Source organism: Excalfactoria chinensis, assembly GCF_039878825.1.
Source record: "Excalfactoria chinensis isolate bCotChi1 chromosome Z unlocalized genomic scaffold, bCotChi1.hap2 SUPER_Z_unloc_10, whole genome shotgun sequence".
In the NCBI taxonomy this organism is placed as follows: domain Eukaryota; kingdom Metazoa; phylum Chordata; class Aves; order Galliformes; family Phasianidae; genus Excalfactoria; species Excalfactoria chinensis.
In genome coordinates, this window is record NW_027315571.1 from 226452 (window position 1) to 298540 (window position 72089).

At 39.4% G+C, this 72089-nt stretch overlaps 1 protein-coding gene across 1 annotated transcript; it reads right to left on the reverse strand.

Moving 5' to 3' along the window:
- Positions 1–6784: 6784 nt before the first annotated feature.
- Positions 6785–53579, reverse strand: LOC140264734 (peroxisomal multifunctional enzyme type 2-like). Its single transcript, XM_072360651.1, has 8 exons — positions 53289–53579; positions 25425–25494; positions 22854–22960; positions 22614–22700; positions 20066–20149; positions 18020–18158; positions 9846–9973; positions 6785–8635 (listed from the first exon to the last, which is right to left on the reverse strand). Exons 1-8 carry the CDS (start codon positions 53448–53450, stop codon positions 8546–8548), a joined length of 867 nt encoding a protein of 288 aa, XP_072216752.1. The 5' UTR covers positions 53451–53579; the 3' UTR covers positions 6785–8545.
- Between the last annotated feature and the right edge of the window lie 18510 nt (positions 53580–72089).

Here is a 72089-nt window from a genome sequence, read left to right on the forward strand (position 1 = left end):
CTCTCTGAAATGACTGATTAGCATCATTCCACTTGTTTTAACATTGCTGACAATCAATAAAAATAATTATGTTTATAATACAGTACACAGAGAAACAAAAGATTTGATGAAAGTTTAAAACTTCAGGTATTCCTCCAGCTAAACAAGTCCAAGACTAAGTCACTGTCTATACCAATTATTTACCCCACTGAACAGTCCTACTGTCCCTAACCAGTTTCCATGCTAATTAGAGAGGCTACCTGGGGTTTCTGGCTTTTTGTTCTCCATTGCAAAACACTGAGCACACACAGTACCCGTAGGCAAGAACATAGTTATATGCCTGTTATCATGACTTTGTTTTCATTACCTGGCCATAAATAATACCACAAAAGCAATATTGATCTTAAAATTGCACAAGAAATAACATTTCTGGACAAGTTAACATGTTTCTGTCCTCATCTAAATGCAAACAAATGGTTCCAGACAATGTAGAATGAAGATACATGCTCATCTAAAAGATCTGCATTTTAATTTGCTTTTTATGGTTTCTACTACACAATCTCAAAAGTTGAAGTGTTCATCTCATTCCATACAACACAGACCTGCAGAAGGACCATAGGAGTGGCCCTGAATTTCCCACAGTCATTAGACTGACATACACAACATCTAACCCTCTCTCCTCTACTTATGGAAGAGCATACCCTCTCCTCCCCACCTCAGCTGCCCAGAAGAGCTTCCAGACTACTGAACATTGGAACTAAAATGGGTTTTAACTGGACTGCCCTCTCAGTTTGACAGGACTTATATCCACACATAAATGTTGTAAGTCAAGTGGGAATTAATGTTTGCACAAGCTTTTGTGTAGGTACCCTTAAGTATTGCAGATACATACTTTTGTCTAGGACAGGTTGAGCATCCTTGAAACTGCTAAAAGTGTTTCAGTAAAAGAGCTCCTAGTCATGATTAGGCTACTAATCTTGTCCTTAAAGATGGAAACCGCCTACAAACAAATAAGCTAGACGTATATCTAATCAGTATAACTAGATTAGTCAGAAGAAAGGGAGATTAGCCACATCTTTAACAGAACTATCCTCATTATGATACTAAAAATCACTGGCTTGAAGACTCAGGTCCATCTGGAGATGAGTTTCAAGAAGTAGGGTGTGTACAGAATTAATATAGCGTGTAATTACTTACATTCTACATAACGATACTTGATAATCAACTTAGAATTTCAAGCTGTGTGTACATCTGAGTATTTCTTAATGACCACAGAGTAGTAATAGTTTCAAAAGTGGATTGTTTCTTAGACTTGGACAGTGATGCTACAGATTTTGCAAGCAAAGCTGATCAATGTTTATAGCACCAAGTTTATTAAATACTGGTAGCATCCACAGGCAACTTTCTGCAGTCAGGATTTTGCTAAGTGCTACTTACCTTGCACAGCTGTTTGTCAACCGAGAAGTTTTAAATTGGTAAGCGCAGTTTGCATGACGGTGACTTCAGCTATGTGACACAGTATTTATCTTGCTTTGAGAAAAACTTGAAAGTAAGTGAAAACACACTGACAAGTTGTGAATGTTAGATATATTGGTTAAGGAGCTTTTGAAGCTAACAATGAAACCCCACAAACCACATGTCTGTCCCAAACAGACCAGCAGGAGGTGAAGGAAGAAGACAAAGCTCCAGCACAGAGAATGTGGCTGAGGAGAGCCCTATAGTTCTGTAGAGCAGAGAAACACATCTTAGAGGCAGCCATGAGGACATCAAATTATATTCCCGAGCTACAGGAAGGCAAAATTCCATTTGTCACCAAATAGCTGGAAAAATATACATATATATTAATGAAAGTGGCAAAGACTTTAAGTAATGTGCGTACTTGCTAGAAATACAAACAACAAGCATTAGGAACTTCAGCCAAGTTTTTCAGATTTTTAAAGACCCTCATCAGGAAGGCCAATGGCGTCCTGGCCTGCAGTCAAAATGGCCAGGAGGACCAGGGATGTGGCTATCTATCTCTCTGCTAGTACTCAGCAACGGTGAGACTGCATCCTGAGTACTGTGTTGAGTTTTGAGTCCCACTTAACAAGATGGGCATTGAGTTGATCAAGTGCGGGCAGGCAAGAGCAACAGAGCTGATGATTTGATGAGAAAACATGAGTTACCTGGAGTGTCTGAAGGGCTATTTAGTTTGGAGAAAGGGAAGAAAGACCTCATTACTCTGTACAGCTGAATGGAGGTCGCAGTAAGTAGGAGGTCAGTCTATTTTGTCAGGTGGCAAGTGGTAGGGTGCAAAGAAAGGGCATCAGGTTGTGCCTTGGGAGGATTAAATTAGACATTGGGAATAACTTCTTTGCAGAGAGTGTTCAGGTTTTGAAACAGGCTTCCAGGGAGGTGGGGGAGTCTCAGTCCCTAGAGGCATTTAGGATATACATGGATGTGGTGATTAGGGAGATGATTTAGCAGTGGTATTGGCAGCGTTAGGTGGATGGTTGGATCTGATGACCACTTTTCCAACCTAAAAGTTATCTGATTCTGGGATTCTAGGAAGAATCTCATGAATAGAACTGAAATTTCAGTATGACATTATCGTGAAGAAATCCAACATCACAACTTGTATGCCTGCCAGAATCTCTGACTACAGTGGGAGAAAAAGAAAGTTTAACAGTGGCCAAGGCGAAACAAAGCTAGTTTCAAGAAAGCAAAGTTCCCAGCACTTACACTAGGCATGCTGGAAGGCAGATACAGTACATCTGGGGGCTGCAAACACCAGCTCATTACTGAGACCAGAAGGGAACTGTTCAAACAACTGGCATGGTATATAGATACCATTATTTTTTCTCCATGAAAGCTTTCAGTTTTTATTTTAAAAAGAAAATCAAAAACATAAGTGCTAAGGTAGTTTGCAGCACACCATTAGTTCTTAAAACCAAAGATAGCTTCTCTTTAACAACAGAATTTCCTCAGCTGTTCCATGTAAGACAACTACCCCCTGTGAAAAAGGCATCCTAAAGCAGTATAGGATGCTATAATCCCATAAGTACATCTCTGCTGAAACTAATAAACACTAAGAGGGGGGGAAAAAAAGGGGAAAAAAAGGAAATTAACCAGCATGTAACAAGTGAATTTACTAGGAACATTGTATTAGCCAACATGCAAAAATAAATGCCAGAAATGGATCCATTTTCCTATTAACTTCAAGCAAAACGCAGAACAAGAATACGCTGAGCTAATCTAGCCAGTATAATTACAGCACTTGAATCAGAAATGTGATTGGCCTTACCAGAGCATAATAGGGTGGCGGTAGGTCACATGGTAAGTCTGTACCTCGGGTGGGAGTGGAGACACAAATATTCACTACCTACAGATCCCTGAGGATTTCACTGAGACTGACAGTGGGGAAAACACAACTTATTGCAAATCCAGCATCTTCATTAAATCTGTGCGTCAGTGTTCAGAGTCACATTGAGGCAGACTCCTGGTTCCCATTTCAGCACAGGATTAACTCAAAGAGCAGAAGTGAGAGGCAAGAATCAGCACAGCTGCTTTTCGGAGAGATGCTTTATTAGTCCATTATCAACAGTGTGCAAAGTCATCAATGCCAACGTAATCTTTTGTGGTCTGGTTTCACTTGTTCTTCATAGAACAGCTGTAAGGGCTTTGCTGGATTGAAGCAGTGGCGATGTTGTTAAGGTATGGCCTGGTTAGAATTGAAAAGATGGTAATGCAAAGTGCCTTTTGGCCGTTGTCTCTGACAATCACCTTGCAACCCTGACGTGAAATACACGTTAGAACACTTGAAGATCAGAGAATAGAAAAGGTGTTTACAGCCACATCCCCCAACATTACAAAGTCTGGCAGGAAAAAGTCTTAGGTTCTGTAGACCTTTGTTAAAAGGTTTCTCCAAAGATGAAGCGTTCTGTGCTGCAGAAGCTCACAGAGCCCAATTTAGTACAACTGGCAATTAGGTTTACACAGACTGTCATAAATTACAACAGGACACCGTCCTTTGATCTTACACTGTCAAACAGGTACTTCTTTAAAAGGACTCTTGATCTCTGAGAAGTGGTTTCACCAGTTAAGAAAAAGAAATAAAAGCATGCCATTCTGACTTTAAGTCGGTATTTCTTTACAAAGCAGCCTATTATAACAATTAAAAACACTGGCCTCAAATTGTAGGCTGACTATGAAAAGTACTGAAACTACAGGAGCATTAAGTGGGCTAGAATTACTCAGAATCAACAAGAATTACATAGAATCACCAAGGTTGGAAAAGACCTCCAAGATCATGCAGTCCAACCCTCCACCTGTCAGCAATATTTCCCACTGAGCCATGTCCCTCAGTACAACACCTGGACATTTCATCAGCACCTCCAGGTTCGTTGACTCCACCACCTCCCTGGGCAGCGTGCATCAAGCTGGAAGTTGCAGAAGTCTTGTAAACAAACACCTAAAAAAACCTCAAACCCGCCAACTTTGGGCAAATGACCTAAAGTGATGGGATGTGATTTTACTTCAGATGTGAGCAAAATCAACTATCATCAGAATTCTAAGCCAAACTGGAGTTTAGTCAGTGTTGAGCGCTATTGGCCTTACAAGTGCCTTCTAGGTATTCGCTTAACTCATTTTCTGGTGTGAGTCACAGAGCACAGCAAGAAAATATTCCTTGCTATCCTTATTATTTAGATTGGGTTTTTTTGTTTGTTTGTTTGTTTGTTTTTCCTCAGAAAATGAAAAACAGCAAGAAAAGTTTGCTTGTTTGTTTTGGTTTCTGTTCTTTTTTTTTATTATTAATTTTCTAAATGTATATCTTTCCATACCATGCTTAGTGACAAATGTGAAAAGCAACCCTGAAAACCACTAGAAATACATTCTAAATATGCTCTGGGAGAGGAAGGCTATATTTTCTCTGATATAATACGCAAGCAGCCTTATTTTATCTTTATTTAAAAAAAAAAGAAGCATCTAAAAACCCACATGTATTACATTCAATCAAAGCCTGCCACCCTTTTATCATCTTTTTCTAACAGGATTACGATGCTCTCAGCATCACAGCTATTACAGCCCCTGATAAGGTTACAGCAGATATACAGAACTGCATCGTCTGTTGTTCATAAAAATTAGGCTGAGTTTCACACGACGGGAGTCAGAACAGTGCAGAACTCAGGCTGGTTTTGACCAGAAAAGAAAGAGACATATGGGAGCTAAAGCCAAGGGAGTCAGGCAGCTTCTTGAAAAGGTCAGGCAGCTCCGTGAGTCACATGCGCTTCATCTTAAAGGACAGACCAGCACAACTGAAGAGCAACAACTACAAAAAAAATCCCAGTAAGAGGAATGTGCTTGGATGTGCTTTGAGACTTAATCCAGTCATGCTGATTGACGCCAATAGCCAATTCAGGTTCCAGTTTTCTATAGGGAATGTGCTGCGCTAATAACAGTGGTACTAGACTGCAGACTGCAACATCATTCTAATGCATTCTCATGGTTACTTTGGAACAGTGGACATCTGTTTTTACAAGCAGTTCAGTCCGACTGATGAACACAAATTGCTCTTAAGAGCATAATGCTCAGGTGTAAGGAGAGAATAAGCATCAAAAAGGGCTACAGGACATGGAATTCAAGTTTCTCTATATGAAATTGCTCAAGCTCACCCTTCTCATGCCTCCCACCCTCCCTCATTTTTCTTATCTTAATGTTCTCTGATTATGAATGTACTCATCAACATTTAAAGAGCTGTTGCCTGTAATTATAGATGACACCTGCAGGAGGTATTGAACTCCACTGCAGTAAACAGGTATAAGAACAATTGTGGGGACTGGAAGGCATAAAATTCAGCACAAACTTATTTGAAGCAGATAGCAGTCGGAAAGATTATAACTTTCCTCATCTGTGCTCGCTGCTCTCTTGCTTCAGTCAGTGACCTCGTAAACAAGTGAAGAGGACACACATCTGTGGAACTGCAATTTAAGGTTTGAATGATGAACATAATTGCAAGCCAGCTGGAAGGTTCTAATGAACATGTGGAGAGGAAAAAGAGGGATAATAAAAAATGGGCCATAATTAAAAAGCACAGCAATTCACGTAGCCAGATTTTGCTTTAACACAAGTATTCTTGAAAGACAAACAACTGAATTCTTACCTGGAATGCCTACAATCCTGATTTCACATGGATGCCCAGACAGACCGTTGTTTACATGCATATAGAATTTACCACAACATGGTAAAACGCATGTTATGATGAACAACAGAGGGCCTTGCTCTTTATATGGCCCAGAGCCACATCCAGCCTGGCCTTGAATACCTCCAGGGATGTGGCATCCACAGCCTCCTTGGGCAACCTGTTCCAGTGCGTCACCACCCACTTAGAGCACTGGGACATTTGGGAAACAAGAGGGGCTTTGCAATCCAAGGTAACAGCACTTCTTAGCAGTGAAAAAAAGCATTTAAAACAACAGCTACTCTGAGCACACGCACAAGGAAAGTGACAAAGTGACCAGCTCTCTCACATCTCTGTGACTTGTGTGGAAACGGATGCAACAGCATATGGTACTGCAGCCTCCAAATGATGAGGAAGGCCCTAAGAACTGCTCCAGATGAAAGATCTGGAAAGGTTTGAAACACAGGCTCAAAAATCAGAACGATGCCATCTCAAATGAAAGCAACCGAAAACCTTTGAAATACCAGCCTATTGAACTGTCTGTCATTTCCTTGAATATATCCTTTTAAATGTATATTTCTTTATTTGTTTCTGACTGTTTCTGTCACCTGCAGAGAACGTCTCATTAAGAAATATAACTGCTTTCCTGGACACGTAGCTATTTCCTCATTTATTCTTTAAACACATTTTTAAGACACATATTTACACAGGAAAGGTATACATAGAAAATTGCTTCTCATGTACGTGGTGTGCACAGATAGCAGAGCTGCAACAAATTGGTTTTTCTAATACATATATATATATATTTTAGAAAAATAAAAATGTTTGTCATAAGAGGCACCTTCCTGTGCGTGTCACAAAGCCGCTTCATAAGGGGGAGCTCGGAGTACAGACGATGATTAGGATCAACATAAATGTACTCATCGGCTTTGGATGGGCCCTTTGAGGCAGCAAACGTCACCTCACTTGTTGTGTTTCTCATCTACTGATGGTGCAGTTTATGAGAGAGACTCCAGCTGACGTGTGTCAGTTTAATACTTCTCTATCTGAAATAAACCATGGGTCTTAACTTAAGCAAGAAGAAATAATTTTGTGGAGAACTGAATCCAATGTTAAGAGTTGTAACATCTGTCCTCAAAATGTCCATTCGTTTACAGTCTCAACAGGCTCTTTGACAGCTACAGCCCACTCAGACAGCGGGGCTGGTGTCACATCTCAGGCTCAAAAATATTTATCTTCCATTTCCAGGTGTTCACATAACAAGTATACACGAGCACAATTTCTTCAGGAAAACATGTGGACGCAGATATCCCAGCTCTGCCCATATCAGTGAACGTATTTGCTATCATCATGATACCAGCCTTTATGAGCATGCATTTACATGAAGAATAATCTGGCTGCAGCCGTAACCTTTGGTGCTGTGTAATACCTCTCAGATGAAAATGTCCTTCAGCATCTCCACGGTCCATCTTTGTTGGACTCTCTTGAGCATGTCTACGTCTCTTCTGCACTGTGGAATTAAGCATGGATTATACTGGTGGTAAATACAGACATGAAAGTGAATAATACGTGTCATGAGCAGTTCAGAGACTTTAACAATAGCTGTGCCAGCTGCCTCTTGCCACTTCTTATGCCTAAGTGCTATACTCACGTTACCAACCAGTTATATACCTTTGCATCCTAGTGTTCCATATTAAGAGAAGCTGTTAGCCATTATGGCCTTCAGTGTGAAAAGCCCTAATTGAAATACTGAGGGAGCTACGTGAAAAAGCTTCACTGAATTTCCATGTAATTTACAAAAGTTAGGAGTGATCTCACATACAGGAGTACATAGGAGTAAAGCATCACATATAGGAGTGATGGGCACTGATCAAGTTCAAGGGCTTTCTCCTGTACAGAAAAAAAACCCACACCACCACAGTGCAAACACATACAACAGACTTCCATGGTTTAGTGGGACCATGAGAGATTAAGATAAAAAACTTTTTAATAACAAACCAGCTAGATTCACTGGAATCAGGATGTCTAAAGTAATGCAAATGAAGACAAACAGACACACAGAAGTTATCAAAGAGGTATATAGTCATTTAATTTTCTTTAGAATTAATACAGAAATATATGCATCTTTGTAAGAATTTTTTATTCAGATAAAGATGTACAGTGAGAGAATAGATAGAAAGATAGCCACATTTCTTTACTGCTGTGGAGAAACAAAGGAGGAATATTAGTGGTTATGATCATTTCATGATTTCGCGCCTACTGCAAGTAAAACAGCTTGTATATGAGCAATATAATGAACTGCATTAATGTTAAGTAATCCCCAAAATGTTTCAGTTGCTGCTGCTAAAGTAATTTATTTTTTTGCCTGCTGAAGTTATTCACTACTGTGGCAGATCGTGATCAAGGAGATCAGAGTTTGGCGTAATCTTTCAGGATCTTTTCCAGTTTCTGGCTCAGCATGATGTTCCCCTTCACTTTCAGTTTACCGGAAAAGAATGCCTAGAAAGAGGTAAGAAAAGTAAAAAAAAAATGCATTCGCCCTCCCATTCAACATCCAAAGAATTGCTGTTACCAAACAAAAGCGCAATGAAAACTGGGGTTGTTCTGTGCTGCTGTCCCTAGCTCACAGAGCTATACTTACTGTTTCAATCTATTCCAGTATTATATATTTTTTTTCCAAGTTTTGTTAAACTGTGGCTTCACAATTTGAAAAGCTCTTCAACTGTTCTCAAAGGAAATGCTTTTGCATAGCCCCATTAACTTGAAATAGATGCAAATCAGGAAGAGAGAGACGGCAGAACAGAATTTGAATAGATGCTTATAGCTCCTTTAGATGAGAAAACTCGGCATCAACTCAAAGGAAATAATAAAGTCCTAAGAATAGATAATATGTCTGAATTGCAGTCACAGCTCTCTTGCTTTCTGGAGATTACCTGTCAACATCTAGGGCTTGGTTTATGCCCTTTGCTTGCTATATACCGAGGGGCACAAAGGACTTTATTTCTGTGCTATCTGGACTTATAACAGACATTTGCCATCGCTGTCAGTCTCCAATTTTAAAACCAATTCTCTATCAACTTCTGTTTGGGATCAAAGAAATCAAAGTGTTCAATATATGATGATCTAACTGAAGTTCTTGTTTGCTCAAGTGTTAATCTGTAAGCTGAAATTCTACTTTTGTGACAGTTTAATTTACTCTTACATGTGACACCTTTATTGGTAAAATCAGAAGTTTTAAGCAGTTCATTACTCTACAAAACTGAAAGTACAAACTCCATTTATAAAACTTGCTAAAATCTTAAAACAACCCAATTTTGGTGAATTTATGCATCGCTCATCATTTTTCCTCACCGCAGTTGTAGCAGTAAATCAGGGTAATGTAACAAATACCAGTTTCATGTTCTATGACGTATTGAAACCCCAGTGGTAAGACCTTAAAAATCCTATTGTGAAATGTCAGAGAGGGAAAAAAAGAAAGAAAAAAAACAACAAAAAAAACTTTGTTATGTTAGGCTTCATATCATTTGAGGTACCGCTGTCCTGCTTAGAGGTAAAGATGGCATAAATTCCTTTCTATGCCTTCTGACTAATTCTGTACAAGGTGTGCCTACACCCAGCGTTGCAGCTTTTGGAATGCAAACAGTCATGAAGCCAGAACTTGATTTCAGGCAAACTTCCCAGGCAAGTAAGTCTGTCAAAACCATTTTACCTTCCGGGGATCAGTCTTTTGTTGCACCATATCCATAAAATCCTGGTCTGAGAGTGTGAAGGTGGTATCAGCAGAACTTCTCGCAGGTCCCTGGTACACGGATCCAGAACCATTTTTCAAGTCAATTGCTTAGAAAAAAAAAACAAAACAGCAAAACATAGTTTTAGTTCAAAATAAAGATGAAATTTTCGGTTTAAAGAACACTCCACACCCATTATTGCAAAGCATCCAGCCTAAAACATAAGTGTCAAGCTAATAATTATTTAGAAAATGAAGGTTTTTCTAATTCTTCTTTTTTAATGAAAGAAAATAACTGAGGTCGGGAAAAAAACCCACCCATTCCTGTGCTGCCTGAGCAGATCAGATATGTTCAGATACTGCAAATGTATGCATCCTGCATGCTTGCAGTTAAAAGTAATTGAATTGTGTTAAGTCCAAACTCTGAACATGGAGATTAAGAAACGTGGAGATTAAGGAAGTTTTATCCTTTGGGTTTTGTTTTGTTTTTAGAGTGCAGACCAGAAGAGACACACAAAAAAAATGTAACTGTTGATCAATTCACACCTCAGTCACAAGCACCTAGTTTTAAAGTAATCAAAGAGAAAATACACACATTACCTTAAAAAGCACTGCCCTTTTATTTTTATGGAGACAGAATTTATGCATCAGCATTGCATGACTCTACCTTGTCATTTAGACTTTTCAAACATCTGTTTAAATAACTATGCTAGATTGAACTTTTGATATTCAGATTAGACTGGTCCCTGTCCTTAAAACATGCTCCTTTTAGCATAGCAAATGATTAAGGAGCACGTGCACTTAAATCTCATTATTTTATCATGGTTCCACGCACATATTTCAATAATTTCACTGCCATCAGCATGGTTTAACACAAGTAGCACAGCAACTTGGATGGGAACTTCAGGGGATAAAAGGAAAGCAAATCTACTGATAACAAAGGGCAGGAAAATGTTTGTTTAAACCAAAACAGACAATCATTTGGTATTGAAGCAGTTCTTGAAGGAAAAAAAAACATAATAGGAAAGTTCTCAATTGATTCTCAGCCCTTTGGTTAACTCCAGAAGGCATGCACAGACTGTCCACCTGAGGAGGAGGGGAACTCACAGGAAGGACTGCCAGTTTAAAACTGCTGCACAGACATAAGAAAACATTTTTAAACATTTAAGAGTCCCAAGTTATTAATGACTGCAAATATTCCAAAACTGTAATGTTATCAGCAAAGCTGTGAGGTTTTTAAGTTGGTACCCTTTAGTCAGAGAAACCAAACGTGATGGTTGTTCAACACATGTTTGCACTTTCCTTATTTTGCCTGACAGGCAAACACAGCCTGTTCTGTTTGGTGGAGAGAGCATTTCAAGCCTTGCCAAACATCTGTCCTTCTTTTCTGGAAAGCCAAAAAATTTCTTAAGGTGCCTGGAGATTTGGAGTGTTTTCCCAAATGAAAAGCCCTGCCAAAATAATCTGTTACAGGTCTAACACTATCAGGTATAGTGTCACTTGTTTAAAATATTGTGACAGGTTATGCTCTGCCAATTCTTTCTCAGATTTTGCAGATTCTCAGCCTTTCTCTTTACGTATTTTCCTTCTGACCCACCCTCTTTCTTAGGTACAAAACATAATCATTACTGAAGGATATAACACCGCTAATCAGGGACAGGGATTGTCAGACAGCTTCTCTTAGTTGCCAAATCTTAAGGCAATTGCCTAACAGCAGAGACTAAAAACCAGCTCACCTTTTGTTTTTCTTTTTCTGAATAGTATTTCTGAAAGGCTAACTACACCACCTCTGTTTGTCTGAGGCAGTTAAATCTTTCATTTCCTGAAATTTGTTCTAAATATTATTTTTTTTCCAGTTAAAATGAAACTAGAAAGAGAATTAAGTGTGCGGTGATGTTCTGTGAGAGAAATTACATACTACACAATTATTATTCACTTTATTATTTACTATTAAGGCATGTTGTAGTTTCAGAAACAGGTTTAACGTACATCACTACCTTGACACAGTAATAATAGAAGGAAAATTACTCAAAAGCAGATAAACAAGCTTGTAAAAGAACAAAAGCATACCAGTAGTTAAGATATAGCTATTCGAGATACAAGTAAAACTAAGAAATACTGTAGACTTCCTTGTTCTCTTCAAAATCATTCACAGCTAGTGAAACAAAACATCAAGTTCTGCTTCTTGCCAGGTCAAAGACCATTTGCTTGGCATTAGGGCCACGTCAGGTTTTCCATACCCCCTTTGTTTGTGTGCTGGAGCTGTATAACGTCCTTTTAAGCCATAAACCATACCTCCGTAAACTAACTGAGCTCAGTTTGAGCCATATAAACTGCACTGACCAGCAAGTCCTGTTGTCTTGGCTCAACCTCAGATGGCTGCCAGGAGCCACAAAGCCACTCTTCACTCCTGCTCCTCACCAGGATGGGAGAGAAAATACTCTGGAAAATCTTGTGGGTTAAGACAGGGACAGAGCTCTCAGTAGATATTATGTTTGGGAACACAGACTTGACTTTGGGAAGATGTACTTTATTTATTTTCAAGTTAGTGAGAAATGGAAACTCAACTAAAAATATCCTCCCATCGTCTTCCCAGGCACAGCTTAATTGCCAACTCCTCTACACCCTCCCCAGCTCTAAGCAGTACAGGGGATACAGAAATGGGGGTTGCGTTCAGCCCACTGTCATTCCTCTCTGTTATTCCTCTCACCTCACTCTTCTCTCCTCTGTAAGTCCCTCAGGACAATCTGCCCCTGTATGGGCACTGTTCCATGGGCCATTACCTCCTTCAGGCCACATCCACTGCTGCAGCTCCAGGGCTATGTGTTGAGATCTGCCATTCTGCTACATGTGGAGCCCAAGGGCTGTAGGGGACAGCCTGCTTCAGCATGGACCTCTCCTGCGCTGAAGGGAACTTCTGTTCCCTGCCTGGAGCACCTCCTGGCCTCTTTTTACATTGACCTTGGTGCCTGCAAGGGATGCTTCTCAGAGTTTTGTCACTGCTCTCTCTTAGCTGCTGTGTGGTGTTTTTCACACTTTCTCAAATGCGCTGTGACAGAGAAACCACCAGCATTGCTGATTGACTGAACTCTGTCCTGAGGTGGATCGGTTTCGGAGTTGTGATGGCTGTATCCAGCATGTGGGTAGCCCTGGGTCTCCTCTCACAGGGGCCAACCCCTGAGGGCCACCTACTTAAGAAAACCTTGCCACATGCAACCCAAAGGAATAAATTCACAAAACGCACACGTGCTCTTACTAGATGTTAAGAGTTTCTAATCAACTATTTTTAATTACTTTTTCACCTTATAAATAAATAAATAAGCACAAGTCCCTTTCTTATGCTCCATTTTACACTCATTACTTTTCTTCTTGGTTGCTCCTAATCCCAGCCTGTTCCAAAAGTGAACCTAGATGGTGAAAATGTGATATAACACCTCCTAAGACACAAAAGACACTCTTTTCTCTATTGAGCACCAGCTAGAAAGGCAGCTTTGATATATCCCAATTATATTTGTTGATTCTTAGTATTGTAAAGTTTAGAAGACACAGTTTGAATTTAATGTTTTAAACACTGTGACAAATTCTAAGATATCTGAACAATAAAATATGTAATACATTGTGGTGCCAGGGCTGTTCTCTCTTCTAATTCACATCTGAAACACATCTGCATTCCTTATCAAGTCACTCCTGTAAATAACTGCAAGCTCCAAAGGAACAAGAGCATCTTAAAATACTGCATGACCATGGAACTTGTTCATATGAAATCTTTAAATCATCTTTAATTAAAAGTTATTAGAAAACTTTAAAATAGATAACCTACTGCTACGTTCTATTCCAACTATACGAAAACTGTAATTTCCACTTCCACTTCATTCTCTTCAATAGTACTACTATACTCAGTAAAGAAGAAAAAATAAACACAAAAATAAGTAAATACCAGAAGTCACAAATGAAAAGCACTGTAACAACAAATCCTGCCAGTTTCATGAAAACATGAAGGATCTTCTCCTGAGACTACAGTGTCAGCACACAGAAAAGTGGATATAAATAAGCAACGAAAGAAATGAGCTGAATACCAGAACAGATTCCAACCTTCAGAGCAGAAAAATTCTTTCCAAGGTGATTTAAGACCAAAGATGGTGCCTTCCTGTAAAGTATGCCTTTATGAGACTAAGGCAAATAACACAGCTGTCTGCTGTAGAGGTAAATGGTCTTGAAACAAGCCTCCTATATAGGTCTCCTACACAAATCTCCAGGATACATGTCTCTGAGATTAAAGTTTCTATGTTGCACAGCCATTACAGTGGACACCTTAATAATGATGTGATAGTGGTGTGTCTGTGTCCCTGCTTGGACTCCAAGTAGTTCCTCAGCTGTGTGGTGGCCTGCCAGCACACCTTCCAGAAACAGCTAAGTAGCTTCAGGATGTCCCAGCTTTTCCCCTACCCACTCACACAGCTGACTTGCTCCATATAAAAACAGAAGTTTGAAACAGAGGCATGCTACTTCTTCAATACTCTGTGTAGGAACTTAATTTAAATGAAACTTGAAGCTGAAATCCCTTTTCAAAATCAACTAGCTTCTCAAATACGTGGAATTCCAGTATTGCTCACCCAGTAAACAACAAAGTCAAGCAGTTACAGCACATGAAGCAGTAGCCAACCTTCAATTTTTTTTGTTTCTAATTACATACAGAAATGGTACATGACAGTAAATACATAGAATTATTATTCTCCTTAAGATATGCTTGTCAGAGAAATAATTCAAAGGTCAAAAATGACATTTATCCAGATTAAAACCCTATACAATGGCTTTCAACAGCAAGTAGCCCAAGAATTGAAAAATATAGCATTTATTACATGGCTTTTGCCTTTGTTTTTTTTTTCCCCTCACCCCAATTCTCCCTTGCAGAAGATAAGTAGCTGCAATATAAACCTCAGCCTGAGAGCAAACAGAACAAAGCGTCATTCACTCTTCATTGCCCAGAGTTACTTTGCATCGTAAATTATTAAGCAGCTTCCTGGTAATTTTAGTGACAATGAAATGCACATAAACTTTCCTATAAAAGTTTTATTTTTTCAAGAACTGGAAAAGAAGAGAAATATTTTATGCCCTCAGCATGATGCAAAGCAACAGAAGAGGAAACTTCTAAACTTCTGAGCAATGTTCTATTAGCTATCAGCTAATAAATCTCAATGGCAATGTCTGAAAACTACTGAAGCAATTGTACAGCATTAAAAATGCAGAAGAGTACAGAGTATGCTTTAGGTACTGAACGTAATGGGAGAAGCTGCAGTTAAAGCTGGTGGGTGTCTAACAAGAATTCTGTTTTAAAAAATGACCCTTCACTTCTTAGCTTATCCCTTACAGTTTCGATACTGACAGAATGGATATTGATTTCTTTTCCATTTTCAGCATCCATGTAAATTAGAACCATTTGTTTCCATAAGAAAAAAACCTCTACTTAAGATCAGTTGTCAACAGCTACATTTTAACACTTTTCTGACAGTGAATGTACTGTCAAAACTTTCGTATCTTGAGTGCAAAACCAGAATTTCTATAATCACGGCGTCATATCATATATAAAAAGCTAGATAAAAATAAAGATCACTGCAAATTAAAAATGCCATTACTATTATGATCATTACTAGTATCATCAGGAGTTGCCTCTGTAACAAGAGTTCACATATTCTATTTAAGATAACAAAAAATTTGGCTTACTGTGCAAAAACAGAGATCAAAAGGTTAGAATAACAATTAAGGCACTAAAGGTAAATAATTTTTAAAAGAAAATGAAAAGCACTGAAGCCTTGAAAGTTTGGAAAACACTGGAATGACTGCCTGTACAAGAAAAAAAGTCACAGCAGTCCATGACAGTTTGCTTTCTCTTATCTGCTTTCCCTCTCACCTTCCTCCAAGATCTCAAGAAGCTCAAGGACATTAGCAGGAGATGCTACAATCAAGTGAGATGGCAATGAGCTACAGGGCCCTGATCGTTTCTAGCACTGTCAGTTGCTGCAGTTTTCACAACAGCACAAAGCTGTGAAAAGGGATAAGTCCAAAGATCAGAAGACAAGCCAGCACAACTAAGTAATGAATTTAATGAAGGAAAGAAGCCCAGCAGGTAGCACAGGAGAGCCGTAAGCACTATGTGCACAGTCCTGGGAGGCTCTTATAAGTAGAGTCTTAGAAAGATGATGTATAATAAAACAGTTAGTACAGACTCGGAGCTCAGAGAAAAATAAAAACCTCTCCCAAATTAATCTCCTGACATTCCAGTTGTTTCAGTGATAAGAATTCATAACATGTGTTGAAGGAACATGCAATATTTACTCGCAGCAAACAAATTCTAAATTAATTTTAATTCTCAATTAATTTGATGTGTTTCTCTCCAATACCATGCCTATTTATTTTCCAGGATCTCACTCAAGCAAAGGAAAATGTGATACAGAAAAGTTACGTCCATTTAATTATTTTTAGGCAGTGAAACGTTCATTGGAAGAAGGCACTGCTTCCCTCCTACTGCTTCAGTAGTAAACAGAAGAGAGAACAAGGATGGATCCTTCCTCTCTACGTACAGAGGCAAAAATATCCAACCATTTCCACCATAATAAAACATGGTCTCGTGAACCAGATAAGGCCACTGCTCATGCTTCTGTCTTTCAAGCATGTCTATTCTGCATTCAGTAATCTGTAGCTTACAGTCTTCCTTAACCAGAGATTTTGCATGTTATTCTTTGCCAGATTCTTCTTCCATTAATTTATCCATTCTCTGTACATAATATTAAGCCACTTAACAAAGCCACTGCAAATTTAGAAACAACAGTAAACTATGTTAATGACAATGTCATTTCCTATTTGTTACTGTAAACACAATTGCCATGTATTACCTTTACTTACAGATGAAACAACAGATGAGAACGATGTAGTTAGCAAACACAAGTAACCACTTCTAGGGTTTTGGAGTCTAATCTGTATATTTGTAATGTATTTTCTAAAAATTCAGGCAGAAACACAGAAAAGACTTCATAAACCAGTTCTAAGTATCATTTGAATTAACAAAAGTGTTAAGAGTAGAAGACCTGAGGAACAGTAGAAATGATTAAGAGTAGTAATAAGTTTCAAGACATCTTAGTTAAATTATGCAGCATCCTTTCTCTCATTTTGATTTATAGGTACGCAGCATTAATAATCTACACAAGTATATTCAACACATTGATTAGCTGCTATCCAAGCGTGCATCTCTCCCCCTTCCTTAAGAACTACAGAGAATGTAATACAGAACCATGTTGATCATTCTACAGGTGATGTTTTCCAGAATTTCCAGATCCTTAGAATTAAAAGAAAGTGAAATTATAAGGTCCTAAACTGCTCTGTAAACACAGTAAACATTTCATGAGGACATGACATTAAACAGACTCAACGCTTCTTAAAAAGCAAAACCAAAATTAAAAAATAAAATAAAATAAAATAAAATAAAATAAAATAAAATAAAATAAAATAAAATAAAATAAAATAAAATAAAATAAAATAAAATAAAATAAAATAAAATAAAATAAAATAAAATATTAACAACAAAGAAAATCCAGAAACAATTTATAGGACAAAGTGCAAAAAAGACCAGATCTGACTTTAAGAATCATTATCTCCCAACAGCTTGCCAAGGGGAAGCCCACCTCATGAGTACCTCTTAAAACTGTTCTGATTGGATCCAACCTTTGAAGCCAACAGAAATCAAGCTGTGCAAAGGACAGGCTTGACCCCAAAATTTGCATTTCTCCACAAAGAAGACAGGCCTGCAAATTACAACCTGAGTGCAAATTACACCCCTCCCTCCCACCCACTGCCATTACAAGCTTTAGGTTGTTCATCAATCCTGTCCTTCCCTGAGGGATGGGCAAACAATGTTTATATTCATTACACTTTCACATCACAAATTTCAAGTGGAAATAAATTGGATTTTTACTGAAGGCACAAGAACAATGCAGAAGAAATAAATGCTTGCTCAATACAGATTAGTCAGTTTGTACATTATCAACAGACTAGTTATTTCAGCATAACATGCCTAGAAGAAGGTTAAATTAGCCTAAGTGCAGTGAAGACCTATTCTGGAAAACGTAAGCACACTGGGACATTAGGTAAGAGCTACTACTTACTCCATTGCACTGCTGTTTTTCCATCTTTAGTGATGTCCCACTGCAACACAGCATTTACTTTCCTTACCAATTCATGTCCAAACTCTTTGATGCGACGGCCAATTTCTTCAAACACCAGGTCACTCTGCAGCCCTGTAGTCTTAAAAAGAAAAAGAGAGCAGGAAGAATTTAAAAAGGAAAGCTCTTAAAAAAAAAAAAAAGAGCACATATGACTATTAGTTTAAGCACTGCATCCAGGAGTCTCTACTGCAGAATTATCCGATGCAATCAAAATGTTTTCCACCACAAATAATTACTTCTAGCAATCGTCTGCATTAAATAGTATACTCTAGCAGAACACGCTCATGGACTCTTACTGGAGAATTAGTTCATATCTTGCTTTTACGGATTTTGCCATTTATCACTACAATTTAAGATATGTTTTACACTTAGGAATTTTTTGACAGCTTTTAAATTGCCCTTTCCTCCATTCAGAGGATAACCATTGCCACTTCTTCCATGGTGAATGGAATATTCATTTTCAAAACACAACGAATGTTTTCACCAGTATGTTACCTTAGTACGGCATGATAGATTATCAGAGACTGCAATATGAACACAGTCAGAACCCAGTGCAGTCACAAAACATTGACCACTTCAGAGTGGGATCAACTACATTCACATTTTTTAACTTTTCCAAACATGTGATGTTGTGCAAGCCTTTCACTGTTTTACCTCAACTAATATTTATACTTGATAAAAAGCTCTACCCTAAGAAGCTCCCCTGAGAAATATCTTTATCCAAAGAGAACCGAAGAAAGAAGTTATCCTAGCTTTATTTTTTTTTGCTGTACCTACCCAGATACTGCATATAAGGATGCAGTACTCCTTACACTGCTATCTCTTCATCATCACAGTTATGACTAAGAAACATTTTACATCATCCGATATGATTTCTGTTGACATTTCAATTTGACAGTCACTCAGGTGAGTTTCCCCTGCATGACTCAATCAGGAAACTCCCGCCCAAGAACCTTAATTTCTCATAGTTAGCTTGAAGAAAAAACAAACAAACCTGTGCTGTCCACGTTAGACAAACCTCTGTAATTATTTCACATACACACTCTAATGCTTAGATGTTTGAACCTCAAATGTACATTTGCCAACAGTTCAGAACATGAAAGGACTGCACACAACCAGTGTAAAAACACTGTTACAGGAATGTATCACAAGCTTTAGACAAATGTCGCTATCTCGGTATTTCATAAACTTCAATGCAATGAAGTTTTGCACACAAAAATCAATGGAACGAAAATCAAGGTTTATTAAGGCAAGGTACTGTGTACCCAGTTCTCCAAAGACTTCACTAACAACCCAGAAAGACATCAGCACATTTCAGTATCCTGGGTATATACCAATATCCCATCAAGTCAGAGCTCACTATCTCTCTATCCCTCTCTCTCCTTTTCAGAGAGAAAACATACTGTGAATTACATAATGTGCGTTAGGTCATATGCACAAACAGCATCCAGAGCCTTCTTTCAAAAAGATAATTCAATGATAAAATTGTTCTTTCTGTGAGGACGCTATTTCATTTTCACTTGCTCTCTTCTTCTAGTGCTTTCCTGTTGCTTTCCCCACAACTCTACAAACATAGGGAAAGAAAAGTCACTAATTTTTAAAGCTTATAATGAGCTCAATCTCAATCATCTGCAAAAGAAAATCGACATGCTCGTTTTACAGGTACTGCCCTAATGTGTGGCCCTGCATGCTGCATCTCTCTCTTTTTTAGTAACACGCAGAGGAATGCTTTTACATAACAGCTCAAATGGTATAAAGAACTTCAAACTCCACCAGGTATTCTGTGGATTCTCTCAGCATGTTTCCTTCAAAATAGATCCACAAGCCCTACACAATAACCACAGCGTGTGCTCACATCTCTGAAGTCTTATTCACATGAAATCTTTGTGGATAGGACTGGCAAGTGATTCTATTATTCTTCTCCTGTTTCTCCCAACAATACGGCCCCATTATGCTCCTTTACAAGTCAATGCTTCTGTTGCTTACAGGCTTCAGGGAAGAAGGCTTATCCAAGGCAGATACTAGATCCACATAGCCCCCTGCAATAGCAATGTCTCCGGTCTCTTTGACCTGTGAAGGGGAAAAAATGACATTGAAGACATAGTGCATTGGAAAATAAAATAAAATAAATAATAATAATAATAAAAAAAAACAAAACAGCATAAGCTTTCATTTACATTTTAAGCCCAGAGGTTAAACAAACAGAATAAATAAATAAATAAATAAAGGTTTCAGTGAGAAGAAAAACAAAAAGTCTAGATTTAAAGCCAATTAGTTTTAGACCATTTGCAAACAGTTCTGCAAATGAAACAATTAATTGATTCCTGACAAATTAAATCAAAAGCTAATGATGGTTTTCTATTTACGAAGTGATCTAAAAACATTACGTAACTGAAAAATTATCATCTCTGACACGATTAACTGTTAATATTACTTCCTAAATAGCTCTGAGAAAAACACATTGCTCCAGGACGATTTTAGTGAGGTAGGTAAGCAGCTGACAGTATCTTTAGGCATCTTACACTAGAAACAATTATTTAAACACCTGTAGATCAGAAAGATTGCAAGGAGAAAGAGGGGGGGAAAAAATACCTGAATTCCTTTCTGTTTTATTTTTTGAAATAATTATGCATCAGATATGAAACTGAGTTTCATTTTGGCATTGTTTCTTTAATGAGGACTGACACACAAACCATTTTGACTTCCTGACAGTGAGAAAAAGGCAGCAGCAAAGTGATTCACTGACAGTGCATACAGAGAGTTATACCATAAATTGAAAAGACGAGGCAAAACCATAGTCTAGATGATTGCACAGGTGAATTTAAGATAGAAAGAATGTACACTAAAGATTATTCAAGTCATTCCTAACATCTTGTCACCACCATCACGGCAACTGCAGGCAGTGCTGAAAATGAATTTAAACTACTGCATTACAATTAAATGTGTATTTTCAGTTTGATTTATCTTGAGTGTACTTACATGTACGCAGATGATATGACTTGATTTTAGACTACTCTGAATTACAAAAAGTAATAATTGCTTTGAGCAAGCAACTGTTGAAACAACATTGTTTTCCATAATCGTGGTAAACACTAATACTCTGCCTTCAAACTATGTTATGTTATTCCACACTGCAGCTTACTAAAAAATAATTGGTATCAATATCCCCCAGAACTCTGTATATAATGCTAACGCTAAACCAAGCACAACAGTAAACCCAGCCTTTGAACACAATGAAGGATCACATTCTATACACAAGCTTCCAAAGGGCTGGGAAGCATACCATGAACAGTGTTAGTTTAGACTGTACACACAACCTTCAAAAAGATCTAGAAGTTCTGTCAGGGCTGAGCAATACGAACTTTTAAATATCGGTACACATCTCTATGTCTCTAGTACTGTAGCTGTGCAGTAGCTCCAGAACTCCTGTGAGGAATTAAACTGTCTTGTTGACTGACTACTAGTAGCCTGAGATAGAGTTTGTATCTAGTAGACTTAATGCTGTCCATATGAGATTCCACAGCTACCAGCACTTATCATGTCTGCAAACGAAATTTACCTTCACTAGTCAACATGTATTCTGCAAATCTGTGTTCTGCTGGAAGCATTATCTATCCTGCGTCCTTATAACGATCCTCTTCCTTTGATTTTTCCTGCCCAATCCTCTCTTTACCTGCTTCTATCATTGCAGCTGTACACGCTGATTAACAGTTTGGCTGCAGATTTACAGAGATATGGGTAGCAAAACTTTGGCCAGCCAAAACAATGTACACTACATCTGTACAAGCTAATGCATGCTGACAAATAACAGCAGCAATTCATGGTTTAACAGAAATACCAGTGGCACAGGACTCTACAACAGAAACAATGACAATTTACTTTTCACCTCCACATGGAGTATTTTTGCTGATGCTGAAGTTTTCCACCACTACAGGATACTCACATAAAATGCTAACACCAAATGCAAAGAAATCTGACTAACACAAAAAGTGAATTTATAGAAGAGAAAGATCTGTTTCACTGTAGTTATTACGTCTGACTACTACGAAATTTCAATTGCTAAGTAAGCTCTTCTGTGTAGATATAGATGAAGTTTAACTCAATTTAATTACATTTTTTTTGAAGTTCACCTTCATCTGCTAACTGCCAGGAGTTCATTTCAGCATGCTAAGCAAATGTTAAAGAAAAAGACACACAAACATGGCTAAGATTGTCTGCAAAAAGCAACAGATACTGACCTAAGAATGAGTGTTTTTTGCTTTTTCCATAGCAGACAAAGAGAAAACAATGAAATGAGTTCTTGTACTAGTTAACCAAGGAGCATATAAAGTCCTCTAACAATATTTCTGTTATTTTACTGAAATCTTTGTGAAACAATAAGAACGAGTATTTAATTCCTTTTGCTTCGTTTCTTCCCTGAATCTTCTTCAATGGTGTGTTCAGTGAGCTACTTTTATCACTTACTGTCATACCCACAAACTTTTACACAAGCCACACTTTTCATTCAAGTCAACAACAGTGGTTGCATTCTCACCTTGGTCTGAAAATGAATTCTATTTCCTTTCTTCCACATTTCTGTTTGTAAAGTCTGCCCTGGGTAGACTGGCTTTGCAAAGCGAACCTGAAAATAAATAAACAAATAAAAAGATTAGAGAAAATGAAGTAAAATTGCGGCAGTCACGACAATGAAAATCCTATTTGCACCCTAAAGAATTCTCTTGGCACTGAAATCAGAATGTTAAGAAAACTAATGTCTAAGAAGAAACTTACAGACCTTGATTGCCTTGAATCTGGTCACATCATTGTTTGCAAACTGCTTCAAGACGTTTCTAGCAGCAAACCCAAAGGTGCACAGTCCGTGAAGTATCGGCTTCTGAAATCCTATTTCAAAAATTAACGTTTTAGCGATTGTAATATTAGGAGTTTGCATGTCTCTACTGCAAGTATTTGTGTTTTAGCTGAAGTATTTTATTCCAGTGACTTTCTTAAATTAGTCTAATAAAATTACTCTTACTGAAAAAGCATCTGTACCTACTGATATTAATACCTCAAGGCAAAGGAATGTGTTCACTGACAACTGAAACTTCAACACTGAATATGCCATGTAAAACTCATAAGCAGAATGAGCGGCTGTCTGAACTGGTGATAAAATGAAAATAAGATTATTCATGTTATTATGTGTGAAAGGCACACCAGATACATCATTACAAGGATGTCTGCACATTAATAATAAGGGATACAGTAATAACTGAAAGGTGGTGACACACACACACAGAATGCTTCGTATTTTGAATTCCTTTTAATAGTTGCCAAACATCTTCATATTTAGAACACAATTCAGTAACAGCTTGAGCTTGTTAAGAATGGAAAAAACAACACTCAAAAGGGTTACGGCATTCAGAATGAAATGAACAAAACAGAAATTACAATGTTTTGTTCATATTCACACTTTGCTCAGGCTTCCTTGAAGCATTAAGCTTTACAGCACAAGCTGGGTCATGGAAGAGGATAAACTTTATTTAGTAATTAATCTTTTTCCAGTCCTACCAAGTCTGACAAAATAAGCCTTTAAAAATCAGTCTGACATGTGCTAAAGCACAATGATTAAGTTATAAAAATACAGCTTGCACTGAGTACATTCTGATCCCTTAGTAGGTTGCTCTGATCTCACTGGGCATGTGAACAATAATTGATCATGCTTGTAACAGCGCATGGATCTGGATCTGAGACAGGTCTGTCCGGCCTTGGCTCTGAAAATAGATGTTTTGCCTGGAACTCATCTGCCACTCTCAACTGTCAGAATCTGTTTTTCCTGAGCTCTATGAACAACTCCTCACAGCCTCTACACATCATGAAAAGTTGTCTGAAGGGACAACAACTAGGAGAAAAACAAAGAAAAAAAGAGAAAATAAATAATAATGTGTGTGTGAGTATAAATAGAGAGAGATGGGGGGGGAGGCTGTGGGGGAAGAGTTGGGGACAGGAGAAAGACTGGCCTGGGGAGAATCAGAAGAGATAAAAGACACCACTTTCAAGACGGAGACAAAAAGGCCACTAGCACTTGATGTAAGGGAAGACAGGAAGTCTAAGACAGAGCCTGAAGGAAAGAAGAGACTACCAGGAATCAGAATGACAAATAGAGATTAAGACTGGTTAGGTTAGTAAAAGAGACATGACAGAAGAACAAAAAATACACACTGAAAGAAAAACCCCTAAGGTAATCAAGTGACTTTTTACCTAGACTAAGATGAAAGGAAAATAAAGGCTGTTTTCACATTTTAATACCTTAGAAGTATTCACATGCTATAAGAATAAAACCACAAAGATATCAACATGTTTTCTTCCAATATCTTCTCTGAAACATTATCTATCTGCAAGAAGGCTTAACAGTAATCTTGGAACCACCTCAATGCATTAAGCTTTATGCTTCCTTCCAGTGCACACAGATAATAAGTAGTCAATTTAAAAGACAGGAGTTTAAATGCATCTTAAGAAAAAAGTTTTGGAATAACTAGAATAAATACATCTGAAAGATCTCCTCAGTAATCTTTTTCTTTTAAACATCAATCTAGTATAGATATTTGAGTAGGAAACTGACACAGTTGTAAAATGAGTAGGAAACTGACACATCCTGCATTGTTCTTAAGTATTCTTCTATTAAGTATTCTTCTTCTATTCAGACAGATTCACGTACAGAGTAAATTTTGTTTTTCACTGTAAGTACCAGCGCTCTCAGTATGTTGAAGAATTTTACTCCTTCTGCAACGACTTTTTTAATGCAGCATTTCATCAATGGCCAACCTACTGTATTACCAAGAGGTCTAGCTATAAAACCCTACAAGGAAAACCTGCTATCCACTCTATCCTGCCCTCGTGTCAATTACTGGAGTTGAGAAGACTACTCAAAAGCAGAAAATGCTACACCAACGCTAACACAATCTTAAAATCACTTAGATGGAAAGAATGATCTATCAAACAGTTTATGTAATTTCCTCCAAAGCTTTTGATAGTTAATTGAATTATTTCTGCTTGTGAAAACAGAGACTGAACAGATGGGAAGGTGGAAACACACAAACTCCAGCAGAAAAATAGGACAAAAGATGGGCTCCCACTGTAGATAAGAATCTGAGCATTATTCTATGCATTCCTAGCTACATGAAGCAATGCTTCTAAGTGAGGCATCACACAAAACTTTGAAGACATCTAAAGGTGACTTTAAGGACACCTGTGAAAAAGCACTGCTTTTCCCAGCCTCTTAGATAGTTATTGATAAAATGAAGAAAACAAAAATACATTTGCATCATCCTTTATCCAAATACAAATACAAGAGGATCCCTCAACTCACCTCCCAGCGCAGCAAAACTTGGATCAAGATGCAAAGGATTCCAATCCCCACTAAGCCGATACAAGGCAGCCTTCAGAAGCAAAGAAAAATGGGAGGTTAGCCAGGCTTGTAGAAACCAGCAAAATTACTTAAAATCATAGATTATCAAACTACTTTAAATTTATTTTACTAGCTCTTAGTTAATAAACTCTACCATCAACTAAATAAAAGTTATGTTTTTGTATGGACAGGCAGCCAAGGTCCAGAATAAACTAACAAAATGTGAGGCGCCTTGGTACATGATAAAATAATGAACTGTGGTAAAAACATTCTGGTGACAGGCAGATCCAGATTAAATAAAATTTAAAAGCAAGGAAGTAATAAATTTCTTAGAGTTTATCCATAGGTTCGTTTGCTTCAAGTGAAATTTTAATGAGTCTTCTTGCATGACAGATTCATTCACTTAAAAAAAAAACAACATACGAAAACTTTCAAAGTAAACAACAAGAAAAAATGCTGCCATGCTTCTTCAATACATGATGCCTCTTACAAAGGTCAGAAACATCCCTTGCTTTTTAAGAGTAGCAAGAGTAAGTGTGATAGTGTTCTCTCAGCAACTTCCAGCAGGGCTGATCTCAATATTAAACAAACAAAAGCCCCCAAAGTGACAGGCAAGGTTTTCTAGAAGACTTTTGCTTCATGTTAAATATTTTCCTTCGCTAGATAAGAAATACAAATATACTGAATATACTGTGAATGTTGATAAACCCTTAGAAATGATAAGAACCTTTTGGTGGGGTGACACTACAGCTAGCAACATATAAGCCCAATCCAATCAAGCTGAAAGAAGGAATTTACTGTCAGTTGATCTGATGTCACAGATGACATTCCAAAGGGGGTCTCCAGGGAGTGCGCAGTGAAATACACAGTGCTGGTTGAGGGACCAACAGGGAAGCACAGGAGAAAATGGAGATTAATGTAAATATTTTCAATGCCACAGCGAAGGCAGCTGGAACGAACAGTGGGAAGACAAAATTGGGAAGGGGCTGATTAATGCTATCTATCTGTGGAAAGCATCTCCTCCCTTCATACACCATAATTATAAAATTGTGTTGAAAGGGATCTGAAAGACATCTAGTTACAAACCCCCTACAATGGGCAGGAATACCTTCCACTAGGTTAGGCTGCCCAAAGTAACATCCATCCTGGCCTTGAACGCTTCCAGGAATGGAGCATCCACAGTTTCCCTGGGCAATTTTTTTCTGGCATCTCACCCCTCTCTGAGTTAAGAATTCATTCCTAATGTCTAATCTAAATTTAACCTCTCTCCCATACCAACACAGGTGGTTCACACAGCCCCATCTCTAAAGGTCCCTCTGCCAAGGTCTCTCTGGATGACATCCCTTCTCTCCAGCATGTTAACTGCATCACAGAGCTTACCAGCATTCTGTCTGATCTCAATTCTCACAGAAAATGAAGGATAAAAAAGGGAACTAAGCGTGGCACTGCACTCCCCACTCGTACACACAGAAACAGCATTGGTTTAGAGAACACGTCCTGCTCCTCTGATTTGATGCACCTTCACTTGTCCTCACTCTTCTGCTGAGAAGGAGTTCAATTTTGTTTTCACTGTCAAAAGCTAGAGTGAATAGCAGCTTTGAGGTACCATTAACTTCTTTGCTAAGACCTATCTATGGTCTTTGTGACACACAAATATTGAAGTTAGTTTTGGTGGGAAGCAGAACCTTGGTTTCATTAAAAAAAAAAATTACAGGATAACAATTTTAATGAAGTTTCTGTCAACACAATTAAACAAAGTAGAGTATCAACCTTTATTAATGAAGTTCTTTCAATGGAGTAAAAAAAATGTAACAATTACCACTCTTTAGAAGCACAAAATTAAAGTTGCCAAACGTGAATTGCACAAAATTATTACACTACTCTAAAGTAAATAAAATGCTGTCAAAAGACTTTTTTAAAAGGTTTTCCACAAAGGAGCCACTGCAATCAATGCTAACTGATACTAAATAACAGTTATAGTAGTGGAGAATTCTATTTACATAAGAGACCAAATTTCAAGTTAAATCTAGCTATGCAGCTGTTTCTTACTGAACTTGTAAAATACACCAATCATTTATTTAGGGTGATGATAAGCAGTGCTTGGGAGACAATACGTATACAAAATGCCTTTCAAAATAGCTGTGGTGAAAAATACTATTACTCCACTAACAAAATAACATTTAGGAAATAATTTAGTTCAGAGAATTAAATACAATCAATGTATTTTACTAAAAACCTGGCACACGAATATAGGAAATACTTGGGCTTTTCTATCTTTGACAGTTGGAAGTGGTCCTGGTCACTGTGCGGACACACCTCGCTTGGAACAAGTAACGCAGTTACAGAGAGGACTATTCAAATACAGTGCAGTCAGTCACCTTAGGTCTGCCAGACTTTCTTTCATTTACTGCATTCTTTGGCATTACTTAATTATATAAAATTATATGAAGTACATACCACATTGGAACAGAACTGCTGTAAAGCCTTGCTGGCCCTATTTTCTATACTCCTACAACAACATTTCCTGAAATCTTGAGTGATAGCACAAAAGAAAACAGAGCAATGCACTCTTGAAGGATAACAGCCAACTGATGCTAGGCATTAGATTGAAGTCAGTCATAATATGGTTAGATTGTTCTCCAATTAATAACACAAACTGTCAAGTCTAATTTCCTAACAATTTAGGAGTTCTGCCAGACCACAAAAGAAAAGGCGATATTCAAACTGTCTGTGCCAACATTTCAGTCTTGCCTGTGGACTGCAATAAAGGTCAGTGGTAAAGCTAACAAAAAATGAAGCCAGCTCTCCATATATTTTGCCTTCTAACTTGTCAGAAAGAGCTCTGCCCGACAGCTTACGCTTTCAAGTACTTTTGTTTATGTGTGTTTATGTGCATGTGTGTACACTGAACAACTTTTTAAAGCAACTATCTCAGCCAACTTATTAAAGCCAAGCTATCTGAGAAAGAAGAAAAACAGAAGAAAAAGAGAAAATCTCATTACATTTCAACAAGCTCTAACTTACATTAATAACAATGAATGTTTCCAGGTAGACTGTCAGAGCTGATGCTTAAAGGGATCAAAATAACTCACTATACTAATCATTAAGCAACTACACTTCAACTGCTTGAGATCTCTACTTGCTGTAACTCCTTTTTAACTATCTCTTTAAGCCTAAGCACAGATACTGAGAAGGAGCAATGAGTAAACAACAACACACAGAAAAGTTAAAGTGTTTGTTCTTTCCGGTAACCATTTTTCTTACCAAAGTAGGTCTTTGCATAAAATATAACAGAAACTATAAGTTGTTCATAACAGCTTCCAATGCTTGAATATGTTTTGCAGATACCTGATTCATATACAGTTCTATTTAATAACAAGACTAACGAAGAAAAACAATTGTAGTTTCCTAGACTGTTTTCAGCTTGCAATTAAGTTTTCTTTGGACAACATAAGCTCAGCAATTCTCTAGCACATGCTTTGAAGAATGTTAGCTATTAGCACTGTGAATGTACAGGGAGCCTTTTTCTCTAGTGGGGCCTCTCAATTAAAAGTTACAAACCATTTCAAATCATTTTGTTTTACAGGAATTCAAACGAAATAACAAGTGTTATAGATCTTTGTAAGAAATCCATGGACAAGGGAAGGAAATCAACTGTTGGAAATGATGATCATCTTGCTTAAACAAAATCACTGCTATCCTAATACCTTTTCTTTTTGTACAATCTAACCACACAAAATTCTACTATAAAAGAAAGCCATTAATTATTATCATAATTAGTATATTCTGATCTTCCTAGTGGGGATGCACACATACATAAAAACAAAACAAAGCAACAACAAAGTCAATCAGGTTCAGCAAGCACCATAATACGTAATAAACTCCAAATGCAGCCATTCACTATCTACATAATCCTGAAACCTCTAGACCAATTAAGATAACATTGTCATGTCTTTGCTATGGCTTCACATTCCTTGGTTCTGTGTGTATCATCCTTAGTTGTTGAGCACATTTTGTCAGGTATGCTCTCAGTATCTGTGAACCTACTGCAGAACTTTGTTCTTTTCATTATGAAACAAATTATTTATGCTACAAATAGCAAAAAATTACCTGAGGCTCTCAGGAGGCTCTTTGGCACTATATTCTGAAGTTAATTTAAATTTACATGTTTTCAGGCAATGCTGTGCCACAATCTTTACAGAGCAGGACATAAAGAAACATTTGTCTTGTAACCACATTTTCCCCATCTGCATGAACATGTTTTCATCATCATCTCTCTCAAAGGAGTGTGCTGCATTCATTCAAAAAACAGCCTTAATTCAGAACATTCCCATCCCTCTGTTTTTGTTTTCTTTCTCTTTTTTTTTCTTCCTTTCTTTTTTTTTCTTTATTCCAAGCTGTTAAAAATAAGAATAAAATCTCTCCACAGAAACAGGCAAAAGCTGGAAATAACTAATGTCTGTGCACACTGTCACAATGAGAAAATTGCATATTCTACCTACATCTATGTTTTCTAATACTAGGCTTAAAACGAAAACAGATATGAAATGTATTGTATAAATGATTATTTTCCACAGGTGAGAACCAGCATCCTAATTACACAGAAGCTTGTAAGGATCTTCACATTTCACATGTAAAGCGGTGTTTTATAGCACTGGACCTGGTGACAATGGGTGGACAACATTTTACAGTAGATTTCACTTCAGTAACACACTAGACTTTTAAATGTTTCCTGTACACATCTTTCCTCCGAGTTATCTTTTTAATAAGGTTTATTCCAAAGTCCACACTTTTGCAATAAACTTATTTTGTACACTGTCTTCATGCTTGTTTTCACTTGGATGAAGAAGTGTGGTTTTGACAGGATATTAGACAGTGAAAACTCAAACAGCTAGAGAAGAGCCGTAAATGGGAGAGGACAGCAAGACTGAGAGTCACTCAGGAAGGGGGTGTGCTGTGGTTTAACCCTGCAGGCAACTAAACACAGCCTTTCATTCACTCCCTCCACCTAGCCAGATAGAGGAGAGAAATGGGAAGTAAAAAAAACTGGAGTAAAACTCTTACACTGAAAGAAATAATAGTAAACATTTATATATATACATGTATGGAAAAATTATATACATGTATACACACAGTCTTATAAACATTTGCCAAACAATGCATAATATGATTTCTTACCACCTACTGACTGATGCCCAGCCAGTCCTTGTGCACTGCTTCCTCCCCTTGCCAACTCTCTGCAGTTTTACAGTTTTATCACCTGTCATAAAGTAAGGAACATCTCCTCGGCCTGTTTAGGTCGGCTGTCCTCGTTCATGTCCCTGCTCAGCATCTTGTGCCCACCCTACTGGCAGGACAGCATGAGAAGCACAGAAACAGAAACACCCCTGGCTCTGTGCAGTACTGCTCAGAACCAACCGAAATATCAGAGCATTATCAACCCTGTTCTTCACCTAAAGCCAAATTACAGCATCATATCAGACAACATGAAGAAAATAGGTGCTGTCTCAGATGAAACCAGGACAGAGGGGAGACTCCTGAAGTCATATACACGGGTGATGACAACACTACCTGAGGTACCAATTCTATTTCTTCGAGAATAAAAGTGTCTGTATTTTAGGGGAAAAAAAAAAAAAAGGCTAAAAAGGAACAATTTATTCACATCTTGCTAGTCAATACTTGATCTATAGGTGGCTTTATGCAGTTTGTGTGCTTTAAATCCGATCAGATAAGTTCAAGTGTGGATTTACTGACTCTTTCTGAAAATCCCTCAATAAATACAAAATCATTACGTTTCCTACAGCTGGCTTCTCTATGCTGCTTTGTATCACTGTCTTGAAGAGCACCACACACCGTACATCACTTCTTTAAACACACTCTGTGGAATTAAAATGCCTCGTGCATTTATAAACATCTTTAACTTACAGACAGAAAATGGAAAGACAGCAGAAAAGGTCGGAATTGTCAGCAGCACAAACCAATTCTGGCTCTCCAGTGTAACATTTGATTAAAAACTGCATCATGAAACATTCACAGGCAAGGAATTTCAAAAAGTCTTGAAAGCAGATCTACCCAAAAGGATGGCTAATTTTTTTTAGCTGCATACCAGAACTGTCATGTGCCTGAGACAGCTACGTTGCATGGAGCAGCAGTACCAGGAGTATGATTTGTGTGACAAGCCACATGATGCTGTTTTTAGCAGAGGCATGTTGGGGGCGCAGTTGCCTCTACATACAGTTTGTTCCAAAATAACAGAAGATCGAAGACGCTTCGAAATCCATCTGAACAGTTTTGTCTGCCTCTTCACCTTGCCTGTTTCTCATCAATTTAAGTAACAACAAATACTCAAGATTCAAAATTGAAAACGGGAGAATGTTACAGTGAAAAACAGGATCCTGACACAAGAGAAGGTAATTTTTCAATTGATAACCATTCCTTAAAAGCTAGACATTTTACCAAACTAACTTGACATTAACAAAAATCTGGAAGTTCTTCAAGCTTCTTGTAGCTTCCATTTTTCTTATCAACAAAGTGGAAAGGAACACAGAACAGTATAACCAAAACTGCTTCTTGGAAAACTTAATTTTGTGGGATACTGTGTACTTACTGTGGCAATATTCATTTTGATATCTGCAGTTAGGTAACAGTTCTAACTAGCAGTTAAATAACAGAAGAAACTGATTGCACTGAACTATATTAGAATACTGTAGATTTTTTCCCAAACAAGCAAACAAAAGAAAAACTGAAAGCTCCAGCAAACTCAAGACCTTACACCTTTTTCTTTCCTCAAAAGTGGCCTGCATCACTCTGACACCATGAACCTCAAATACACACTACAGCTTATTTTGTGTTTGTCATCACAAAATGAATTCACAGAATCATGGCATGAGCTGAAAAGGATCACAGTGATCATTTAGTTTCAACTCCCTGCTATGTGCAGGGTTACCAACCACTAAAGAATTCAAAGAAACCAACACGTTTGGAAAGGTGACAGTAACTCTCTGGAGATGCAAGTGTCTAAGATTTAAGTGCATCTAAACTGCATGAGGAATCATTTACCAAAATTTATTTGATTTAGAAGCATAAGTTTCTGGTTTGAAAGCTGGCAAAAAAAGAGTAGTTTGGTGATACTGAAGATCTGGAACTGTGTTATACTTTCCCTAATTGGTTGAAACTGTATGAATCATTTCTTGTTAAATGGCTAATAGTTGAGCATCCTCTAGACTTTGTGTTCTTCTGTCAAAAGCTCTATTTTTACTCAAAAGATTTATGGAAGTATGCCCAGTAAAGCATGGCTCTGGTTACAGAGAACAAGTTAGAAAATTCCACAGCACAAATGTATTTCTGCAACATGGGACGAACGTCACTCGCTCTTTACAGAGAAAACATTTTATGTACTTCAGCAGGATAAAATTTTTAATCCTTAAACAGCTTTAGAAGCCCGGATACTTACCTACTTTTCATCTTCCAGGAGCTTACAACGTGGTACTTCAGGTCACTCATTCAAAAGCACTGACTGATCTTTAAACAACTTCTCCAGAAAAGGCTCAAATTTTTGCAGGGTAAAGACTCATTATAGTACCTTACTATACTATCAAATTAGCCTTTGATACCACTAACCAAAGGGATCAGTTCGCTCTGATCAGTACTTATGTCAGTAGACACTGACATAAACAATCATATTTCAAGGAACTGTAGTTGCTGTACCCTCCATTGTGCAACTTACACAGTGAAGGGCTAAAAACAGCTGTTGTGCCTATGTTCCCAGTATGCTCTTCCCTATAAAGCACTTAATCCTGTCTGGAAACAATAAAAAGTACCCTTCCTCTCGCACTCCAACTTTACTTAGGGTTTTCAGCAGCCTTCTTGTATCCACAGAGTGCACATACAGCTGCAATGTGCAGTGTACAGTGAAGCTAGGGAAATGCCAACACGTAGGTAACAGCAAGCAGTTAATTTAAAATTAAATGTAGTTTCTACAACAACCAGAGTCATCGAATTCAATGAAAGAAAGGAGTCACTGTAAATGTTTTTAAAAGATGCGTGATGATCCAGGTATCAGGAAGTTTACTATATGATGAGACTGTGAGAAGCGAAAGGGGACAAAACTCTGTTTTTCTTAAGTAAATTGTGGTGACACAAAAACAGCCTGCTGAATGTCACAACAATCTTTGGAAACTAATATAGCTCACGTTAACAAACGACTCTTAAACTGTTTTGATGGCTGAATGGCAATGGCAATTTTTGCCAACACCTTAGGCATTTAAACACAAAGAAGAAATAAACTCCATTTATTCCATAACAGAAATGTTAATGCAATTTGCACGCCAGCTTCTATTTACAAGAAGGATTTTAGGCAGTTACATGTCATTCCACTGACACAGGAATGTAAAATTTTGATAATGTTTCCCCAAGTTGTCCAACACTTAAAATCCTGTACTTTTCCCCATATAGTTCCTGAGATCTGCATATTCTCCATCCTACACACTGGTATCATGACTTGAACACAGGTGCTACTGAATAATTTGACAGATAAGCCTTCTAATGCTGAAAATCCAGTGCCTTTGGCCCTGCAAAATCTAATCTGAGATGAATTATCACTGTATACTTACCTGGCAGAGCAGATAATGAAACAAAAGCAGTGTGATGGCTATTCTGTGCCACCTCCTTTATTGCCAACAACCTATTTTGCAGTAGCAAAGTTTCAAAATTTCTACATCATAGGACGCACACAGCAACAATCCTAAACAGATTCTAGCTTGAAATTTAGGCTCAGAAACTAAACTAGGAATGAGGGGTCACAAACGCCTTCTGCAAGCTGATGAATCTGGAATTAATCCTGAAACTATCACACAGAGAAGAATCTGAACCTGGTTTTCAGCATTGGAACAAAATGCCTTAACAACTCGACCATTGCTGTGTCTTACTTTATCTCTAATAAAGTGTCAGTTGCTAGACAGCATCATTTCTCCACCTCTCCAGAGTAAAATATTTTCTCATTTTTCCCTTTCTGTTGATGTGCTTACATGCTTTTGATAAAGTCTAATCAGAACTGGATGTCCGTGTCCTTTAGAGTGACACTGTGTCTTCTGCGATGCAGCAAGTAAATTAGTGACAGAAACAGGAATGCTGACCTAGTGTCTGTCTTGTTTAAGTGACAGGAGTAACTAGGACTTCAAGTACATAAATCAGCTGAATGAGACTTCAGTTGAATTACTGTGTACGTAAGTAGAGCCAAGCAGGCATCATGGTTACCACAGCTCAGCTGATGACCAATAATTTAATTGAACACCTCCAAAAGGTATAGCCTCCTGTCAGGACTGCACTGCTTCTAAAACTAATATTCTCTCTCTTAATGCTGGTACCTTTCCCTTCTTTCTTGTCTTACATTTCTGCACCTTCAGAAAAGGATAGATTTTATTTACTTAAGTTTTACCTTTGGAAAGTAGATGCCTGTGATTCAGTGTGACTGTGGATGGAAGGAAACATATCTAAACAGACACATGTCAGTATTTCAGGTTTACCTAACAAAAACTACCAAAGAAATAAAAATTTTCAAAATCTCTTATGTTTTAAAGCCACTGTCTTTTTGCATGCAGCATTTAACATAAATTTTGAACTTCCTCTTTTTTTTCCCTCTACACGTGTGTGTTCACTATGTTAATTTATTCTATGTAAAATTTTGTAATAAAAAGCATAATAAAAGTGTCACCACCTTGTGAAAAAAACGTTTTACTACACTGAATACACTATTGTATCTTAACGTAGCAAAAGATTCTTCCCCTGCTTCAGGGAAGAATGAGGGATTCAATATAATGGGCCAACAGATCAATACCTGGCTCCGAGCTTGGTGTGCCCGGCAGGGGTTTGGGTTTTTTGACCTTGGGTTCCACCGGTCAAAAGGGATCTTAAGGAGAGAATTGGGTAGGTTCATCCAGAGGGCTTTAAACTAGTTATGAAGGGGGGTGGGGCAGTAGCTGGGGTCACCAAAATGGAAACTGCATGCAATGTCCCTGTGCTTGCAGGAGAGGGGTATGCTTCTAAACCCCTAAGGTCTTGGCCCTTGGTGAAGGAGGAGGATGACTTGCCTCCTTGTAGGAAAAACACGAGGGCTGGTGTTAAGCTGGTGGCTGTGGAAACGCCTAATAGTAGTCACAAGGCTATTAGGGCTGCTGCTGATCGCAAGGAGGCCAAGCTCAGGTGCCTTTATGCTAATGCACGCAGCATGGGTAATAAACAAGAGGAGCTGGAGGCCATTGTTTGTTCAGAAAATTTTGATATAGTTGCCGTCACTGAAACATGGTGGAATGACTCCCACACATGGAGTGCAGTGATTGAGGGCTACCAACTTTTTAAAAAAAATAGGCTAGGTAGGAAAGGTGGTGGTGTAGCTCTCTATGTTAAAAAAGATTGTGAATGCGTGGAAATCAATAATGATGATGACAGGGTTGAAAGCTTATGGATCAGAATAAAAACCAAGGCCAACAATACCGATGTTATTGTGGGAGTTTGCTACAGGCCACCTACCCAGGATGATGAGGTGGATGAGATGCTTTATAGGCAATTGGGGGAGGTCTCAAGGTCACTCCCCCTCATTCTGGTGGGGGATTTCAACTTCCCAGACATCTGCTGGGATTACAATACAGCAGACAGGGAACAGTCTCGGAGGTTCCTAGAGTGTGTGGGAGATAACTTCCTGACACAGTTGGTGAAGGTGCCGACGAGGGGAAACAAAACTCTGGACCTGTTGTTTGTTAACAGAGATGGTCTGGTGAGGGATGTAAAGGTTGGAGGCCGTCTGGGACAAAGTGATCATGAAATGCTAGATTTCTCGATCCTTGTCGAACCACGGAGGGGAGTCAGCAGAACTGCCACCTTGGACTTCCGGAGGGCGGACTTCAACCTCCTCAGGACTATGGTTGAGAGGGCCCCCTGGGGAGTATCTTTGGAGAGTGTGGGAGCCCAGGAAGGTTGGGAATACTTTAAGGAAATTGTCCTAAAGGCGCAGGAGCTGACTGTCCCAAAATCGCGAAAGATGAGCCGACGGGTGAGGAGGCCGGGCTGGCTGACCAGAGACCTTTGGCTTGATCTAAAGAACAAAAAGAGAGTTTACGGTCTCTGGAAGAATGGGGGAGCTACTTATGAGGATTACAGGTTTGTAGTGAGGCTGTGCAGGGAGAAAATTAGGAAGGCCAAGGCGCAGCTAGAACTGAGCTTGGCTTCTAAGGTTAAGGAGAATAGTAAATGTTTTTATAAACACATCAATACCAAGAGGAAGGCTAAGGAAAATTCCCATCCCTTGTTGGATTCTGAGGGCAACTTGGTCACTGAGGATCGGGACAAGGCTGAGGTACTTAATACCTTCTTTGCCTCGGTCTTCAATAGTTATGCTTGTAACTCCCTGGGAACGCAGCCCCCTACACTGGTAGACGGGAAGGGGGAACCAAAAGAGCCTTGCGTGATCCGTGATGAGATGGTTCTGGATCTACTTAGAAAGCTGAATGTTTATAAGTCCATGGGGCCGGATGGGTTGCACCCTAGAGTTCTGAGGGAGTTGGCGGATGTGGTCGCCAAACCACTGTCCATAATTTTTCAGCAGTCTTGGCTGACTGGGGATGTCCCGGTGGATTGGAGACTGGCAAATGTGACGCCTATCTTCAAAAAGGGCCGGAAAGATGATCCTGGCAGCTACAGGCCCATCAGTCTCACCTCGGTGCCTGGGAAGGTTATGGAAAGGATAATCTCAGGTATCATCATGGACGAACTAAAGGTCAGCCATGGGATCGGGCCTAGTCAGCATGGGTTTATGAATGGTAGATCCTGCCTGACTAACCTGATTTCATTCTATGACAAGGTGACCCGCTTAGTAGATGAGGGAAAGGCTGTCGACGTGGTCTACCTGGACTTCAGTAAGGCCTTTGACACTGTCCCCCATAACATTCTGGTAGAGAAGCTGGCTGCCCGTGGTTTGGATGGGTGCACGCTCCGCTGGGTGAAGAACTGGTTGGATGGCCGGGCCCAGAGAGTTGTGGTCAATGGAGTGGAATCCAGTTGGCGGCCGGTCACAAGTGGCGTCCCCCAGGGCTCGGTGCTTGGGCCGCTTCTGTTTAACATCTTCATTGATGATTTGGATGAGGGGATTGAGTGCACCCTCAGTAAGTTCGCAGACGACACTAAGCTGGGAGGGAGTGTTGATCTGCCTGAGGGGAGAAGGGCACTACAGAGAGACCTGGATAGACTTGATCGATGGGCCAAGGTTAATGGAATGAGTTTCAACAGGGCCAAGTGTCGGGTCCTGCATTTTGGTCATAACAACCCCAGGCAATCCTACAGGCTTGGGGAGGTGTGGCTGGAAAGCTCCCAGACGGAAAGGGACCTTGGTGTGCTGATGGACAGTCGGCTGAATATGAGCCAGCAGTGTGCCCAGGTGGCCAAGAAGGCCAATGGCATCCTGGCTTGTATCAGGAATGGTGTGGTGAGCAGGACTAAGGAAGTCATCCTGCCCCTTTACTCAGCATTGGTGAGGCCTCACCTCGAGTACTGTGTCCAGTTTTGGGCACCTCAGCACAAGAAGGACATGGAGGTACTGGAGCAGGTCCAGAGAAGGGCAACGAGGCTTGTTAAGGGCTTGGAGAATCAGCCCTATGAGGAGAGACTAAGGAAGCTGGGGCTGTTTAGTCTGAGGAAGAGGAGGCTGAGGGGAGACCTTATTGCTGTCTTCCAGTACCTGAAAGGTTCTTACAGTGAGAGTGGGGCAGGTCTCTTCTCACTACTGACTTGTGACAGGACGAGGGGAAATGGCCTCAAGTTGCGCCAGGGCAAGTTTAGGTTGGATATTAGAAAGAACTTCTTTACAGAAAGGGTGGTTAGGTACTGGAATGGGCTCCCCAAGGAGGTGGTTGAATCGCCATCCCTGGATGTGTTTAAGAGCCGCTTGGATGTGGTACTCAGGGATATGATTTAGCAGAGGTTTGTTGTTGTGGTATTGTTTTGTGGTTGTTTTTTAAGAGATAGGCTACTGGTTAGGCTGCGGTTGGACTTGATGATCTTCAAGGTCTTTTCCAACCTGAGTGATTCTATGATTCTATGATTCTATGATTATCAGTCCTTCATTCCATCTCAGAAGTTCAAGCATCTCAGACACTTGGACTAAGAAGGAACAAAATTCACAAATAATTCTTCTTCCTACTCTTTATAGGCATGGTAATTTTCACTACATATTTTCAGGAATAAATCTTGGTAAGCAAGCAAGCACAAGCAACAGAGACCCAACAGCAGTCTGCAAATCAAGCTGATAATACTGTGTCAATGTGCATTCAGACATATGCGTGGAATAAAACCGCAGAACCTTAAGAGAACTGTTAAAATCTTGCTGAATTTAATGAAATGTTAACCTTCTTATTTAGGAAGAAGAACTGTTCTCTTTCAAAATTTCTTTCTCAAAAATGTACAGATTGCCATTTATTTTCTGATAACATAACGCAATGATTCAGCAGACCGCACAACTTGCCTTGCAAATACTTTCCACTTAGCCTGTGACTCTCTATGGGGCTTTTACAGTGTCATTATCCCTCAGATATGGTATAGAAATAACTAAGATAATTTGTTCTCTTTGATGTCCTTAAGAACAATCATTTTTTTTGAGAGAGAAATCTTTTTCTATGGAAAGAAGCAGGATGAGCTGCCCTAAAAGAAGAATTTCTTTAGAAAAACACCTTGTATATTATCTGCAACCACTCCACCAAAGGATGTACATGCATGAACAGAGAAAATTATACATGGCACATGCTCAGCTCACAAAAGAAAAGTTCTTTTCTCATTGTGATCCAAAGGGATCATTTTGTGGCCTTCCTCTGGATTCACTCACACAGCTCCGTGTCTCTCCCGTACTGAGGACTCCACATCTGGACGCAGTGCTCCAGGTGAGGCCTTGCCAGCACAGAGCAGAGGGGCAGGACCAGCTCCCTCACCCTGCTGGCCACGCTTCTTTGGATGCAGCCCAGGATATGGTTCAGTTACTGAGCTGCAAGGGCACACTGCTGGCTCATGTCCAGCTTCCCATCCACCAGTACACCCCCAGATCTTTTTGGCAGGATAGTACTCAATCCTTTCATCTCGCAGCTGGTACTGATACTGAGGGTTGCCACAATCCATGTTTAAGACCTTGCACTTGAATTTCCTGAAATTCATGAGATTCTCTTGTGCCTGTGGATGGAGTCTGTTTGGATCTCTCTGGGTGGCATCCCATCCCTCGGGCATGTCAACTGCACCACACAACTTGGTGTCATCTGCAGGTGTGCTGAGGGTGCACTGATCAAAAGCAATGCAGTAGGGGGCACTCAGACAAACAGGAATTTCAAATGCAACACAATAATCAGAAGCAGAAATAAAGAAAAGGGTACAGCCAATGGGAAGGGTCTTATGTTATAAATCTCCTTTTAACCTCTACTATTACTAAAATTTTAACAAAATTTTATTGTCAGTGTTTGTTTGCCTATTTGAGGATTTTTACCCAGATTAAATAGTTCCATTCACAAAAAATACTGTTCTGTGGTTCCTAAACCTCTATTGTATTGCAGACTCCAAGAACATCGCCTTCATTGGAAGAAAACTTTAAAGGTCACACATTAGCTACTAATCCATACTAGAGGAAAGAAAGATGCTAATAAGGTCTTGCCCTCTGCTATACCAGTTCACCAAAGTATAAAACAAAGCTCTTCCAACAGCAATTACTTTGTAGTATTGCAAGACTGTAGTTACTCTACAGAAATTTAGTTCGCAATTAAATCTATTGGAAACAGACATTTAAGACATTTAGTTACTATAAAATCTAAGAGTTACTTTTATTTAATCAATATGTAGTTGAAGAAAATTAACATTCCAGTAAAATGCTTTTTATGCCTAAGAAACCATACATAGAAAGAAAGCATATCAGATCTGCAATTCACAGTGATAACAATGATGCTTTATTTTACATCAATTAAATAAATTAAACTGAAAAGTACTGAACTACTGAAGCATTGAAGTACTGAGGTACTGAAGTACTGAATTATTGAAGTGCTTCTCCCAAGTGGGAGATAATGCTTCTCCTGGGAGAAGTATTATGCCTGTAAGAACCAACTAGTTATTACAATAAGAATTTGATTTTTAGAAAGCTAAGCTCTCATTCCCAATTCACAATAAGCCTTGCCACTTTTACAAGGGGTAACTATAAAAGAAATCATCTGAGAAGCTGTCACAAAGTACTATGATATTAATGACATACCAAGAGAAGTTACTGTCAGAGGAGGTGAAAACTAAACAGAAGCATGCTTCGTATTTACCAAATGAAACACAAGATCTTCAAAAATATTTTTTAAAAAAGGTAAAATCCATAAGTATATTGTTAGTTTATTATTAGTAAGTTTATTATTAACCATGCCTGACCTCAAAGCACAAAGCATCAGGATGATTTTTATATTTTTGCTAAAGAAAGAATTTTTCCAAGGGGTTATTTATTAGCTTTTGCTGTTAGCACGCTTCCTTGTCTAATGTCTGTTAAACAATCAGTCTCTGAAATAATTCTTACTCTAACGCAGTTGTAGGTTTGCAGCAGATTACCAAATTATGGAGGAAATAACTTCCCACATACGATTCATATTCTGCTGAAGTATTAAAAAAGTGGTATTCTTTCTTACTTTTTTATTATTATTTTTAAGAATCTTGAAGTTAAGATTCAAGATATTAGGTAAGTATGCATCTCCTAACAATGGTACGCTGCAGCCATTCTTAAGATGAGGGTTTACATTAGGTTTCTGTGTGCAAGATTTAGAATCTTGCAACTGATACTAGTCAACAGAAGACTTCAAAAGGCCTTTTAAGGCCTCTTTAGCTTTTAAAGGACTGATTTTCTTGAAGATTTTGAGAGATGCTTCCATCTGCTACCCAGCATGTAAATGTAAAATTGCTATCTACGTCTAGTTTTAATCAATCTCACACTACAATTCCTTGGTGAATAAAGAATTTCAACCTTAGATAAATAATTTGTAACCTTGCAATACTTATGTATTATTATCTTTACAAGTACTGTGGTTTTACCTTCTCCAGACATATAGAACATTCTGAATCCTAGAGTCAAACACCAACTTCTCACACATACTCTTGGAAACCCCTAGAATAACTGGCCCTTAAGCACAAAAGGCCAGTGTCTGAGCTAGTATTAGGTGGCACAGCTCTATGAAAGTCAAATTAAGTTTACTCAATGTAGACCACCGTAGGGACAGTGAGAAAAAGAAGTCCCTTAAGACAATCTGTAAAAAAGAAGACAGCATATGTACAGTCAGTTTTAAGTAAAAAGCTGTCACAGTGTACCGTGCAAGGCTCTTTTTTTCTAGCTTAAACTCCTCAGCACCTAAAGAACTCTGCTTTTTGCTGCACAAAGTACCCATCCCTCCAATTCTACTTTAAAAATTGCTCTTTGTAGTAATACAATAGCTTGGGGTTTGGGCACATGTAATTTTTTGCTGTGGGTTTTATTTTTTGTTTGTTTTCTGTTGTGCAGCTTTATTGTCAAATACACCCTTCTTGTACACCCTCTTTTCTATTATAATTATCAAGCTAAATTAACATCACAGCTCAGACAAATGCCTTGATGGTTACATAGTATCACACCACTAAAGACACTACTAGACTTAGATAGCTAGTGCAACTATTTACTGATATATTTTCAAACGATTTGCAACCCAGCAATAGTAATAATAATAAAAAAAAAATCTATGAAATTTGTTAATAGTTGGAATCGTATAAGAACTATCTGAAAAATAAAGCACCCAAATCACTTGTCAGCAGATAATTAAAAAAAAAACAAAAACAAAACAACTAGCAATCCCAAAATCTCATTCTCTTGCCTCAACGTAGTTCAGTCTAATCCAGACTCCCAGTCTGGACAAAGTACCAAATTTCTGTAAGTCTTATAGGTCCGCTGTACCATCTGCACTTGGATTTCAAGAAACAGAAATTACTTCATTGGTTAAGGAAAATAAGTTTGTATAGTTTGTATGGTTTGTATGGACATTTCTTTACCCAAATGCCATTGCTTCAATAAATCTTTAACTTCCCATAAAATAATTGTCATTCAAGCAATCAAAGACCAATAAGACTCGACTGCACCAGTGGTACAGATATCATTACAGATTAAGCTCAGTAGCACTACAGCAGACTATAAACTCTTGTAAACTTAGCCCAGTCAAATTGCCTCTGAAACTATCAGTAAAAATATCAAGACAACACTCTAGTTGGAAACAGAAAATCATTTATTACACAGAGCACCACCATCGTGTTTTGAGGGAGGATGCAGTGAATTTTAAATATTCTGGAGGCTGAACTAGGAAGCTGGAAAACAATATTAGCTGAGACTACCATTCACTTCAAATTAGAAGTTTTTGCTTGTAGTAACAATCTAACAACAGAGCTTTCTGTTGCTACACTTGATTGGAAATTGAGACAGAAGCAGGACTAAAACCACTTCAAGGTCCTGCACAGGATAATCTACTGGCATGCAAAGGAAGCATGATGAGAACCATTGTGTTACTATGACAAATGCTAAGGAGTCACCTGAAGTTTTTAAGACCAACCTTAGGGTTTTGATATTCCTGAGCCTGTGTTCAAGAAGAGACAGACAAGCACGCTCATTTTTGACAGCCCACGTGTGTCACGTCCTGCCTGTAAAGGACTAACATGTAATTTTGATAGCTGATGACAGTGACATGGATAAAGGGCAGAAGTTGCAGCAAGACCAGAAACTGCAGTGATGGAAAAGAGAAAAAGCGCTAGTTAAAGAAGTGTTCTCTGGAAATGGAAGGACTAATATGATGCACAGAATTTGAGAAATCAAATGAAAAATTCACATACGCAGAAGCTGGAGAAGAATGGCAAAAAATAACCTGAATGGTTCATATCATTTGAGTAATTACATTGGGTTTTCCAGAACAATTTAATCTAAAGGTGGGGAAAAGAACATATCACAGTCTCATGTAAAGATGTGACAGACTGGTATTCTTGTAAGAGCAGAAGGAGCTGCAGACCTCAATTCCCTTCATCACTGCCTAATGATATTCACAGCAGACATACATATATGCATATATAGAGAATCACAGAACCATTAAAGTTCAAAAAGACCAATAAAATTATCAAGTTCAACCCTGAGCCCATAACCACCATGCCCACTAAACTCCACTAAACCATGTACCTCAGTGCCACATCTCTGTATTTCTTGAACACCTCTAGAGATGATGAATCCACCACTTCACTAGGCAGCCCATTCCAATGCTTGACCACTCTTTATGAGAAGAATTTTTTCCTAGTATCCAACCAGAATCTCCCCTGGTACCGGTTGAGGCTATTCTCTCTCATTCTATCAGTAGTTACCTAGGAGAAAAGGTTGACCCCCACCTCACTACAGCCTCCTTTTAAGTAGTTGTAGAGACCAACAACTTTTCCTGAGCCTCCTCTTCTCCATTAAACAATCCCAGTCCTCTCAGCTGTTCTCCATAACATCTGCGCTCCAGACCCTTCTACAGTTTTATTGCCCATTTCTGGACACACTCCAGGGCCTCTAAAGTCCCACAGTGATAAGCCCCAAACTGAATACAGTACTCAAAGTCTCGCCAATGCCAGGTACAAAGGGACGTTCACTATCCTAATTCTGTTGCAACAGTTCTGACCACACTATTTCCGATACAAGCCAGGATGCTTCAGTTCAGCAATCATCCTGTTCAGATCCCTCTGTAGGGTCTTCCTACCTTCAAGCAGATCAACACTTTCTTCCAACCTCGTGTCATCTGCAAACTTACAGCCCTCATTCAGATCATCAATAATGTTAATAAACAGGGACAACTCCAATACCAAGCCCGGGGAGAACACCACTAGAGACCATCCATGTTTAATTTCATTCACCACCATTCTCTTGGCCTGCCCATACAGGCAGTTTTTTACCCAGTGAGGAATACACCTGCCCAAGCCATGGGCTGCCAGCTTCTCTAGTAGAATACTGTGGGAGGCAGAGTTAAAGTCTTTGTTAAAGTCTAGACCGATTTCCTTCATCCAGCAGGCAGGTCACTTGGCCATAGGCAGAGATGATCACGTTGGTCTCTTGGTGTCTGCATCCACTGTATTCATACATGGGGTCATGCCACAGATTTGTTTATTTTTGGTTTTGAAAACAAGTAAAATGCAGATTCAAATCACAGATGATGGTAAGTGAATAATCATTTACTAAAGCAATTTAAATGAAGAAACAGAAAGTATGAATATCACCTTACTTTAAATTTTAACATCAACAAATGTTTATTAAGAGACGCTAATGATAACATAGCACTTTAATTCAATATATATCTAAGTATCTGACACCATATTTAGAGCACAAGACAGATGTGAACTCTCTAAAACAAGTCCAGCAAAACACTGGGAAGATGATCAAGTGGCTGGTGCATCCAGCAGCTGAGGCTTATTCCAATACATATAAATATCGAATTTCAGTGTATATAAACAGCTGATTGGAGGGAGCAAGAAGACAAAGTCTAACTCCTCCTCTAAACACATTGTTCCTCTGAAGGTGATTCAACACAGGCACAGGTTGCCCAGAGAGGTTGCAGTCTCCATTCATGGCAATATTCAACAGTTAAACAAAAAAGATCTGAAACAATCTGCTCTAATGGTCCCGAGATTGACTTAGGTGAGTTCTACAGGTCCTCTTTCAACATCAACACTCTCCAATAAGAACTGAACTGTATTATTTTAGATGGACAATTACTATTTCATTAACATATACAATTATAAGAAATCAGAGAATGAATGCTGTGTTATTTTCACCCATTTCTAAAAAAAAAAAAGCAAAAACAAACAAACTAACAAAACACAAGAACCTCAACAACAAAGCATGTGAAAAAAGAATTATTCTCTGTTTTTGTTATACTTCAGTAAAGAAAAAAACTGTCTTTTTTTTTTTTTTTTTTTTTTTTTTTTTTTTTTTTTTTTTTCCATAATAACTTTATACAGGCAGGACACAGAGTGACATGAGTGCACACCAATTAGCTTTTATGGAGATGCAAGTTCAACATAATTTTATTAATGTTTTCAGTTTGGGTTTATTTCCTTAAGTTGCCTATTTTAATACACTTTCCAATAAAGTAATTTACAAAAAGATATGTTATTAAATATCAAAACATGACTGCTTTCAATACTTCAAGCACTTACCTCACTTTCTGTAGTTCACTGGAAAGGACAAACCTTCCTCCTCATTGGGAAGCCTTTGCCCATATAAGTTCTAGAACCCTGTGCAGATAGTTTCACTTAACCAAATGATCAATTTCTGTCATTGTTTTAGTAAGTATAAAGATTGTCTCGCTTACAACAAAAACTACTATAGTGCATGTAAGGAATGTTCTACTCTGCTTCTACCTTGTAGTAATTCACTGAAAGATCTGTGAACACACTGTGCTAAGGAGAAGAGTATAAACCATTGTGGATGAAAGACTAGGATAATTACTGCAGAGCTAGAAAAGAGCTGAGGAGAAAAAAAATAAAATGAAATGTGTTTCAACATTGGATGTTTTTTTCAGATTACTGAGGAAAAAAAAAAAAAAAAAAGAAAAAAGAAATCTGGAAGAGATTCAACACCAGTGCCCTCAGTTTTCATGATGTGATGTGGCACATGCTGCACGAAACAATGGATGGATGAGTTTGTTAACCTTTAAAGACATAAGAATGTACTACTATTTTTGTGAAAGAAGCAACTGACAGTACTGCTTCTATAATTTCTTGTCACCACTGCAATCAGCTGCAGTACAATAATTTCAGACTCAACAGGAACGCCAATAGTTCAGCCACCCACCCGCCCCACCCCAAGCATCCAACATGTGAGCAGCATCCAGAAGGATGCTGCAGGATTTTCTCATCTCTTTCACAAGCAGCAGAATAAAACCAAGACTCATGTAAGTACAGTGTCATAGTTTTATGGATTAGTTATCAGTACTCCACGCCATAACATCAAGTAAAGCACTGGGAATTAGATGCTCCAGTTCCACAGACTGCTGATTTTCTGGGTACCTGGTTCTCAGAAGTACATATCCCAGAGGACTTTTCACTATTCTGTTTCAGTATTCTGTTCAGAGAGAAAGAAAAAACTGTTCACAAGCCCTCTTTCCTTTTGCTGCTTACCTGCAGTGTGTGCTCCCTAGCCACCTTGCCCTCAACATTAGAGCAAGGCCTTTGGTTTTGGATACTCTTTCTCTCATTTTATTTGATTTATGAGCCTCAATTCTAATTATATTCTATTATATTATACTATCTTGCATTTCAGCATCTTATTTAGTAAATCAATTTTTCTCCTGAGATTGTTGCTGCTGTTTTGATTTTAGGCCATCTCCCTAACGTTTTTTCCCCTCTTTCCCATTCCCTGGGCTGTGGGTCCATGGGTCCTCCCACCCTATTAGTCATGGGGTCAAACTGGCCCACAAACCATTGACAAACAGATTAGACAGGTTGTATTATCTTCATGTTACCTGCTGCTGCCCCAGGTTATTAATGAGGAAAGCAGCGCATATGCAAAATAGATACCTTTGCTCTGTCTGTCTCACTAAAAGAATCCCCATGAATATTTCAGTATGTCAACACCCAAACATGATATGCATGAGTTACTTGTGAAGCTTCTCACCATTCAGTTCACTTTCCTTCCAAAGAACAGAGCTAGCATGGAGAGAACTATAAGCCACCAACATTCTGCAGTTCTAAATGAAATGAAAACTAGAAGAGGACAGTGATGTAGCTCACAAAGACACTGTGAATTAGGCACTAAGGGAAAGTACTTTTTAAACTCAATGACATGCACATTTCTCCCCCGCTTCCCCCATAGGGAGAATAAATTTGTTGAGTATGAAGTGACTGGGAGCAGTAACTTGGCTGTAAGCTCTTGACTCAGAACTGGGAAGAGTGTTCCAGAACTTCTTCCAGCGTGTGAGTAATGGGAACAGAAGTATTGTTTCATTTTCAGAGGCAAATGGCAAAAGTCTGCAAAATGTCAATGACAGTACTCAACCAAAACTATTTTTGCATCACACACACACACACACACATATATATATGGCAGCAACTGATTCCTCTGAATTCTGAACTTTTAATAAAAATGAAGAAGCCTGACATTAAATTCTGCTTCCCAAAAACTTGTTTTTGTTCATCCTGAAGTCAGTGTCAAAAGCCTGACTGCAACAGACCAGACTTCCTGCCTCAGTACTTATGTTTTCTGTATTGTGGTCAGTAGCGCACAGATTGGGTGAAGTCCACATTTCAGCACAAAGATACATGTTTTCACTGTGGTACTGTTTTTATTTGAAAACTGAATTTATATATGCTCTATTTAGCTCATGGTTGCACAATACCCATTACTATCAGGAGCTTAGTATTGCATAAAGGGAACGAAGTAGCTGACATGAGTGTTTAGGAAAACAAAACAGCTAGCACAAATTGACAGCATGCCCTCTGTCAAGCCTCTTGATATTAATAAGCAGTGCTCTATATTTATGCTGGTTATTCCTTTCATTGTATTACACAATAGCTTATTGGTAGCTTTGATTACAGACACAAAGCAACTTCACCTAGTGCCAAATCATCTTGTCAGGTCCTGGCAAGCTTAGAACACTTTTTAAGTTTGATAGTTACCTTTTAGCGCTATTAACTTTATTGATACTATTTACATAAGAATCTTATGTAAAAAAGCCTGCGCTCTTCTATTTTGTGTAACTGCAGAAATGCTTCACACACCACAAGAAAGGAAAGGAAAATTATGATTCATTTACCTGCAGTGAGTATTTATCGCCCTGTCTGGACCCCTGGGCAGATCACAGCAAAGCTGTGTGCAGTGCTTCCTTTACATAATGAATCTTACTCTGTACTTACAATAAACATTCAGGTAGGGTTCATGGCTGCATCTGTCACCAAAGACTACAATGAGAAATCAGAAAAAGAGTCTAATGCTGAAAATAAAAGCAAGATTTGGAATAGGCAGTGCCAAATGACAGAAGATGCCTTGGTCCTGGTCTATGAACCGGACCATAACCCCAGCTACAGACATGGAAATACTAAGAGAGCTTCAATATCTCCCATGGATGCCACCCCATACAGAGCACCTACCTACTGGAGCACTCCAAAAGGAACATTTAAGAGTGCCATCATCCAAAAACTGTATTTAAGAAGGCCATTTTCTGGATTTCTAATAGTAGGAAGAAACATAATTAACAACCCTTCAGCCTTCAGCTGCCACTACCCAGCAAAAGAACCGTGACAAAATGTGAACGAACGGCTGTTTACAAGGGTGGATAGCAACAGGTCTAGGGGGAATGGTTTTAAACTGAGACAGAGGATGTTAGGTTAGAGATTAGGAGGAATTTTTTCATTCAGATAGTGGTGACTCACTGGAACAGGTTGCCCAAGGAGGCTGTGGATGCCTCATCTCTGGAGGCATTCAAGGCCAGGGTGGATGTGGCTCTGAGCAGCCTGGTCTGGTGGTTGGCAACCCTGCATGTGGCAGGGGGTTTAAACTGGATGATCACTGTGATCTTTTTCAACCCAGGCCATTCTGTGATTCTATGATATCTGCAGAGATAGATTTGTAAAGCTGCTTATATTTCTGCCTGCACATCAGAGATATTGGGATAGCATTGACTGTCTCTGCTCTTATCCTCTTGTCAGATGCTCTCTTCAGCTTTCTAGATTCCCAAAGAACATGCAAGAACCTGAACAGCCTTACTGCCATTTAGATCATCAGCTGAAGCTAGAAAGGACTGGAAAACACTTGTCTAATATGCTCAATATAGGTGAGATATAGTACCACAGATCTTGCAGGAGGTGGCTATTACCCGTACCTCCAAAGACCTAAAAACATTATGACTGGCTTGATTATGGAAACAGGTCGTCTACCCCGTAACAAACTTTGTGTTTCTTCCTGGTTTTGTTTTTCATTTGTTAGTTCCATCATCATTTGGAAAACACTGTTAAGTCATGCCCAAGTTTTATATATCACACTTTTATGGCAAATAAAAGCAGCAGTTAAGCGAGGGAGGATTATTCATTCATTCCTTCAGCAAGACATTTTGGAAGGATTTAGAGCTGAGGAGGTAGCCTAAGAGAGACTGGAAATTTACTGATGCGTGTGCAATGCCTTTTCAGGCTTCTGCTTCTTCTGAACCTCCACTTTGGATTATCCTAAACACTGTCAATAGCTACACAGCTGCTTCCCTTTGATAAAAGTTTGGAGCACATTTAGCCAATTAAAAGCTATGCAAATGTTTCACATATAACTTCCAGAAATTTGCCCTGCATGATGAGTTTTTACTACAATTAGAAGTATTTATTGAAGTATTTAGGGAATAGTTCATTAATGTAAATAAAAAAGTACAAGGCTCCAGAAATGTCTAACATCATACAACATGAAAGCAACAAAGACTTAAAAATGAGGATCTCCATGCCCTGCCATCCAAGTACACAAGTGCACTCCTATGCACAGTGCTTCTCAAGTCAGTCAAGAGAACTAGGGCTACACTATATATTCTGCATTCAAAATACTTCATACTACCACGGTGCACCAGTTTCCCTTAGAGCCCATCCCCTCATAACAGAGGTAGTTGATGGATAAATTTTACTTGCAAAGCAACACTTAGTAACAATCATCTTCCTAAACCTACTGCAGAGAAAAAAAAGATCTTTTATCCAATACTCTGGAGAAGGTTTCACAACTTCATTTTGCAATAGCCTGGACTAAAGAACTATTCAGAGTTACTCAATCCTTTGGCAATCCTTTGATTTTTCTTTGGAATATTCATCAAATAATGACTACTCAAATCCATTCAGAATAGTAATCCCTTCCAGCACAGAGTCACATCTTGCTGTTGGTAAACAGAATTTTAACAAGAAGACACGAGTGGCTGAGTCTCTTGCTAAGCTGCATCCTAGGGAGGAGCAGAGGCCATAGGTGAACTGGAAGTCTGCACTTGGATCACGCCACCCAGCATGCCTCCCAGTCAGCCCTTCTTCAATCCCAGGCTCTGTGCTCCCCTTGGACCTAAGCAGACCAAAGGTAAGGGCAGAAGGAGGAGATGTTCTGCTTCCAAGATTGCTCCTGGCAAGTACGTGTTCTAACAGACATGATTTTGTCCTGTTTTTACAGAAAATGTACAAACTTCAGGCTCTGGGCTTATAGCCCATTTTCTCCTTAATTTCTCACTGCTTGCCTCTGTTTAAACACAAAAGCTTTTACAGCAGCCATCAGAGGAGGCTTTGGAACAGAGGATGGACACACAAAAAATTAACATAACTACAGGAAGATAAATGTAAGAACATGTAGCATTTAATGTGACTAATAAGCCAAACCGTGAAAAAACTGTCCACTTAGAAGCAAGGAAACCACAATTTTTGATAGTATTTTTAATATAAAACTTTACAAAGGGAAGCTGAAGGATACTGTGAGAGGACATCCAGCCTGTCTCAATACCTAAGCTTCCATAATAAACACCATGTAGGAAACAAGTAAATTATTGGTAATTAAGAGTAACAAGGAGGTAGACACGGACAAAAACAAACAACAATATTCTCTAAGTGACAAATTTTCAGAATCGCAAGTAAACATTACCACAACTGAGCCAAAAAATAAAAGAAGACAAGGAAAAAAATAACCCTCATAACCTTCCCTTAATGCAGAATCTAAGTCTTTTTTATTGTAACAGTGATACAAACAGAATGTTCTCAGAAAGCTATACACCCAACGGAGGGAAACAAACAAGCAAACAAACATAGGAACAACAGAAAAAGGAGTACAAAAGCCTGATGGCAGCAAACAGACAACGAAGATAAAGAGTTGTCAAAACATTTTTGGAAAAACACAATCTGGAGTGAAATGGGAAAGCACAAACTTGCACCCCCAGGGTTAAAACCTGGCATGGTCCCACAAGAAGGAACCACTGAACAAGGACAGATATACTTCTGAGCATAATACACCAAAACTGACCAGTGTCCTGTGTGCTTTCATGAAACACCTGTCTGTGCATCCTACCATCCATGAGAAAGCATGATTAACTTATAAGATCAGTTATCTCACTTTCACATTAAAAGGTATCCATTGCAGATGAATCAAGGGGCCTTGTACAGATTTTAGTCCCTACTACAAAAGGCAAACAACATGAAGCGCTCATATTGGCAAACTCCTGTCAACCTTTCAAAACAAATTCCATGCAAAGCATATTTAACACAATTAAAATGTTGTAAAAAAGCAGGCAACTGCGTATCAACCCTCACTTGTCAGAGTATCAGATATATCATCTTTATAAAGTATTTAAAGAAAAACATTACTTGGGAACTCATGTGTGATTATGAACTCGTGTTCACCACCCTTTTAAAATACATGTATATATATATGTATTTTCTCTCAAAACATGTGCTTTTGCAATCTTATCACCTTTCAACGCACACACCACACTTCATAGGTGGAGTTACAGCACCGTTCTTCTACAGCTTCCTTTTCACATTTCACTTCTGTTTAGGAAAAGAAGTTCTACACAAGCCATTTCCCCACCAAGCAGAGGTACATCCCATTCCCTTCGACAAACACAGTCAGCCAGAGTAAAGCCGTTTGCTTAGAAAAAACATGCCACAGTAAATGACGACACATGACCTCCACCAACAGAGATCTTGTTTGCTCACTAGAGGAAAGCTGGGAGTATGCTGTGCGGAGAACGATTTACATTCACAGGACATCCTTTTCAGGTCCTGAAAAATGTGTTTCTGCACCAACGGGAGACAGTTTGCTCTATCAGTCTGTGAACGTTTGCAGAGCAGTCCTACAAGCAGTGTTTGCTTCCACTTTAAAACATCCAAACCACAGAAAAAGAAGCACAGACAGATGCATTTTAAGGAAGAGAGAAATTGTGTTTTCTTAAAATCTCGAGTTGTGAGTGTGATGCCCAGCAGCTATGAGCAGTGTGTTGATGCACACATCAACCTCATACAAAGCACTGGGTGAATTTCAGACTGCCTACGACAGCCGAAGCCTGTTGTATAAAACTTGTTGACAGTGTTGTTAAAATAGAAAACTAATATTTGATAGCAAAAGACATAGCCTCTTAAAAATGTCAAATCCAGGATTATAAAGCAATGCTCTGAGATCCTGGATTTGAACTCGGAACATAATCCAACCATCTGTCGACCAGTTGTGTTGCAAAATCAAGATAATAAACAGGAGTTTTTCTTCAGCTACAGCATTTCCCAGCTCCCGCAGTCACCGCGCTCCGCCTGCAGATTAACGGAACAGAGGTGACACCCGCCACTGGCAATAGGAAGACAGAAAAGGCAATCCTGCCCGGCCTCGGAGCAGCCTGGAGAGGCAGGTAGGCAGGCTCCGTCCGTCGCGCCGCTGCGCCAAGCCGGGAAGGGACGCGCGTCCGGACTGCGGGACCCCCGGCCCTCACCAGCTCCTGAGGGGGCGAGAGGCGGGGAGCCCCGAGAGAGCTGCCCGGCCGCCGAACCGCAGAGCGAACCCCTCGGCGGTTCCGGGCTCAATCCGCGCCACCCGTCCCGGAGCGCTGCGCGCCGCAGGCAGACGCAGCACCCCCCCGCCTCGGGGCACGGCCCCGCGTGCAGCCCGGCCACCAGTTGCTGGGACCACCGTGCCGAAGTGGTGGAAGGAGCGGAGGCGGCGGCAGAACCCCGATGGAAGCGGGGCACCCGGCCCACGGGCGGGGATGCTCGACCCGGGGGGCAGACCAGGGGCTGGCCACGAAGCTCTCCGCTCCCGGCGCTTCTCACCTCCTTAAGTTCCTTGGCCACGTCTTTCAGGTCCCCCAGGACTAATTCCAAATCCTCCACGATTATCTTAATCTGCTCCTTCACCTTCGCTTTGGAGGCTGCCGGCGGCCCCTCGGACGGCGACGAAGAAGAGGATGCGGTCCCCTTGGACTGGGCGGACATCCTTCGGGGCACCCCGGAGCAGCCAGGGGAGGGAGCGGGGCGGGGGGCGGGGGGGGTTACGCAGGTCAGGCGAGCCGCCCGGCCGCGTCCCTCCGCTTCCCAAAGCTGCCGCAGCCGCCGCCGCCGCCGCCGCCCGCCCGCCCGCGCATCGCGCTCCGCCGGGGGCGCCGCGTTGCGCCGCGCTCCGCCGGGCGGCCGCGCTGTGCAGCTGCCATCGGCTCCCGGGAGCGGTGCGGGGCTCAGCTGCAACCCGCCGCGCCTGCGCCTCGCCCCTCCCGCACCGCCTCCCGGCCCCGGCCCCGCTCGCTCCGCTCCGCGTCCGGAGAGGGAGCCGGGGGAGGAGCGCCTGCCGCGTCACCCCCGCCGCGTCTCCCCCGCCGCTCCCGGAGCGGGAGAGGCTGCCGGCTGCTCCGGAAGAGGCGCTCCTTTCCCCGTCGCTGCCCGGAGTGCGCGTCGCTGCATCAGCCGGCGGACGCGGGGCGCGGGGTGAGCGCTCCGGAACCGCTGGAGAAGAATGTCTGTGCGGAGCAGCGCCCCGCGGGGAAGCGCTTCTCGCGGCATCGTTCTCGTCCGAGTTATGGTGCGGAAAGTCCGCGCTTGGCTGTGCGGCCACGCTCCGCTGCTGTGGGTGGAGGCCGCTCTGGCTCCTGCTCGGTTGGACGATGCTGCTGTGAGGATGCTGTAAGGAGAGTATTTGTATATGCCACCCATTGGTAAAAGTTTCTCACAAGTCTGCTCCCGCCTCTGCTTGCTGCCCAGCAAACACGGGAAACGATGTCTTAATCGAGAAGTAAAGGTTTTTCATTTGATCGGATTGAAATAAAAATGCACGTGCGCCAGAAGCACTCGGTGGGATGCTACCCAACTCTGCCTGGCTCTAAGCGGGAGCCCGTGCTGAGTTTGAGCACACACTTTCTCCAGCAACATTTGGAGATGAGTCTGTAGGGCACGGGGAAGCAGCTGCCAGGAATCCCTCTCCCCGGTGGCTTTTCTTCTGACTGTGAACAGGTGGCACGTTTGGAGCTCTGCTGGGCACCTCTACCTCCCGCTGGCTGCGAGCTGCACGGGGAGGACACGCAGCCAAGTCCAGCTCTAGGACTGCCAGCCTGGCAGTTGCTGACTGGTGCTGCAAATGTGAATGAGGGTTTTGGCAACCTAGGATGTCTCAAGGTAACTAAAGCAGGGCAGCAGAAGCAGAAACCTCACCCAGAGCCCTGCGTCTGTGTGTGGTATAAAGTCTCATGTGGTGGCAAACAGTTTGCCTCTGGAGAGGGTGTGTGGGATGGGGATATGAACAGACAGGCTGACAGCATGCTTTGTCTTTACATGTAGTTATCTTTCCACTTTTTACCACTACAAAACCTGCAGCGTTCGGCTGAAATCACTTGCTAGTGAGGATATACATATATATATTTTTTTCTTTGGTGCCTCTCAGAACTTTCAAACAATTTCAAGGAGGCCATTTTCCAGAAGAGCCCATGTCCTTTCTCTTGACTTTCCACGCATCTCTTGACAGCTTATTTTCATCTCACTATAGCAGAAGCTCTTCTAACACTGATATTTAAAAGCATCCCTGCTGGTTATTTTTGCTTAGCAGTTTCTGTATGAGCAACAGCATCATATGATTTTTGAAGACAGCAAAGTAATGCAGTCTGAATCCCCAGGCGAGTCACCACCAAACCAAGAAGAAAGCAGTACACAAGTTGTTGAATAAGTTTGAAGTATTAATGTGTTTGGCTGCTATTCATGAGTGACATTGTTTGAACAGGTTTAAATAAAATAGGTGAATCCATGTAGAAGCCAGCACACGACCAATTTCTAATTACTGGAAGCAGTCTATTTTCTGACAGAAATAAAGGATTCTGCATAACAGAATGCTGTGTAAACCCCTACGGAGCATAGCTTAAATACTTAAGGGATGATTTCTAATATATTTCTGTAGAAATCAACAACACTGTCACAAAATTACTGCTGGATTTCCTAAGATGGCCCTCTTAACTATTTTCTAGTCTAGAACAGTCATGATTAGTCCTGCTTCTCTAACAGTGACTTACTGGTTATATTCTTGGTGTAAAGTCCTGGCACTTCCTACTGCTAAATACTTTCATGAGAGAAAATTCATTTCTGTTCCATCTCCTTAGTTGAAGTCATGACAATGCTTTTCCCATACGTCTTAGATTCAGCTGGGATGGAATCATATACTCTAATGCCATTAAGTTATGAAGGGCCAAAAGCCATTTGTATTTCTGCAGTGATGGGGATCCAAAGATTTAAGAGGCTGAAGTGAGCCTAACCAGAACTGAGTGACAAAAGTACCGCATTGCGACCGGCCCCGAGGCTTTGTACATCCTCAGTGTAGATTATCTCCAGAGAGGGTACTACAAGGACTCAAAAGGATATTGATATCGATGGGTGTGCCTGGTCTCTCACAGGACCCTTCTGTTGTGGGACTGCAAATAGTAAAAGGACAGCAGGAGCCAACCACTACTACAATGATGTACCAGCAGCAGTATCATGCCACCTAGGACTCCCTAATTCCTATTCATCAGCTGATTCACTAACTGGAAAACCATGGAGTAATCAGCAAAACTCACTCACCCTTCAGTAGGCCCATGTGACGAGTGCAAAAGCCCAGTGGAGAGTGGAGGATAACAGCAGGCTTCAGTGCCTGACTGAAGTCACACCACTGCTAAGCAATGCTGTGCCAGACATGCTAGAAATTCAGTAGGAACTGGAGTCAAAAGCAGACAAGTGATATTCTAAACCTGGCATCACCAGTGCATTTTCCTCCCTCCCACTGGCAGCAGAGTGCAGGACACAGTTTGTTTTTATTTGGAGGGGTGTCCAGTACACCTGGAATTGACTGCCCCAGGGGTGGAAACACAGCACTGTGATTTGTCATGGGCTGATCCAGGGTGCACTGGAACAGTGGGAAGCTCCTGAACACCTGCAATACATTGACAACATCACTGTGTGGGCAACACAGCAGCAGAAGGTTTTGAGAAAGGGAATAAATTCAAATCCCTCTAAAAATTCATTTTGCTATAAACCAAAGCAAGTTCCATGGATTTGCACAGGAGATCCAGAGAAAATGGCAAGATGGGTGCCATCAGATCCTTATGGATGTGATCAATACAATACCTGCTATGTCTCAACCAAGTAGCAAAAAGGAAACACGAGCTTTCTTAGTTGCTATGGGTTTCTGGAGATATTCGAGTTACAGTCTGATTGTAAATCCTCTCTATCAAGTGACCTGGAAGAAGAATGATTTTACATCTCACTGTAAAGAATTTCTTCCTAATATCCAGAGGGTAGATTTAGACCAGCTACTAGGAAGAAATTCTTTACCATGAGGGTGGTGAGACACTGGAACAGGTTGCACAGTGAAGTTGTGGATTCTTCCACCCCTGTGGGGGTGGTTATAGCAATGGAAGCCAAGGCCATTTACAGCAAAGATCCCAAGGAGCTGGGAAGGAATAGAATTAGACAGCTGACATAAACTTGCCAAAGGGATGTTCCATATCATATGAATCACAAGGAAGGAGTTTGGAAGGGGGTAGGAGTGCATCTCTCTCTCCTGCTGCCTAAGGGACAAGTGGGGCATTGGTAAAGGTAGTGAGCAATTGCTTGTGCATCATCTGTTATATACATTTATCTCACTCCATTTATCAGAGCAGGAGGGGAGATTTGATATACCTGAAGTGAGACTGAGACACGAGCAAGGTCAAATGTCATCCAAGCACCCCATGACTCAAAGGTTGCTTAAAATGGTGCAGTGGTGATCAATGGTAGTGAGAAAAGAAAAAAATAAAATAAAATAAAAATAAAAATAAAAAAATAATAATAATAGTAAGCAGAAGGGCAAAGGAGGGGGAGGGGGAAATCAAATGTTCTATGCAATCATTACAAAAGATTTCTCGGGACTGATCACTAATGTTGCCCTGATCAGTTGGGATTCCCCAACAGTGGAAGAGGTTACAAAATACATGGAAGATTCAATGCCTTGAATGAATGGATTGAAACATAGAATGAACATAAGAGATATAGTAGCACAAAGCAGATAAAAATATTACACATTTTACCCAGGGGCCACCTGGAAGCCAGGAAAAAAAAGAATCACAATCTGTGTTTTTCCAGGTTTGGATGGTAACATGGGCTATCTTCCGTATACATTTAGCTATGTGCAAAACAACATCACCACTGTTGTCTATCTTTAGACAACAATTCAAGTCGTTCAGTTTGCCACAGACACCTCCTCCTTCAGCCAGGAGGGAGTCGAGAGCCCCGTGATGCTGAAATATTGCTGCTTGCGTCTGTGTGGCTTGATCTGCAAGGAGATCAGGGACATGAGCTATTTCAGCTCGTAATCTGGTAATGCAGTTCAGGTTATAAATGGGTTCTCAAGCACCTGTTCATTGGGGTTGCATGTAGCCAGCCCACAGTGTTTGATTATGTTCTGCAGTGGCCAGTTGTCTTTACTTTTGTTGCTAAGTTGGCCATTACCGCTTGTTATGGAGGTGTCAATGAACCACTGTAGTCCTATGAGATCATTATATACTTTGACACCTAATTCATCAGCACCTTTTCCCAGGGGCAAAAAGAACACTGCGTGGGTTATTCCCACACAGCATATCCCAGCCCAATTTGCTGGTAATTACTTATGTGCATAATGGCCAGAAATTCAACAGTGTCCCTTTAATGCTACTGGTCCATTTTCAAAAGGTCCATTCCATTTTGCAGCAGGTTAATTTACATGTTCCTTAGCATGTTTGTGTGTGGTGTTGAGAAATCCAAAAGGATGTCCTACCACATTATAGTTCTACCCTTTACCATTATCACTTTTTTCTCTGCAGTACTCACACCTCCAAGCCCCAGTGTGGAGTTTCCAGGTGTAATACATACCAACAGCTTCAGAGAACAGAGTGTTGTTTGTGTAGGAAGAAAAATTAGGAAATCCTTCCCTTGTTCCCAAATGATTATACCACCCTTGTTTATAATCAATGTGGTTTCCTTTCTCACAGCTCATTTTATGATAAACCCAAGTGCAATTGCTAGTCCCAACATGCATATGACCTGGCTGAGTTTGATTCAGACAATAAATTTCCTAGTGGGATATTGGTTTGGCCATGGGGATGTACTCTTATCTTCCCAGTGGGTGCTGCATTCAGTTCTGCTGTAGCTACTTGCCAGCCATTTAGGAGCAGCCAGGGCCATGTTTCAAGTCTCATGGGTCCTCCACAGACCCAGTAGTTGCTGAGGTTGTGAATGTTTGCTGCTTGCTCAGACAGCTGGATAAAAGAGTTTTTTATATTAATCCTTTCATTCCCAAGTTCTTGAAGGGAATAACTGATAGTTCCAGGGGTTGTATCATATCATAGTATCATAGTATTGTGCGAGTTGGAAGGGACCTTAGAGATCATCGAGTCCAACTCCCGGGATTCGAGCCCTCTGTGTAGCAGAGCGGCACTTCTACCCCCTGCTCCACAGGGGGGATTCGAACCCGGGCCCCCTGGTGTTGCAGACGGGAATTCTACCGCTGCGCCACCGGGGCACACATGTTGTGACACATATGTTACACCAAAACAAAACTGACATTTTGCTCTACAAATGCAGCCCAAACTTTTGAATATTACAAAGATAATTACCAAAATATAAATGATTAAAATCAACTGTCCGCCTTTCTGCATTCATTCGGGGTCCCACAGAGGTCTTCTGTAAAATAAAAGTAGACACTGACTTATTCTCTTTGGGCTTCATCTGTGTGGTTAAAATGAGAGCTCAATCCAGCAAGTGCTGATTTTATATTCTTTTTCTCAGCATCTTTAGCCTTCCAAGTATATTTATTAAGGATTTTCGTTAAAGTTAGAGGAACAGGCCCCACATTAGGTCAGTTGATCAATTCAGGCTGACCAGAGAGATAAGAGGGTTTCTCCAGCTCATATGCATCTGGATTGAGAATAACGGACAAGAGTAATGGGGTCTTGGAACAGAAGGCATTAAATTGGAGACAACCATTAATTCCCCAGTGATCACTGATTCTTTTGACCACATCAGTGACATGGGTGGGCCAATTGGATTTTCTCAGTTTCAGAGATTTCTGAAGGAGGCCATTGGGTCATTCCACAATGCCATTAGCTTGAGGGTAGTATGGAGTGTGAAAGATGCAACAAATGCCTTCCTCTCTGGCCCACTCTTGTGGTACTCCTAAAATGTGAAATGTGAGCCATTGTCTGATTGGATGGAATTAGGTTTTGAAAGAATGCTATATGATTTATTTTGGGCCTTTACAGTTTTTCTCTTGTTGAGCAGATTCAGCTGGTAGTAGGTTGGAGGCTTCTTCCATCCCTACTAATGTGTACTGTTTGCTTTCAGATTTCTGGAATGGCCCAATGTAGTCAATCTGCTAACTTTCCTTCCCTTCATGGGAGAGGGGTCCTGTAAAGGATGTTTATCCAGACAGGCATGGCAATGGTCACAAGCAGAAATGCAAGTGTAGCTTTGTTCCCTGGTAATAGGCCAGCCATGGGCTTGGGCCTCATGGCAAAGATCAAGAGCTCTATCCATCTGTTTATCTATCTATCTATCTATCTATCTATCTATCTATCTATCTATCTATCTATCTATCTATCTATCTATCATCTATCTATCTATCTATCATCATAATCATCATAATTATTATCCTTTTCCTTTTCTCTGTTGAAATTAATAGTTTTATCTCAACCCATGAGCTCTACTTCTTTTTTCCCATTTCACTCCCCCATCCCGCTGGGAAGTCAGAGTTTGAGTGAATGACTGTGTGTTGCTGAGCCACTGGTTGGGTTAAACCACAGCACCATAATCATTTGGTTACCAAATTTCCTTAATCTCAAGATCGTGTTTGGAGACTTCTGAAACTTCTGAAGATGTAAATCATATCCACTTCTCCAATCTCCCATTTCTGTTGTGTCATTCTTCTAAGAACTATGCAGTCTTCTATACTGGCTGTCATTTTGTGCATCCAAAGCATATCACAGAAAAAAACAAACAAACAAACAAAAAAAACCCAACAGCAACACCCTATCATTCTGGGGTTCTGAGGTTCTTTTGTTGTCCCATTGGTCACAATAGTAATTTTTTTTTTTTTTCCTTTTGAAAATGTGATAAGCTGTGTCTCAGTTAGCAAATAGGTGAGGTACCCAAACAAAGTTACTCAGTAGTCATAGTCACTTGATTTATTTTTATTCCATTTCTGTAAGTAAATAGAATTTATCTGTGTGCTTTTACTGTCTTCTTTTGGAAATCTTTCCTGCTGTATCTTCAGCAAATCTGAAGGGATTAATCAGGGAAAAAAAAAAAAAAAAAAAAAAAAAAAAGACTAATCTCTTACTGGAAGCCTGACATCTGTAGGCTCATGAAAAGATGCAGAAGATACAGAAGAAACCTCCATGAAGTGCTTGCCTACCTGGGAGAAGCAGAGGAAGTATCATAGAACTTTCATGATCCATACGCCAAAATAACATTTTGCAAACGACAAGGGCTTCCTTGGCAACGTGTTTTACCTATTGAAGGTATTTATTTTGTGTTTCGTTCCAGCTATCAAATATAGAAGTAGAAAAACCTGTGTCAAGTAAAACATATATTCTGATTTATTTAAGATATTTTCACATTTTTCCAAACAAATTTAAAGAGCTTAACAGGCAAAGCTACCTTGCAGAATTAATGAGCTTTGAAAACAATTAAATGAAACCTTGATTTATTTTATATCCTCCTCCTGAATTTGTCTGTAAAGGAAACATTCCATGTAAATGACAGGAAAGCACTGAAGTATTAAATCTGTATTTTTCTTCCTAAATAGAATCACGAAAGAAAGCTTCAATTGCCTGAGGCTAGCACACTGGACAGGTACTAACATATTCATTGAAAGATTCTGAATTAGTCACTTGTTAAGCTATAGTGTGACAGGTTATACTACCCCATAGTAATATACTGCAGTACAAAGCCACTGATTCATGCTCCAAGCTCTTGTTGACAATAGTTTTTGATATGTTGTCTTTTCTGTCTTAAAAGAGTAGTGAGCTAGAGAGCTAATCTTTCCCTAACATGGGAAAATGGTACCCTATTTAACTTTATGCCTCCTACTTGTTTGTTTTCTTACACAGCCCTTTTACAATTATGCTGAAGAAGTCAGAGTGGCTGTTTTACACTCCAGACCATAATAGTTCATCTGAGTGGAGGCTGAAGGGCTGCCTTCAGTTAGAGAGTAAAAATTAAGTGTACTTTCCTTAAATGGAAAATCAGGATCACAAAGAACCTAAAGTGCACAGTCCTGAATTAAACCGGATTGCTTACAAATAATAAATAGCAAACATAAGGAGAACTGGGATAAAAAGCAGTGGCTCTGCACCACTTTCTTACCTTACTCCTCTAACTGTTTTTCTTTTTAATATTGATTAAAAGTCAGATGTGCCATGTGTATAGCCTGAAACTTGTCATCCTGTGCTTCTAGCCAAGTGCTCAATCTACACATATTTCAAATTATGGATTTCCATATTTTAAAAGACATTAAAGGTCTGATTATTTATAGCCAAGAACTGTAAGATGGAGCTAAGTGCTTAAGAAGCAAAATGGACAGCTTGGAGTATGTGCTTCTCATCTTGACATAAATGGCATACAAATTTATGTTTGCAGTGTGTATGGGTGGCAATGTAAGTTACTTTCTTATGTGGCAAGTTCATTGTTGTGTGATGTTGTGGCAAAAACTGCAGAAGTATTTTGGACTAACATAAGGAATTATATGCAAGAGCTTCTCTATTAAATCTGAACAAAATGTCTCCCATGCATGACTCATGTTTGGTTCCATCAATTTGCTTGGAATGGAGTGTCACATTAGTTAATAAAGTCCAAAGACAAACCTGCATAAATGTCTCTGGACTGGAATACCAGCTCCCAAGATTTATTACCTCTTTGCAAGGAAGTAAGAAATATGACCCTGTTGGAAGATAAACTCCCTGAAACCAGTGCTCTTTGAAGTGCTAGTTTCCCATCAGGCTTCTCAGAGAGCTGTAAAACAATGACAGCAAGTGTACCATCCTTCGTCTGGAACATTCCCCAACACTACATTGTCGTGGGCTTCGTTCAGCCAAATTTCAGCCATTGTTGTTTCTCTGAAAATGTGAAAAACTACGAAAAGTATGCAAAAAAAGAGACTTAAATAGCTTAGTTCCTGAGAAGTAGTCTTTCTGTACCTAGATAAAGAAATAGATGATCTTATTTTAGATGTATGTATCTATTATATCTGTGAATTCTTTTAATTCAATGAAGATCCATTCTTCAAAGTGAAATTAATTCAATTAATTTATATGGAGTAGGTAAAACTTGATAATAAACCCAAATTCAGTTGGGTTATGGTACATACAAGTGATGTGACAGTATGAGCTTCTTCTATGTTATATGAACGGTGATGATTTATATTATTCAAATCATATGTGGCTCATATCATTGCATAAATAATTATCTTAGCAAAGTTTTGATTTGACAGTAAGCCAGAGGATAGGCAGAGACAAAATAATACAACTACTGATTTAATCTGTGTGAATAAGGCAACTGAACGGTATGCCTACATGTCCTTGAAGAATGCAGAAATGTATTTTATGTATTTTTTCTCACAATGAATGTTCAGTTCAATGTCCACTCTTTTGGTGGAGAGAACTATCAAAAATGTCTGACTTAATGTGAGTCAATACAGCGTTAGATGTGACAAAATATGAATACAAAATGGGCCAGGGGAAGGAATACATTATTATGCCACCTTTCTTGCTTGTATACACCCTAATGTTTTTAAAGTATGAGAAAGATGGAAGGTGATTTTTTTTCCTTTATTGAACACATTCTGTATAACGTTTTGGAAAGAATGTGGCTGAATTTGTCTCAACAACAATCCAGCAATCCTAGAGCATGTTAGTCATTTATTATACTTGTTTTTTCGAAATCAGTTACTGGAAGTTTTGTCCTTAATCTGATTTTACCAAGATGTTTTTGTCTGTGTTTGTTTCTTCTTACTGGCTAACTGTCAGCTGACAAATCTGTACCTTTTTCTCCCCTACAGACATACTGGTTGGTGTCAGATGCAAAGTATTTCCTGTTTGAGCAGTGTCCCTTTATTGCTGGCGTTCAGCTCAGTAGTACGTTATTGCAAACATCTGGAGCATGCAAAAAAAACAACACTGTCTGGCTTCTTTCCTAAGGTGCCTCAATCAGAACAGTCCAAGCAAGACAAATGGCAGATTAAATGAATAACTCAAACACAGAAGATCAAGTAGCAAGAATACAAAAGAAAAATTTGAAATTCTTTACTTGGCAAGCCAACAGAGGATCTACCCCATCTCTGCCTCAAAGGCAACACTAGCTACTGCGATTAAAAACTTTCATTTTTAATTTAATTTTTTTTCATATGCAGTAAAGCAAAGGTGAACATTCAGGCTTTCATTTTAGACTGGTCTACTTGCTGATGATGAATATATATCAATTTCTCACCTATTCCCCAAATTCAAATTATATTAAAAAAAATGTACTCCAAGCTAGGAGAGAGAAGCTAGCAGTGTAAATGGTAATGCTCCATTATTGTGATGAGCATAGAAGACTGGATTATGTGAGTGGCGTGTTGTCCCTTGAGGTAGTGACATACTGATTCAGCCTGTGCCTGGCTGATCAGGCCCATGACATGACAAATTCATGCACCAAGGGGCGCCACCCAAAATTTTTCACACTATTGAAAAATATTCCCATACTCCTCAATTCAGTTACAAATGAAAAGATGTCATGTTTTCATTATTATTTGTTCTCTAATCATTACATGATGTTATTGTTGTCTGTTATTAATATGTCCATTGTTGCTTTTCCACTACTTTTCCTTTTTCTTTTTTTCCTTTTAAACAATACTTTCTATAAAATGATTGCCTTGTGCAGTCAGTCCTACAATCAATTTCTCTAGAATCAGTCAGATCACACCTAGCAGTCTGTTGGGTCCTATGGCCTATCTCTGAACTACAAATTATAGACTGATGCATCCTATTAGGTACAGTTTATTGAAAATTTCTTTGCAAAGCAAGAACAATTATTTTGAAGGAAGCAGTATTTACAACAGTTATCCAAAGGTCTCATTCACTAGTCATTCAGACTGGCCATACTTGACTACTTCAGCTCTGAATCTGTTCCACAGTTTGCAAATCTTAGTGGCTATGATACAAAGACTCAGAACTGCCCTTTGCCCTAGGAGAAACTTTTAGAGTCAAGTCACATGAGTGCATGATGCTACAACAGTCATTGCCACTGGCCTGTTTTTAGCTACAGGTTCCCAAAAATAAAGATTCTATAGTCTATGTGCCCTTATTTTTAATCCCAGCTGAAAGACAAAGAAACAACACAGATTTAATTCTTTCATAACCAGGGATATCTTCGGAATAGTTTTTCTTCTTTTTAGCAAGAAACAGGAGAACTGGGAAATGAAACCGCAGAAAGCAGTCCTACATTACATACATATGTATATTCATTTTTTTGCATCAAAAAATGCAAAGTTTGATTAGTATTGATTTCTTGCTCTGAAAGATCTTACACATAATAAATATTTTGAAAGCTATGAAAAAGCTTTCAAAAGTGTGAGTGAAATAACTAAAAAGAAATTCCCACATATGATTTACAATGTAAGAGATAGAAATCATGCTATGGTTTTATTAAAAAGTGTATTATTTGTGTATAGAAACAGCAAACTTGGGCTGTTCTGGTCTCTAGAGATAAAGAAAACATGGTCAGTTGCCATTGGTTAAGTATTTAGAATCCAGATACCTAGGTATATTATCAGCTTATTTTCTAAGTTTCTTACACTAATACAGACTTCACCTAGAAGTAACATTTTAAAGGTTAGAAGACTTGACGAAAACATGTTCATCTATGCCTGATGTTTTCTCTTCTTTATTCTTCACCTTAAAATATTGCATCAGTAGTCAGCCTAATGAAATAAACCCCGTTTAGCATAACTTATCTTTTTAAGTTTGGAGTCTGCCAAGCTTATGAATATTTCAATTAAAAGAGGAATGTAAAAACAAAACCACAAAACAGAGCTACAAAGGACTCCAGAAACAGCTTATTAAAATTCTACTCACTTTTGCTGTTTGTTTGAAAGGTTGATTAAAATTTACATAAATATCTCAGAGTGATGACCTTCTACTTTGCTTTAACAATCCTAAACAGCCCATGTCATCTGATGAAATAATATTTCAGTGAAACACCTCAGCAAGTCTGTAGCTATCTAGGTTTCTTGACTGACTTAGCCTACTGCTGAATGCCTCTCTTCTTTCTCTTTGAGGTTTAAATGAGATTTAATTAGAGTCTAAAACCCGACTCTTAAATTTTGTGAAATTATAACTTTCCTAAACTCACAGATAGATCCAAGTTTTACAGAAATGTCAAGACTGACTTCTTGCATTTGCGACTTTGGGATCCAAACTTTCAGTGGCTTCTTAATAGTTCGCTACCACATGAAGTAAATAATCCAGGTACTAAAAAGAGATTATTTTTAAAAGTCAGAATTTGTGTGCTTTGTTTTAGGATACAAAGTGTTATCAGAGCTCCCAGGGTTCATCAGTTGAAGCATCCTTTTAGCAGATGTGTGAATGGAGCACACTCAAACACTGATTTGTTTTCAGAGTATTCTCTCCCGAAGACAGAAATATTTTGACAAGTTGCACAATGGACTTAATCCAAATAATTTTGGGCTTTAGAGTGAGAAACAGAGATCTGTAACTCTTGCATTGCTAAGATTCTTGGCATTCACTTTCTGCCATGCCACTACTCAAGAACTGGGGGGAAACACATGTCCATTTCCAGGACTCTATCCAATGATTCTGAAATGTTGAAATTTTTAACAAAAATCTTCTTTTATGTGATGCCTTTTGAAGCAGGTAGACTTTCTGATTACTTAAGGTCTGGTGCTGCTACACAGAAGTTTATTGTATTTGAAATGATTTTTGCATGTCAAACATTCTAGGTCATTGCACTCACTCAGATAAGAAGTAGACAAGTATAATCTATTCTTAGACTATGTACTGATGCTAATATATACTGTATATTACTATATATATTATACTGTACTTATCTATATGCCTTTTATCAGAGGGAAATAAAAAATAAATAAAATAAAATAACCTGTTTTGTTAGCTTTCCTTTCTGCAATACTTCATACGCAAGAAGATACCAAGTCAAGAATCTCAAGGAATGGCACAAAAAGGGACTGTGCAGAATTTGTGTCCTTTTTGTGTATGCTTTGGGGTGAGTCAGCTTTGTTTTCCCACCACACTCTGTGGGGTTGGCAGTTCAGTGCCTGCTTACTTTTTATTTTAGAGCAGACACATGATAAGCCATGTGATTCAGATTATGAAGCCCTTGTATTACTGCTGATTTTACTTAGTAGTTGATAAAACATTTAGTATCACAGCTGCATCTTAAGCATCGGATTCCTCCCTGTTCCTATGACACCTAGGCACCAAAGAAGAGCTTGATACCTGTCTGTAAATTCAGAGCTGTAAATTAGTTCAAATGCCTCAGCAGAACAATTCCCTTAGGAAAGTTGGTTTGTTTGTTTTTTTTCCTCCTAGATGAAATTGTTTTCCGGAGCCTAAAAAGCAGATACTCAACATTCTCAGCTCAGAGTAGGAGGTAAACTGTTCGCTGCTTGGGCTGACAATATGAGCCATAACAGGGTAGATGTGCCAGTTAAAAAATTAGTCAACAGTCCTATTTTTCATAAGTAAGTTTCTAATCCTATGTGGGACCTGGTTTATGTAACCTACAACCTTTCACCTGGATATAACCACCAACATTCCCCTAACCAGAGGCCCAAATCAGAGCCCAGATTTTGCATTCCTATTAAGAAATGCTGAGTTGTAGGATTAAACTCACACAAGCTCTCAGTGGTGATTTCGCTGACACATAGAAACTGCAATTTGATACTTCCAGTTTCAAGAGAGCTCAAATACCCCCACCAAGGTACTGAAAATAACCCTCTGGACGTGTTAATGTGCCTTATCATACAGGTGAATGCCATGCAGTAATGAATCCAGTGGGACAGAAATGAGCATCAACTCTAGCACCTTTACTGTTTTTTGCAACTAACAGAGAAAATAAAGTGCGCTCCTTTATTGCTAAGTCTATGCTGACATACAGCCTATATTTTTTGTCATTTGTCAAGCATTTCAGATGTTATTATCACACTAATAGGTTTGAATGATAAGTATAATAGTTCCTAACAGAAGAAAAACTCTGTCAACACAATCAATATTCTGAAATATTTGTATGACACTCTTAATAGCAAGTAATAGGAATCATATGAGGACTTAAACAAATATACATCACTCATTAACTTTTGGCAAAGACCAGACTCATTTCCCTTCTGATACTTCTGTTTCTTCAGATAGAGAATGGTGGCTTTAGGGGAAAAACTGTTGGCTCAGATGTGTGACATGATGGAGTATCCTGGCAGGTAAATGTTTGGAAGATGTGGAAATCACTTATGTATTTTATTCCAACTAATGTAACTTAACTCCTGCCACAGTCAAGACTTGAGAAGATTTACTCCGTACAAATTTTTCTTGCCTCACACACAGTGATATGTTTTTTAGCTCTTACATGTCTCCCAAGCTTATCTTATTCATCCATTTTTGAATGACTCGACTCTTAGATGGAATTTTCTTTCTTTATTAAGTTTAATAAGCCTTGAAGTTTTGTGTCCATGTAATAATCATTTTTGACACTTCTGGACATTAACTTCAGTTCAGAAGAGGTGACATATGAAGAAAAAATTAAAACTGATCACAGGTATGAATTTTAATCTACGTTAAAAATTGAATTCATACACCCACAATGACTAAGCTATAATCTTTAATGTCTTTATTGAATCAAATTATATACATTAAATCAAAATTACTGGCAACTTACTTAAATACTATTTCAAATATTGAATAATATTCAGAGAATAAGAACTAGTCCATTCCCTTACTTTTTCAGGCTATAGATCCACGCTATTACCACCTCCTTATGAATCTTGTATCCTATGACACACCTTTTTTTTTCTCTGATTTTCTAGGAAATACAGTGGAAATGCTGAGCATCTCAATTTAGTTAGGAAGGCTTTAGGGTTTCCAACACACTGAGTGAGTTCTCTAATCACTCATAGCCAAACTGTGCAATCTCTCATCAACTGAAAAAAATCAGTTCTAATAGTCCTGTGTTGCTCTTATAAAGTGGCAGCATGGAATGACTTCTGATCATTCATCCATCATTCCTCCAGAAAATGGAACTCATCTTGTCCCTGTCCTTACTATTTCCTTCTCATTAGTCATAACCAGTTCTCAATTTATTTGTGCTTTTTCTTTGTGCAACACGAGAGCCCTCCCCATACCTCAGGAATCTTGGAGTTGTCATCACAGTGCTCAAACAGAGCTGAGAACATTTTAGATCCTCAGCTTCTCATCCTGTCATGCTGGTGAGTAGGGCTGAGGGGAGCAGAAGGAGATGGAAGAGAACAGCTGACCTAAACTGATCAAAGGGATATCCCTTACCACATGGCATCATGCAAAAAGAAAGCTTATAAAATGAGGGGGGGGGGGGGGGGGGACTTCACTGGGTGGCCTGTCACTGTGGGGCGTTGTTGGGAGTTGGTAGGCAAGTTGCTGTTTTTCCTGGTCTTGCCTGTGTCCCACTGAGAAAGGGGGTAGTGACCAAGAGACTTTGTGGCACTGAGCTACCCACCAGGTTAAACCACAACAACCCAGAACAGTGTTTTTTAACACACTTAGGAGCCTTCAGTTACTTTTTGCCAAGTGAAAGTTAAATAATATTTGCTGACCTACACCTGAGGTTCCACTTCACACTGAAATATGTATACTTTTCATGTGTATAATGTGTATAATAATACTCACTTCAAACATTGCTTACAGAATCAAAAGGCTTACTAAGCAGATTTTAAAAGATCACCTCAGATTTAGCAGTTAAGTATTAAACATTAAAAAATTATACTAACATATAGAATACGTAAAACATTATTAGGTCTTTAAGGTGATGTTTAAGTAGCCATGTCATGCCATAAATATCACTTGGATTAATCTTGTTAATTATAGTAGAATTGAACACAACAGGATGGAACCTAATAGGTCAGTTGCAAGGAACATACAGAGTCATAACAACCAACTTCCTGACCACTGTAATGATATTAACTCTCAGCTTCCTCTTCTCTGGATTGGACAACCCTAATGTCCTAAGTCTCTTTCCCCTTGACATACCTTGCAGACCTGCCACTAGCTTTGTCACACTTCTCTGGACGCTTCCAAATCCTTTAATGTGCTTTCTGGATTTTGGAGCCCCAAATTGCACTTGATATTTGAGGTAAGACTGCACCATGATAAAACAATTCTAAATATAATTAGAGGATCACCTCCTTTTCCTGAAATCCACACTGTGTTTAGTGTTGCTGGGGATCCTGGCTGCCAAGGCACATGGCTAACTCACGCTGAGCCTGCTTCCTCCAGCATTGCCAGCACCCTTTCTGCAGTGCTGCCCCCCAGCATCTCATCTGTACTTGTGTCCAGCACTACTTCATCCCAGGTTAATTCTTAAATTACTTAGGCAAAGTCCTTTATATTTGAAAATCAACAATTATTTGCTTCCTTAAGTTAAAATGTTTGATGCTGTATTATGAGGCATTTATTTTATTTGAAATGATCTTCGACATACTGAATATATTCCTTGTAAACATCTATTACCAGTGCAAATATTTAAACAAACAAGAACTTTATCCTCTTCTCACAAAACAGTGGGTCCCAAGTACTCCATCTTTCCTAAATCACACCCACAATGATTGAAACTATCTAATTTGGACAAAAGAACAGTGGAAAATTAACTTAAGAACACATTTGGCTTAACATATGTTTGCAATAAAACTTTTGTTTTAAATGACTTAATTAGAACTGTTTTCCATACTTACTGGAAACTGGCACAATAGCATCATCATTGCAACCACTAAAGTCAGGGAGGGAGTGAAAGGATTGGGAGTGGAAGGAGGAGAGCAAGCATTTTAAAATCATCTGACTTTAACAGTAACAGAAAAAGCAAAATCCCAGTTCTCAGCTCCAGTCACAAAGGTCTGTGTGTGATCACATATGTTTTCATAAGGGGAGACTTGCAATTATGTTTTATGTAACCTGTTTCTTTCTTACTATGTTCTCAAAGTCTAACCTACACTATTCTACGTATCATAGTAGCAGCACACAGAACAAAGGGATACCAAAGGCTGTCACTGACTTTTTCTTCCACAGCATTTTCTGCTTAGCACCTTTAGTTACTGAATATGTTCCCCAGAAATTCTTTTTATACATCATGGAAGCAAAGCTGATGGAGCATCATGGCACAACAACCACCAGTAGCGACACTAAGCAGAAATTTCTATGATGAAAATTCATTTATTTTGATATCTTCTGATGTCCCCGGGGAAGGTTTCTCCTTCTATCTGAGCTCTGAATCCCTGCTCTAACCTGCAAGCTCTTTGTTCACTAAGACAATGACTGTAAAAGCTTGCCAGGCGTAATTTTCTTTACACACAAGCATTATTCTAATGCTTCATGTCATCTACTCCTGCTCCAGGTAACTTTCCATTGTATCAGCATTGATCTGGCAACACCACAGATCTCAGCTTCTTCAGACAACCCCATTTAAATTTACACCTTGCATTACAGCTCTGTCATTTCTTTTAAAGTAACTCCAGAATATGATTACTATTTGACTCAGTTTGTGAACAAGAAAAATGCATTAGCCTTCTGCTTGCTTTTAGGTAGAGCAAAAGGGTACCTTTCATTAGCTAATACTCTGGCACTTGCAGCTGCCACCCTCCTAGATTATTATTAATGGTGTCTGTCAAGACTGTTCATTTCAAACAGTGTCATATATGCAGCATCTTGTACTATTTCTTTTTTTTTAATGTTTATCGTCACAGTTCTTTGTGTTCCTCAGAAATCTAATACTGTGAACAGAATTTGGAAATTTAATCACGCTGATGAACAGAATTCCAAATAATGCATGGTACTTCCAGGTCTTCTAAACATAAGGGAAAATTCATGGCAACATCTACTATTGGGACTGTTTTAAAACATATCTACATATTTAAGAAGTATGTTTGTGTCTCAAGAGATTCGTATATATTGGGAAAACTAAATAACACTGCAGCAAGCAAAAATTAGAGGCACAAGTATCTTTTACAATTTCAAGAAGTACTCAGTGTGGCTGAGAAATGGAAAATCTTCCTAAGTTTCATTTTAAAAAAACACAAAAACAAAACCTTGCAAGAAAAGAGAAATGGAAGCCATAAATTTCACTGTTGTTTTCCCAAACTGTTCCTTCAGGATCACACATTAAAAGCAGATTCTATCTCCTTCTCCCTTTCCAGTTTCACTGTCTTCCAAGTTAGCTGACCATCAACTTGTTTGAAGACCTTCACAGTTTCTCAGCAATTAGTCAGGTAGCAGATTGAGAGCTGAGAAAACTCAGACTTGTTTATCAGTAAGAACAAATCCCCATGCTTTCCTTGCTGCTAGGTACATGGATGGAGAAAAAGAGTGA

What these genes read in the sequence shown, in the direction of transcription:
- LOC140264734 (XM_072360651.1), bottom strand. Translation starts at nt 53,450, where the DNA reads ATGTCCGCCCAGTCCAAGGGGACCGCATCCTCTTCTTCGTCGCCGTCC. An exon ending in TGGCCAAGGAACTTAAGGAG is followed by an intron (nt 25,495 to 53,288) that starts GTGAGAAGCGCC and finishes TTGCTTCTGAAG; the next exon opens with GCTGCCTTGTATCGGCTTAG. An exon ending in GAATTCATTTTCAGACCAAG is followed by an intron (nt 20,150 to 22,613) that starts GTGAGAATGCAA and finishes TCCCCTTCACAG; the next exon opens with GTCAAAGAGACCGGAGACAT.